At 37.2% G+C, this 68,924-nt stretch overlaps 1 protein-coding gene across 5 annotated transcripts; it reads left to right on the top strand.

Annotated features, from left to right (window-relative positions):
- Positions 1–9,489: 9,489 nt before the first annotated feature.
- LOC129786635 (uncharacterized) lies at positions 9,490–14,584 on the top strand. Of its 5 annotated transcripts, none has more exons than XM_055821758.1 (3): positions 9,490–10,815; positions 11,976–12,177; positions 14,474–14,584. In XM_055821758.1, exons 1-2 carry the CDS (start codon positions 9,547–9,549, stop codon positions 12,015–12,017), a joined length of 1,311 nt encoding a protein of 436 aa, XP_055677733.1. In that variant the 5' UTR covers positions 9,490–9,546; the 3' UTR covers positions 12,018–12,177; positions 14,474–14,584. The 5 variants fall into 5 exon arrangements, with proteins under 5 accessions (XP_055677733.1, XP_055677735.1, XP_055677732.1 ...); XM_055821760.1 differs by having other exon boundaries at positions 11,952–12,177; XM_055821757.1 differs by having other exon boundaries at positions 11,936–12,177.
- The last annotated feature ends 54,340 nt before the right edge of the window (positions 14,585–68,924 follow it).

The following is a 68,924-nucleotide window of genomic DNA, read 5'->3' as shown; positions in this document are numbered from 1 at the left end:
AGGATGCAACACACATAGGTAAGAAGAAAAGCACATGCTGGTATGGAGGTTGCATGAAATTTGTGGTACCTTTGCCGACAATATTGTTATCTGTTGCGAGGAATAATATTCAATTAGGAGCACAAAATCAACTTTCAGCCACTGTAAATAAATTCAGGTGTGTCTCAACTTGCCACACACACACCCCCCCCCCTCCATCTTATGCACATTTTCCGTGATTTTCTATGAAGAGGAAAATCCCCAAAATCTCCCTCCTCCCTCGTTCCTCTTTGGAAGCTTTAATCACATCTTTTGCACCGGTGAGGTTGTGGGGCAAGAGGGGAGAGGATTGGAAAGTTCCTAAGTAGCAAAAAGGGGTGTTTAAGGTGTTTTCCAAAAATGGATAAGTCACGACTCGATGATAAAGAACAAGCTTTTGGCTTTCGCCAAGACTTTACGCAAAGACCTTTGAATGTATTATGAATTTTCAATCTGGGGAAAGGGGTTTGTTGTGACCAAAATTAAATTAGATAATTTATTTCCGGGGGAGTCTAATTTAACCCCTTCGCGTACTTTGGGTCATACGTAGATCCAATTTTTTATGAATTAAATTTTTTTAAAGTTAGAAATACATTAAATTCACACAGAAGAGACCAAAAAAGACGTTTTACCTAAGAAATGTTCTCTGGAGCATCCATTGAATAAATATTGTAAAAATATGAACACATGCTTCAATGTTTCTATGTTTCACGTGGACGCGAAAGGGTTAATATTTCTTCAATTTTTTTTGTAAAATTATTGAGGTTTTCCAATCAATTCTCCTTTAATTTCTATGCAATTCTTGCCAAAAATAGTAAAAATTCATTTAAACTGAGGGCTCCATCTAATTGTGACTCAGAAAAAGACTAATGTTGACTCAATTCCCTTAACGCGACTCAAATTTTCCCTTATTTAGACTCAGCCTTTGCCCTATGTAGACTGAATTTTTAACTAATATAGACTCAGCCTTTACCTTAAGGCAAAGACTGAGTCTAAATAAGGAAATTGAGTCAACATTAGTCTTTTTCTGAGTAACAATAAGGTTAATTTGAGTCAACATTAGTTTTAACCTGAAACTGAAGATGATAACCTGCCCTCATTTTCTCAGATTAAAACCATTAAAGCACACAAATACGCATAAACTCCTTCTCATAAAAAGGTACAATATTGAATAAAAGTCCAGATAAAGGTAAAATTTCCGTTTCTTTCTCATCTTCTATGGAATCATCTTCCGCACTCACAGCATTATATTACAATAAATTCAATCGAATATCAAGAAATGTGTGTAGAAATGTGCGATTGCACGATATGTCGGAGGCACAAGGGTGGAAAATATGGATCCTAATATAGTGGAAGCCACCAAGAGCAAGAAAAAAGGCCAGTTAGAGGGAATATTGTATTTATCATGAGTTGTGAATCATCTGCTGTCGACGACTGGTCTTTCGTGCTGCCACCCCCACCCCAATGGTAGCCCATTAAGGGATGTTTATTAGATACATTTCTTCCTTCCCGGATACAACCCAAGAGCCATGTTTCATCACATCCCTAAAAACGTTTTAGCGCTAAATTATGGAGGTTCAATACGAGAAGATATGATGCCATATTATCTAATAATGATTATGGCATTCCTCGCTATATAATTCTTCGTCTGATCTGAAGAGGACTCTCTTCCACACAAGGGATCCCCCCTCCCGCATATTGCCTTTTTCTCTCTCATGGACGCGTGGGGGTGGATGAAATTGGTGTTCTTGTGTAGTAATTTCTCAATTTATATGTATCCAAGTTATGATTTCTTCCATTGAATTATTTTTCTCTGCGTCTTTTGATTTTTCCCACACTCTCTTCCGGGAGAAACTATGATGGAGAAAATTTGCTATATTTCCCCATTAAATCCAATGACTCCCATGAAACCAACGCCGTCATACTTTTGCCATCTTCATCCATTTCTTAAGCCTCAATCACACACAAACAAGGAAAAAATGTTCAAATATTTCCATCCGTACACGCGGGGGTGGTTTTCACCACCATCACACAGCTTCAACTGCTTTCGCAGGTGAAAAAAAAAATAGGTAAAAAGTAGATGGAGAGAAAATCAGAGAAGAGAGAGAGAAAAAAATGATAATATTGCGAGCTATAAATGCTAATGAAAAATTTATGCTTAGCAACGTGACACACATAAGAGCGAAAAGAGAAGTCATCTCAAATTGCGACAGCATCATTTTGTTCAAATTAAAATTGCTCCGAGCAAAAATCATTCCAACTTCCCTATATTTGCCAGCAGATTTCCTCCTCAATCCTCCGGTGTGGATTTTTTTCGCTCCACTCGTTGGCAATTCATCGAATATCACCTTTTTCCCGGGGAAAAGCGAAATATATACTTTTGCACCGCATGGGGGTGGGGGGTGGAAATGCGAAAAATCCAGCCTTATCCGCGTGATATAGGAGATATCCCAGGGAAGGCATACAATTCCTGGGCACGTCTGGGTTGTGCAATATCACATACCTCATCGCATTAATTAATTAATTTAAATTAAAAGTGTATTAATTTTGACCACGGGAGAAGCACAAAAAGTGGATAAATTATAGCATTGCACCACTTTCGAGTGTTGGCGCAAACGTTTTTGTATCTCCACCCCATTCTACCTGCAAAAATACTCACACAGTGAGTGGAGCTTTTAATCCGAAACCCATTGAGACTGTTGGTGGAAATCACGGAGATAAATTGATGGAGAGAGATCTTATTTTATTTAAAAAATAATTTTCCTTTTAATTAATTAAATTAATATTTTTTTCTTTTACAAACTTTCTGATTTTCTTTTTTAATTTAAATTTGTAAAGAAAAATCTTTAGTCTAAAATTGAATCTTATTTAAGGAAAACTCCCTCCAATTGGGCATCTCCATGACCAAATTATGTACTTGTGAACTCCAACCGCCATTGCAAACACACCGGAAATCGCAATTCAGCGTCCGGTCTGTTTTGCTCGACTATTCATATCAATTTTTCTCAAATTAGCTACAAAATACACGACCCCCAGCAGACCAAAAATACCCCAGCCTCCACCCCTTAAACTCCCCCATCTGAACATAAAAAAAACGATGGCAAAACATACAGAGAAAAATCCTTCACCGCGAAATAAATCTGCGAATAAGTAATTCACTTAATTATCAAGAGACGATTTTGTAACTCATCCATTTAACCCTCGTGCAATGGGATCCAATGGCTGTACCTCATTCCATACATTTGTGAAAGAGAAACATTTTGGCGAAATGAGCATGTATCGAGTTGATTTTAACTAACTGACCAGTTAGTTGTTAATTATCGTATCCCTCGGTGGAGTTTTTTTGTATCTGCACAGTTTTCCACCCTTTCAATTAGACGTGATTTTGGGGCTATTTGCTGTGTGGAAATGAATCTGAGGGAGAGGGTGGGTGAAACAGAGAGGATAAAAAAAACACGATTTTTCAATTGCTTCCAGTGATTTTAATTGCAGCACTTGAATCCTTTCGTTAGGATATCAAATCAAATAGGACTTTTTGGATGAGATAAGCAGCAATTGGGAGGAATTTTCATCACTCTAGAGGGGGATGAGAAAGTAAACAACTTGATAATTTTTTTTATCCCTTTTTGTTGATAATTGAGAGGTAATTAAAGACTGAAGAAAATCAAATCAAAACAAAAAGATTTTTCATCAATTTTTCTTTTAAATAAAAAATTCTCCGAGGAAGAAAAGAAAATAATAAAAAGTCACAGGAAGAATATTTTTCGTCATTACGCTAATGGATTGTAAGGGAAAAAATAATGTAGCAACCCTCAAACATCAACCCTCAACATACAATACGTCTTCCGTTTAATTTGAATCAAACACACAAATAACATTGCTGCAATGTACAATAATTTTAAATTATCCACCAAAGAATTAATGCATCCGCACTGTGGGAGGGAGGAGGTTTGAGGTTCAGGAAGAATAAACCCATTGATCTCCATCCCCCATTGCAGGATTCTTAAGACAGCCATGAGATAATGGTAGGATTTGCTTTATGCTCGAGGCATTGAGACAATGGTTTCCGATGGGTTTCTCGTCTCCCTCGCGATTTCATGTCGAAGGGATGAACAAGAGTTAAGTATGTAGCGGTGTACACTGAAAAAAAATTACGCGAGGGAAGAATTCTGTAAGAATCTTAGAAATATTATTAAGTTATTCGTTGAATTTGTGAATCTTGAATTTTCTTCATTGATTGTTGAGAGAAATATTTTATTTCTTTATATGACTTTTGAATCAGAATCATAAAAATTGATTCTAGAATCTGAAAAAGTGATTCACAAGCTTATATTTTCTTGTGTTAATCACAAACTAAATTCATACCAGAATCTATAAAAAAAATCTTAAGATAGATTTAATTTTCTGTAAAGAATGTCTAGTAGAAACTCATAAAATTATTGGGGAATCAAAAATTCAAGTATTTTTTAAAAACTCTCAAAAAATTGTTTCGTCAATTAATGTGTGATTTTTGAATTTTTCATATTCTTAATTTAATATTAATTTTTATTATTTTATTTTCTTTATAGGTGTTTTTTTTATCAATTTCTGCAGTAAAAGTATAATAAATGATTCTTGATTCATTAAAAAATCTTTTTAGAATCTCCTTTATTCGTATTTTGTAAATTTTTCAAAACGTGTTTACGAGTGTTTCAAATTAGTAAGTAAAACCAAAAATGCTCTATCAAAATTTTGTTTCGTGAAAACAGATTTTAATTAATTTTTATAAATCCTTAAGGAATTCAAAAAAAAATCTTTTAATGCGTTTCAAATATTTCTTTTCGATTAATTCAAAATAATTTCCAACAGTGTACAGAGAATGGTGGTAAAAACAAACAGAATGAGCGCCTGAAGCCCCTTTTTGGAGGTACTAATCAATAGATAATATAATTGAAAGGCAAATTTGCATATACAAGATCACATCTGTAAGATTAAAAAAACCCTCCTCTTACTTCCACCCCTTAGGGATGTCATCCCCGTGTGCGCTGGGTGAATCGATATAAGGTGCCCTCCGACAAATTAATTTCAATCCAATTCACGGAGACGTCGCAGAAAAGAAATTCTATAAATATTGTATTGAATTTTTTTTGTGCGAGGAGTAGGGGGTAGGTAGACGGGGGTGAATTACGGGAAGAACCCTCCGCAGGGGCTAAAGAAAGTCATCTCGACGCAAAAATTTAATTGACTTATCTCAGGTTTTACGGAATACTTTCACAATTTCACCAACTTTATCATCTTCATCTCCACATCGCAAAAACCGTGGAATTTTGTCCTGCTCCAGTGATTTTGTACTGGGGTGGTGGGTCACCATGGGATGGTTGTGGGAGACTATATAGCGCAAAAGCTTATTTGCAATCAAAGGACCTATTCAATTTTGTCTCTTCATTCGCTTTTTTCGTGGCTCTAGCTCCTTTCGCCGCAGGCTCACAAAACCTGGACACATTTTTTGCGTCATCCCCCCCCTGAAAAAAAGAAGTTGTGGGTGGTAAGAGAGTGAAGAAAATATGACGATGATGAGGACAAATTACCATTGATTGATTTTTTCTTGTCGACTAACTTTTCCACTCGGTGTGCCTAACAAGAAATTAGCTTATATTGAAAATTAGGGAAATTACAAAGAGGGTGGCTTTTTTATTAGTCCTCCTCCATTGCCCATCAATTTCGCATTTTTCGTGGCTTCTAGGGATGGACATGGAGGAAATTTATTTTTCAGTCTGCAGGGGGGTTGTTTAATTTAGAATTGAGAACGATTTTTAATAGAATTTCAGAGGTTTTTTTTTGCAGTGATAATTATTTTGGGTTGCTATCTGTGTTGGCAAAATTGTCCAATAAATACTTTTAATTGCATTAATGTATTTTTTGGACAAATTAAAGGACAATTTTAATAAACAGCCGAGGAAAAGCTTCAAAATTGGATACAATTTTCACAGTTTTTCCGCCAGTTATATAATTTTTAAAGTAAAAGTATTTTAGAGAAAATTGTCTTCTCTTTGGGGTAAGAAAACTATGCATCGATGCAAGAAGTTTTAACCCCCCCACACCCCGTCCCATGGAATTCCCCACAGTACAGCGTAAGGGGGTAGTTGGTGAAGAAGAAGAAGAAAAAAAAACTTGAAGTAGCGGAAAAGTATTCGTCGTAGCGGCCAACCACCCCCTAATGGGAAAAACTTTTTTATATAGATTGCAACCGCGCCAAAGATGAATGTAGCTATTAGAGGGCTAACACTTATCACTCCCGCAAGAGGGATGGTGGCAATGATATAGTTTTAATGGGAAAGTTATAGTTTTATCTCCTCACTTGGGAATTTTTCTCCCTTCAACCCGGAAATTCCTCAAGTTTTCATGCCAATTTTTCGCAAGGGACAAAAATGCACCAAATATGAAAAATAAATAACTTTTTCAGCAAAAGAAAACTTCTCAGAGATGTCCCTTTGAACGAATTATGGTTTTATCGTGGCATTATGTTTCTATTTTGCATACTAACCGCCCCCTCTCTAAACTCTTTTATCATCCGTTTTTTTTTTTCAGGGGAGAGTAGTGGGGCTCAAAAAAATTCAGGCATTAGATAGAAATTCTCAGGAGGAATGGTGAGAGTACAACAGGGAGCTTACAGCTAAATTTTTCTCTATCCATGAGCTACAAAGAAATTCCCAGCAGGAGTAAGGGGGTCGAGGGTGGGTCAAAGGGTGCAGTCCGAGAACAAAAATTAAAAATTCTCGTCACATTAGTGTTTTTTCTTCTCACAATTTTTATTTAAATATTATTTTTGTGCAGAGAGAATCACAAACCACACATAACTCATGTGTTTAAATTCATATAACCACACTTCCTCCAAGACCACCCCCTGACTTTACCCCCACTCCCACCCCCCGGAGGCGGCATTTTTATATTGTTTTAAATATATAATGTTAAAATTTTTATTACATTTGCGACGAGGCGTGCAACTGTTTCATCTCTCTTATCTCTGCGCCCCCAAAAGAGAGAGGAACGTTTTTTTTTCCAACCCATCCTCCCTCAAAATGGGGTGCAGTGTATTTTTGGTTGGGACGGGATCTCTTCGTGGACGATGGTCAGTTGCAGAATCATCCCCCCGTGAGTGTCCGCGCTGTGTTTTAGCAATGAGAGGGCAAAAAAAAGCATTAAAAGTATTCGCATAATGTGCAAAGACGAGAGATATAATTTCTTTTAATAGCATTTTTTACCCCTTGTATAAATTATTCAAAGTATGACGACATTTTTACTCACCAAGCAAAAATTCAGAATGTGTAAGTTCATCCCAGGAAGAGGGATGCGCCACGATACCTTTGTGGGATGAACGGAAGTTGAATGGGGGGAAAAAGAGTGGACAAGAATTCGGCGGAAGAGAAATTCAAAATTCATCCTTTATGCTTCTTGAATCCTAAATCTTCTTTTGTTAATACTTTTAGTTGTGATTTTTTATGTATTTTATTGTGTGTAGTGACCAGGCGTCTCCATTGCATTGAAGAGAGATCGCAATGGGGGCGCCTGGTAGTCACTGAGTAATTTTTCTTTATTTAAGCTCAATAAGAAAATTGTTTTGAATTCGGTCAGCGGGGGATGATTAAAAATGCAATTGTTTGCATTTAGCGACGTTTCGGAAATGTTTATTTCCTTCTTCAGGCTTCTGCAGTTATCACATTTTTTGTCAAAAAGGGAGGGGAAAGTCTCCATAACAATCTACACATCATTTCCCCTCCCTTTTTGACGAAAAATGTGATAACTGCAGAAGCCTGAAGAAGGAAATAAACATTTCCGAAACGTCGCTGAATGCAAACAGTTGCATTTTTAATCATCCCCCGCTGAGCGAATTCCGAACAATTTTCTTACAATTTGCACGGTCGTAAATCTTGTCTTTAAGCTCAATATTCAGTCATTGAAAGTCCGCATAGATGGTCAATTATTAATCAATCAATAATTTATTTAATTGACTCAATCATGTTTGAGATGTTTCAGTATTTGTTGGCTCAATTAAAATTCTCACGAAAAACCAGATAACTAAAAAAAAACCTCACAAAATAAAGTGAAAAAAGGTCCAAAATTCGTCTTGAAAATCCCTAAAATTTGGAAACCTTACCGTGAAATTCGAAACGGAGACAAATTAAATTAAATGTGCCGAAATTCCATACAAAATAAGCCAACATAGCCTGAAGATGTTGGTAAACAATTACAATACCCATCTAGTAAATGAACGGAAATACGCGAAAACTCCCTCCGTATTGAAATGGCTGAGAAATTGTTGATTTGCAGAAAGGTGTGTCTGCTGCGAGGAAGATGCTGAATAATTGCCAATATCTGATTATGATTGAGGAGACGAATACAATTGTGAAAATTATTCAATATATCTCCCACAACACAGAGGGTGGCTTTAATGAAGAGGCAATGGGATGTACATATATGTGTGTAGAGATGGGGAGCATCGGAAGTTTCTATGTGCATTTTGGGTGGATGAAAAGCACCACCGAAACACTTGAGGAAACTTCGCACCCAGTCAATTGAATCCCAAAACCCCACCCTTCCCAACGCCAATCTATTCAAAGGAACCCCTTGTTTGGTGCAAAAACCCACCCCCGCATATGGATGAGTCTTATGGAACTCCAGCAAAATGCAAATGAATCTCCACCGCGCGGCAAACTTGCACGTTCGAATCGCAGATAGTTCGATGTATGCTCAACTAATATGTGTCAATATCTCTGAGGGGTTGGTTTGGGATTTGAGATGATTCAATTTGGCTTTCTGCTTTTAATTAATCGAGCTGATTCGCTTGATTACTCTTCACCACCATCAGACACCAAAAAGCTCACACTCTCTCCATGCACACGAAGCTTCCTTCTCCATCATTGCGATGGGATGTGAAATCCTTCAGCAGTGGTTCTGAATTAATTATCACCCCCCTCCCAGCCCAAAATGGATGAGGTTAAGGAATGGTATTTGATTGAGGGATTCATCAGCAGTGCACAATCTTATGGAGAATATTAAAATTTTCTTTGTTGAATTTTAATTGAAATTTATATTTGCAGAATTTTATCAAAATAATTTTTTGAAAATTTATCTGTGACGAATAATCTTTATTTTTTTTTTGTGCAAATATTCTGAATTCATACCAAGGGTTTCCTTTACTTTAAAAGAGAATAGTTTTTTTTTTTATATTTCTTCCATCTGATGAAGGAAAAATCTGTTCTCGGAATGCCAGGAAAAACCTTAAAAGAACGTTATAAAGAAGCGATTTATGAATGTTTTTTTCCCAGATTTATGTCACTGTTGGGACTAAGATGTACATATTTTGTTATAAAGCCTGATGGTGGTTTTAAATAAACCGAACAGTTCCAAACCGGCTTTCATACCGAGTGGTCGTGATTTCAAGCAAGTGCGGAATACGTTAATTTTTTTTCTTTTCCAAAGAACTATATTAAAAGTTTTCAAATTATAAAGACTATTTTCAAGACATTTCTTTATTGGTGAAAGGTGGAAATGAGTGAAAATGATCCCGGGGGGCCTAGTGCCCCTCCGGTGGACAGTGTGAGGGTTCAGAGACCCATAACCTACAAATACATTCCGAACATTAAATACAACGGATTCAAGGTGATGGTGACCAGCGAGAAACGTCCCCTAGATTCAATTGATATAGGGGATCGCGTGAAGAAACTTTTCCGAAAGGACGAAATCCGCCAAATCAGGCAAACGGGACGTAAATCCCTCATAATCTACTGTGAAAACCACAACGTGGCCAATGCCATTCCGGAAGTGCCAACCCTGCAAAGTGAAGGTACCAAAGTCTTCATTCCCCTCTACTTCACCACTACATGTGGAGTAATATGGGGCATAAACAAGAAATACAGTGAAGAATACCTACTGGAGAATCTAGAAGCGGGACAACTGAAGATCACAAAAGTTGTGAGAGTGAAACGCCATGAGATGATTGACGGTCAAAAGACCGCTATCGATACAGAGCGAGTGAAAGTGTATTTTGAGGGAGGATGCATACCAGAGTATGTGTTCATTAATTACGTGCGAGTGCCATGTCAACCATTTGTAATGCGAGCAACCGCGTGCAAAATCTGCTGGTCTTACTACCACGGGGCATGGAATTGCCCAGAACAATCCGCAAAATGCAAGAGGTGTGGAGAAGAAATTTCTACCACCCACTCATCCACAACATGCCAAGAATCACCCAAATGCATCGCATGCAAAGGAAATCACAGTGCTGACTTTGTGAATTGCCCTGAAAAAATTCGCCAAGAGAACATCAATAACCTTGTTGCCTACAAGAACATGAGCAAAGCGGAAGCAGCCCTGCATTACCCACACCCGAAACAACGCACAAACACACACTCCCAGATTGTCATCTCAAACAGATACACCGCTCTTGATGATGAGAGCGATGATGATTTCCCCACCCTCGAGGAAGCTAGTCGCACCAAAAAGACCAAAAAGCAACGACGAGCACAAATACCAATCCACGAAGCACCAATCACATCCACACCAACTGCATACAATAACAACATTAGCGACGAAGAAGAAGAGCACAACCAGAAACGTGACACACGGAAAAATCGACATGAAGGGAAAACATCAACCCGACAGCAACCATCAACAAGCAAGCAACATAACATGCAAAATTCAAGACAACATGAACCATCAACATCACAGTCCACACAACACCAAAACCCCACAAAACGAGACAGACATGCTCTCTCTTCCAGCAATGAAGAAGCACCCAAACGACAACGTCAATCCCAGGTAAGTACAAATAATACTAACACAACTAATCCTTCAATTGGAAAAAATGATAACACCACAAATGAGCGCACAGACAAAGACCGAAACACACGGACGAACACACACAATAATTCTTCTCAAAATTATCAACCAAGCACATCTACAAATGTATTGCCCACAAAAAATTTTTCTCCACAGCAAAACATCGCCACAAAACCAAACAATTATACATATGCAAATGCATTGACTGATTCTGAGAACCATGAAAGGCTCAGAACTCAGCATCAAAATATTTTACAAACTGATATATCTACACAAAATGATACAAATACAATTCTTGAAGATTATGTTGATACAGGAGAAGATACCGACATGAAACAATTAGACGAAGACTTCTGACTCGCTCATAACATTTCATATACAAACAATGAAGATTCTCCCGGTGTTGGTGGTTCTTTGGGGTCTGGGCAACCATTTGCACAAGATGTGAATGAGGGTTCTGGCTCTTTGGATCCGCCTGCGACGGTGAGACCTTACAACAATATAAATAATACAGAAAATGATAACACTACAGCAAAAAATAACCACAATAATAACACTAATCAATTAAACCCCCCACAACATCACAATATTATACAATGGAATTCAAATGGATATTACCACAAATTTCCTGAAATCAAAATAATTAAAAATACCCACAACCCCCTAATTTTTTGCCTCCAAGAAACACATGCAACAAGAAATAACCCACCCAAATTAAGAGGCTACAATTGTTTTTATAAATGCTATGAAGATAATTTAAAAGCTAGTGGAGGAGTTGCAATACTGGTTAAAGAAACCATTGATAGTAAAGAAATTAATCTAAATACCACTCTCCAAGCAGTGGCTGTTGAAATAATTTTCCCATTTAAATTAACAATTTGCAATATTTATATACAACCCCAATTTAAGCTTAAAAAACAATTTGATAAACTCATAGAACAACTGCCTAAACCTTATATGATTTTAGGAGATGTGAACGCAAAAAATCCCCTATGGGGTGGATCCCAATTAGACCCTCGAGGAAAAATAATTGAAGAATCAATTGATAAATACGATCTCACTATCCTAAATAATCAACAACCAACACATTTGACTATAGCAACCGGAGTTTTTAGTGCAATTGACCTATCTGTCATTAGCAGCGAAGTAGCAGCCAACCTAGAATGGAATACCCTAGATGATTTCCATGGGAGTGACCATGTTCCTATCCAGATAAAATTCTTGGATTCACTGTTTCTTGAATCGAGAAGGGCGAAATGGAAAATAAAAGAAGCGAACTGGAATGTTTTTAAAAAAGACTTGATAGGGATTGAAATGACAGGCAACAATACATCTGAAATCGTAAGTAATTTTTCTAACCAAATAATAAATGTAGCCATGAAAACTATCCCTCAAACTAAAACAACACCATACCGTCCTCCTAATCCTTGGTTTAATAAAGAACTTAAGGCGAAAAAAAAGAATAGAAATAGAGCTCTTAAAAAATATAAAAAGAGTTTAAGAGAGGGAGCCCCTGATGAATCCTATTTAATTGAATATAAAAAATTTAAAGCTAAAATGCAAAGAGATTGTCGTAAAGAAATGAAAGCTTGCTGGGAAAAATATGTGTCCACAATAAACCCCAATACACCTGTAACAAAAGTTTGGAATACCATTCAAAAAATTTCTGGAAAATTTAAATCCTCACAAATATATTTACTTAAAAAAGATAATAATGATATAACAAATCCTCAAGAAATATGCAATGAACTAGCAAGCGCATTTGCAGAAAATTCAAGTAACGAAAACTACCCACTAAATTTCCTTTTACATAAAGAAGAACATGAATCAGAACCTCCCATAATTGATCTAAACTATAATGCTCCCTATAATATTCCTTTTTCTCCTGAAGAATTAGATAGAGTCCTCCAAGAAGTTAAAGGAAGTAGCCCTGGCCCTGACCTAATTCATTATGAAATGATAAAAAATTTAAATCCTAGTTCCCTTAAAGAACTACTAAAAATTTATAATTACATGTGGACACATAATGAATTTCCATCTTCATGGAGAGAAGCCTTTGTTGTACCAGTGTTGAAACCCAATAAAGACAAAACAGACACAAATAGCTATAGACCGATCTCCCTCACTTCATGCTTATGTAAAATTATTGAACGAATGGTAAATCATAGACTAGTATGGCATCTTGAAACTAATAACTTACTATCACCATACCAATCTGGTTTTCGTAAATGCCACTCAACCCTTGACCATTTAGTTAGATTAGAAAGTGAAATTCAAGAAGCCTTTGCTAGAAACGAACATTTAGTAGCAGTCTTTTTCGATCTTAAAAAAGCATACGACATGACATGGCCAAGAGGTGTAGTAGACAATATTATGAGCCTAGGAATTAATGGAAATATGGCATCCTTTATAAATAATTTCTTAACAAATAGAAAAATCAGTGTAATAATGGGAAACAATGTCTCAGAGAAAGTCGATCTAGATAATTCTGTCCCACAAGGGTCAGTACTATCTGTCACCCTCTTTTTAATTTATATAAACAAGATTTTTGAATACATTCCCTCCCCTATTACTGGACTTTTATATGCTGACGATCTTGTCATTTTTTATAGAGCGAATGATATAGGACTTATAGAGGAAAAAATGCAAATAGCAATTAGGTCACTGGAACGATGGTCAAAAAGCTCAGGACTCGAATTTTCTCATGAAAAGACTAAAGTCGTACATTTTTGCAAATCAAGAAAACCCCACAGTGATCCTGTCCTCACCCTATATAATAACATTCTCCCAGTTGTAGATGAACACAAATTTCTTGGATTAATTTTTGACAAAAAACTAGAATGGAAAACCCACATTAGTCAATTAAAAGCAAAATGTAATAAGTCCCTAAACATAATCAAAAGCGTATCCCACAAAGAATGGGGGGGCAATCGAAAAAATCTATTAAAAATATTTAACGCATTAGTCCTAAGCAAACTAGATTACGGTTCTATAGTGTACGCTTCTGCCAATAACAAAATCCTTGGAATGCTTAATTCAACTTATCACGCAGGTATTAGACTCAGTACAGGAGCATTCCGCACTAGTCCCGTAAATAGTATACTTGTAGAAGCAGGAAAATGTCCTCTTAGTTATCGTAGAAATATTCTCAACATTAAATACGGGTTTAAAATCCTAGAATTAAATAATCATGCTAATAACTCAATATACAATTCTATTGACACCAGAAAAGAATATAAATCCGCAGCTAAAAGATTTCACAATTATATAATCCGAAAATTACCAGATTTTAATGATATTCCTAAAAGAAATACCCTACAAGTAAATCCATACAAACCTGATATTAAAATCGACAGGTCTCTGCAAATAACAAATAAACAAAATATGTCACCTATACAAATGAAAATCTATTTCTCTGAACTTCTTTCAACCAAATATTCATCATATTCCCATTATTACACTGACGGTTCTAAAACTGAGTCTGCCACAGGATTTGCTGTGATTAAGGATCATAATAATATAGCTCAATTTCAAATATCAAAACACAGCTCTGTTTTTACAGCAGAAGCATATGCTATACTGGAAGCGGTCAATCACGCAATCCTGAACGTAGATAATGCAGTCGTTATTTTTTCAGATTCCCTAAGTGTTATTCAATCTATGACCAATTACAACAACAAAAGATCACCAATCATATCAAAGGCAATAGAACTGATCGAGGGATCATCCATCAATTTCACGATTTGTTGGGTACCATCACATGTAGGCATTGCTGGAAATGAGACAGTAGACGAACTAGCAAGAAATAGCAGGGAGACATCAACACAACACATTCCCACAGCTAAGGATTTGGCTAACACTGCAGTAGACAACATTAAAGACGAATGGACCCAACAATGGAAAAGAACAAGAGGAGACAAACTGGGCGAAATAAAGGAGGAAACATCTAGTTGGTCAACATCAGAAAGGTCAAACAGGAAAGAAGAAGTTGTACTATGCAGGCTCAGGATAGGACATTCTTTTTTGACACATGGTCACCTTTTCGAAAGGGAGACAAGGACAACAACACCAACATGCGACACCTGTAATGAAGAAATCACCATAAATCACATTCTAACAAACTGCACAAAATACAATAACCTAAGACAGAAATACAAAATAAAAAATAACACAAAAACAATACTTAACGATAACATTGATAATGTAAATAACTTGATGAAATTTATAAAAGAAACAGATATATACTCAAAACTATAAAAAAACACATAACAGCAGAATTATTATAATGTATCATACACAGGGGAATCATCAGTAATGATGGCAACCCCTTTATTAACCAAATAAATAAATAATAAATAAATAAATAAATAAATAAACCGAAACGTCGCTGAAAGCATTAAGACGTGCGTTTTAATTGACTGTCTCCGATCAAAAAAAAAGCTATAAAGAAGAAATTTTTTTACTTTTCATAACTATTTGGAAAATCTTTTTCAAAAAAAAAAATTTAATTTTTAATTTTTAAAATTTTTTTTTAATACAAATGATTCAACTACCCGCACAATTAATTTCAAAATTCAATTGGAATTTTTAATTAAATTGATTGCATTTTTTTCATATTAAAATAATTCATATTTTAGCAAATTAAACCACCACTGTGAGAAATTGCATTCATTGTAATTTTTTTTACCTTAAAATAAAACAAATTATTTCCTCAATTTCCCCCGAAAATTGCATTTTATTTAAATTGCATATTTATCAGGGAAATTTTATCAGATATACTTTAGCAATATGTATATATGTGTGCAGGAAAAAAATCATTACCACATGTTTTTATGCACGCCCGGAAGTTCGGCGCCACGCAATCAAACAACGTGAGAATGATTTTTAATTAATACATATTATTCCATTGCATTGCTTTTTTAATCCCATACAGCGGTTGGGGTGGAACAGGGGGTGCAAAACGATTTTTGGGGGTGCAAAAATAATTTGTGCAAATGGGTGAAATGCTGCAGCACAAACCACAGTGTGTTCCGTTGGGTGGTGGTTGGAATGAATAAACATTCAATATGTTGAATAAATTTTTGACATGTTGGGCGTGATTCCGACAGCATTGGGGGTTGGGGGTTGTTGGGAAATCAATTCGACCGGGTCAAAAATCCCCCTTTAGCCGGGCAAGCTGTATCCATGTATTGTACATTGTGGGTGACACACGGGGGTCGATCATTTGGCTGTGGGGGCGGCACCACCACCACCCCACGCCAATAAGTCCAATTTGTAACTTTTCGACGATTGTTTGTGACAGAATCATACACCGTGTCCATGTTTGGATAATTTTGCCGTCATCAGTGATAAAGCGAAACCACCTCGATGAACTCAATGTCAGGGCAGGGAGGTGGGAGCAATGGGGGAGCTTTGCAGGAGGGCCACCAGCTAGAGCAGGGATCACAAGTGGTAGACAAATTCGCGACAGTATGTCAAATGCAATCGACATGCAAATAATATTTTGTCGGATTTATTGAACTGGAACGATGGACGCACGAATTGAGAGAGAAGGGTTTGTTGTACACTGCGAGGAAGTCAGCTTGTCACTCACATTGAACCCTAAAATGTTCTTCCTGGCTATGAAATTGAAGTTATTTTGTCGAATTCAAACAGCAAATTGTTAGATTTATTCTAAAATTTAATTAAAATGCTGCACAACATTTCCCTCACATAGAAAAAAAATATATTTTTCAGAATTTCTTTTAATATTTTCCCTCATGGAAATTTTTTTATTCCAATGGTTTGCACAGACACCCTAATTGGTGATTTATTGGTAAAACTACCCCATAGGAGTTTTAACCCCAAATTAATCTCAGAGTAATTAGAAGTATATAACCTTGTTTAACTTAGCGTGCAAAAATGGACTTCTTCCTCTGGGAAATATATGTAACGAATATCATTTCCACATGTGAAGTCCTTCATTAACAATTTTAATATGATATTCGTTTGCAGTGCAGAATCTTTCAGTGTGCTGCGGGTGGGTGTGGGCAAAAAAAATTTCCCGGGATTTAGCTGTGAAAAAGTCTCTCTCTCAACTAAGCGCGAGAATGTACTTATTAATCTCATGGAAGAAGAGAGTATGAGGTAACGTATACCTACAAGTAGGAGATTGGGGGTGGAATATGTGTGGGAAAAGTACTTTTCCTCCTCATTTCCAAAAAAAAATGTCTCTCAACTAATTAACTGTGTTAATTAGGGGTTACTCCCGTGGATAGGGCTTCGTACCTTCGAACCCGGGGACACTACCAGAGACATTTTTCGAAAATAATTTTCATGTCCACGAAATGAGCTTCCTTCATCCCCTCCCTCTGGCCCTCGTCTCTACAGTTACACCCCCACGCGGTGTATTATGTATGGGAATTTTTCTCAGCAGAGAGTTCCCATTTCAGCCTCGAGGATAGAGTCCTCCAAGAGTTGTGGAGGGATAAAGCGAAAAATTCATATATGCAAAAGTACAATACCCTCTGGGTGGGGGTGGAAAAAAGGCTCCTCGAGAGTTTTCTCTCTCTGTAATTAAAGAAAAAAAGGCTTCTAGGCTCTAAAACTAAAGAGACTCGCCCCAACTCCTTGTCACACAGAACTGAGCTTTACTAAATATGGGACTTTCTTAGTTCAACCCCCATACCACACACAGGAATCAACCTCCATATAGTTGCAAAAGAAATATAGCCAAAGGGTTGAGAATGGGGGTGGTGGTTGAAAAAAAAGAACGACAAGAATGGAAAAATCTGTGAGAGAGTTCCAGTGAAAAAATTCTGACGGCTGGGAAAGGGATTAATTAACGATTGGGTTTCTTCATAAAATGAGCATTTTTATTCGAGGATTTGTTCCCCTCTCAGCTCCACCGTAGTTCCGTATTTTTTTTTCTCTTCATGACAAAAAATTAGTCTCTACTTCAGATAGAGTTGAGCTCTCACAGTGAGAGTCACATAATGTTGGAGGAAGAATTAAAATGAGAAAATTATCGCAAGGATTCTAGGGGTGCAGTATAAAATTATTGTGTAATATAATTTAAAGTTAAAAGCTTCTTTCACTTCCTGTGAGAGCCAAGTGGATATGATGGCTGTGCGACAGAGAAGTGGGGGGTGAGGGTGTAAAGCTCCTGTGTGGAAGCTTTATCCATCCTCCCCCTGTGACTTCTAAGTGGTCGTCAGGAGTTGCGGATTAGTGATGGATTTTTTCTAGCCACAGGATTGTGAGGGGAAAAATTATGCTCTTCATAATCTTTATCATATTTAGGCATCATCCTGATCATATTTACAACATTAAAAAGACATCAGCATTAACATTTTATTGTTTTTAAATATAAAATTTTTCTTCTGACAAACATTCCAAAACACAGAGAAAAAATCAACAAACTTTCCCTTCAATGAGGGGGGGGGGGCTAAACTGAATTGTATTTGACTTCTTGACCTCTCGACCTGTGTGATTATCGACCTACCCATGCATCGACCGCAAATATCAATTAATTTCCGCCCGTCAACACGCATTAACCACTAATCTTGGTCAATTTTTCACTATTTCGCATTGAATTATTTGCGCCAATAAATCTCCTCACGAAAAAGTCTAATGGGTGAGAGTACCTCCCATGCCACCCACTGCGGGGGTGCGGGGAGAAAACAAATAAAAGCCGAGGTGATTTCTCCATATGTTCCACCACCCTCCTTCCTCCCCGGCCTTTTGGAAATCATCGCAGACGCCGGAGTGTATTAGTTTGGAGCGCGCTGGGCCCACGACCAATCCACCGAATCAATCATTCTGTCAACGCTGCTGGTGGCTATCCCAGCCACTCACTGCCCATACCATGGGGGCATTACATAATACACTCCAGACACTATAATGTATTATTCGATATTTACGTTCCATTCGCTTGTTATTAGAGTTACTTAACATCGACCTCACACGCTCCTGCTATGACCGAATGAAATAGCCATGGGGACAACGTGGACACAATGCTTATTGCCACCCTGTGTGATGAATTAGATGGGGTGGAAGAAGACTTTTCCCATTTTTCCCGTCTTATTGCTTAACCCCCGGAAGATGGTCATGATGCTGAGATTTTTGTCTACACAGAGTCTTCCTTGTGCTAAATCTTCTATTTTCTAGAATTTTTTTTTTTTTAATTCTGTTCTTTGAATTTGTGAATTTTTGTGGGAACAAGAACGAATTTAGGGTGAGTGTGTAGGTGTGTAAAACTCTGAAAGCTCAGAAAATTTAACATCATTGAAAGGACGATTTTCTAACGGCTAAAAAATTTTAAACGTTAAAAAAGAAATGTTATAACTGAAAAAAAAATCAAAACTTTTAATAAACGTGTTGTTTTACAAACTTTACAAAATTCAATTTATTTTATTTGTTCTTTCAAATCAGAATTTAATAATTTATAAAGAATTTTATTCATTTCGGCGCTTTTTATTTCATAACCATCTTATAGAAAATACTTAAGAATGAATACAAAAAAAGGCTCCTAAAAATAAAGTAAAAAATACGAATCTCTCACAAAGTCTCATTCTTGCCATTTTGACTGCGCGTGAATGTCACAAGAAAACCCACCACCACCCCCAACCCTTAAATGACCCCCAAAAAGGTACTCTTGGTTGAGGCGAAGAAAGTCATCTCAGAGAGGTGCTTGGGACATAAAAGTCTGGTGGCAAATGCGGTGGCAAAAGTAACTCTCTCGCTACGTAAAGTGAGGGTGGATTTGTGACAGATGGAGGATAAAAATCGTGTAAAAAGGCATCAACCAAGCCCCCATGGAAATACATTAAATGCCTTTTGGAGGTGAGTGTGTGTGCGTTTTGAGGGTTTTCATTTAAGTGCCCGTTTGCTTTCACTTAGCGATTTTACGTCGTCACTTTTTCCACACTTTCACCATAACACTAAACCTCATCCTCCCCCATCTCAGTGGTTCCGAACATGGTAAGGAAGTCATTGCTGAGGCGATGGTACAGATGACGATTTTTCTTCATATCGTCTCTGTGTGTTGAAGAAGTATTCCCGGATATCCGGGAGGAGGTGGATGTTGTGGGTGACATGTGAATGAATTTTCTCTGTGCGGACGAATTGAAATATTTGTGATCCATCTCAATTGTGACTTATACGGGGGGTTGAGGGTTGGGAGGTGATGGGGGATGATATATAAGTTTACGAGTTTCTGGCTTTTATTGGACGTCAAAAGTGAGATTCATTTACTCATTGACAATCCCTCCCACACCACCACGATGAAGCTGATGGTGATGCATGAAAATGGTGGAAAAACATGAATACGATTTTTCACGAAAATAATATATTATTCATCTGGAGCCACACTTTTTACGACAATGAAAGGTGTGTGTGTGTTGTGTATCTTCCCCGGTTTTTACGATTATTTTATTGTAATGGAATTTATGTCATTTTGCCACCCATCACCGCCTTGGATGATGATGACTGACTTGACTCTTCGATTGCGCCATATATAGAGAAGATACCCAGGGAGGGATGCAAAGACGAATGAGAGCTTTCCTTTGCCCTCTACCAACGATATGGTACTCTAGCGTGCGGCAAAAGCACCCCCAAAAGTTCCATATCCATGGGAAAAAATCATCCACAGTGTAGCCGTTTTGGTAAGGAGAGCAAACTCTCACAAAAAAAAGTTATACAGTGTGGGGCCCTTATGTGTCCGGAGAGACGGACAAAAAGCCACCACTATAGAAGTACTTTTTATTGGTAGTATTTTCACAACAATAAAAATGATTCTAATGTTCAATTGCACTCTGCACAGAAGCCACAAAATGTCACCCTCCCCGTGGAAAAGAAGAAGAACAAAAAACCCACCATCAACCACCCGCTCTGGTTCGCCAAACCCATCCAAAAGGAGTCAAATAAAATGCCATGAACTTCTTTTTCACCAGCAAAAGAGAGAATCAAATAAAATGGGCAAATCATTAGTTTGTCTTTCCACAACCAAACATTTTTGGTGGTTTCTCCGCAAAAGATTTTCTGATATTTTATTTCAACTATATTAGATTTTATGTCTTTCTGACCATCCTATGGTTATGGCAAATAGGAGATGGGGTGGCAGGTTCACCCTTCGTGCCAAAAATAACTTGATAGTTCTCATAAGTTTTTCGTTTTTTTTTTTTTTTTTTGAAAGTTAACAGATAGACAATTTTAGTAAAGATTTCTGAAAAAAAATTCTTGAAATGTTTAAATTAAAATATTTTTAACCCACATTGTCTAGAAAGGTCATTTTTTTTGTTCGAAATTTATTATTTTTAGGGCTGGAAGTTCTAAGAGATTTTTAGAAGGTTTTTAATTTGTTAAAAAGTCTTTTAAATTCTGAAGAGACACTTTTGCCAAAAATTTGATTATTTTTCCACAAAAAAAAATCCTTTTCGGAACGTTTCTTCTGAAAAGAAAATTTCTGTGAAAATTTCCACCCTCTCTGGCGACGAAATGACCAGCAGCTAGAGGAGGGAAAGTTATTGGCTAGAGATTTTCTCCCTACGCACCTTAAGAGGGACCATAGGGGAGTGAGTGTATTTTATAAATCAAAAGGAACTCACCATGGTCCTAATACTCCCTCAGCTGCGAATGAGAGAAAAATTGGGCAAACGCAAAGGGGTTGGGAATCATAACCATAAAATGGGATTTTTGCCACCACAAGACAACCGCATAGGAGTGATATAAAAGTGTATCACTGATTTTATGAAGAAAGTCGTAACTATTGATTTGTTCTTGATGAAAATTGCAATCATCCATTGTCGATCTATGAAAATTGATGGCCAGGGCTTTGTGTCCAGCACCCGTGTACCGGGGGGTGGGAGGGCTGGTGAAGAAGGTGGCGTAAGTAACCGAAATGTTTATTAGAATGCAGTAAAATGCCTTGTTATATGATCATGTAATTCCACTAATAAATTCTCAAGCAAGAAATATAGCTACGACTCCCCTTTTTTATTTTTATCTTTGCTCCTCCACTGGGGGTGGGGTTAAGGCAACATAATGGACCACGATGACACGCATGTTTGTTTGATGGTGCATCATAAAGTGACATCATTGATTACCCTCTCCTTCCATCCCGCAAAAAAAAACCGAAACGAAATGAATGAAAGATTAAGAAGAGAAAATATTTCTACTATCACCATCATCAAATTGAATGTTTCAATTAATAAATTCATCATCTTTCTCTCACTTTACATCCATTACTTTCCATGCAGTCCCTTTTGCGCGCCTCCCGCTGCACCCAATTAACATTGATAATTTCCAAGAAGAGTCGCGCGGGGATTCATCGCATCATATTAATTACATCGGTTTGTGGACAATATCAAACCCAGGAATAAGAAATAAATTAAGTCAATGAAAGGCACAAAAAATTGTTTTTGATGAGCCGCCAAAACAAGCTTCGTCAGCACCAAAGACTTGTTGTCTTATACTGAAAATGCGCGATACTCATCTTACAGCCTCTATACAAAATTGCTTTTGCTTCATTTCTCTTCTTGATTTTCTTTCGCAAGAAAAAGGAGGAAATTTATAGACAGAAAGCCACAAGCTATGGTTTAACAGGTGACAAGAATGATTCACCAACAAGAAGAAGCTTTAGCAAACAAGCCTAATTGAGCAATTGCCAATGAATTTATCCATCAAACATCACACATGGGATGAGAATTGATGGAAAGCAGCACAAATTTTCTGACCTCTCAATGGGTGGGTTATTGCAAACGCAAAGAATCGACGAAGGGGTTAATAATCCACACGCAATAAAACACTTCATTCATCACAGAATAGAAGTCCCTTCTTGTAAGCACTGCACACACACTCCTTTCTCCATTTATTAACAAGCCATCGATCAATCCAATAGCAAAGTAACGTGACGGGAAATAAGCAAATCGATTTATCAATCACTCTCAGTGTTACCGGATTGCTCGTGACACGAATCTATGCTGCATTATACATAACACAACATAAATCCAAGAATGGAAGAGAAATTGAATTAACTCTCGGAAATTCTGCGGGCCAAGAAGATTGAAAAATAATCTAAGAAAAGAAAAATTAAAGATTAAATACTTGATGTTAGAATATAAGAAAAAAATAAGAATTTCTTCATAAGTCTTAAAAATTATTTAAAGAAAATACTTGTGAGAAAGTTTACAACAGGATTCTTAAGGAAGAATTCAAGAAAGAAATACAAAAATATGAAAAAAATTTCATAAAAATTCTTCTATTTTTCTCAATTTTCTTTTCACAACAATCATGCTAATATTTTCAATGGTTTAGGTAGTTATCCCTTAATTGCGTATCCTGGAAAATTTTTGTATGTAAAATGTACTCTTGGAGCTTAAAAAGCTTCTTATCAAAAACACAAAATTCAAAGACACATAGAAGGGTTTTTTTGAAGTTTTTTTTACTGCGGAAAAGTGTAGAAAAATCATGTGATTTAATGAAAAGAAAACAACATTAATTAATGCCCTTTGATATTGCACAGAGAGAGAGCGGGAGAACACGCGGAGAAAGCTCGTTGGTATTTTCACAGAACTCCAAGAAAAAGCTTCCCCACACTTTGATTTTTCTTTATAATTCTCAATTAAACAGCGTAAAAAAAAGTCAAGTCGCGAATTTCTTTTTGAGCAAAATGAAAAGCATTTGAATCCTTGGGATGTGTGTGTGTGTGGGTGAATGTTTATAGAGCATGCAAATTCACTTGGAATTCTCACCCCACCACCCCATCCAGCTCTTGGCAATTTTTTCTCACAGCTCCATGACATTTTTATTATTTTTATTATTTCAGTGTATTGAAGTTATGTCATCCGAAGAAATTAATTAAAATTCTTTTGCCATTTTTCTTCAATTTCTCCATTTCTGTCTCACTCTTTTCCGCGCCTCTCCCGCAGCCCTCGCGTGCGAAGTTCAGAGGGCACAACCCGCGCGCGGGGGTTGATGGTGCGGGTGTTCTGAAGGGCGCACACAGAGCTCACGATGCCATGGGAGGTGCCACAGAGGGTCCTCTTACAGAATGTCGTGTGTTAAGATGGTTTGTGCTTGGAAAAAAAATCTGTTCAGTTGGTGCCTTTTTAGGTGAGCGCTCCCCAGGATTCATTCAGTGCTATGGGGATGAAATTAAACGGTTGAGTGTAGGCTGTTGAGGCTGTTTGTCGGCGGCAACTAGTGGCACTTAACCATCGCGATGCGGGAGGGGTGAAAAGATCACGAGAGGTGTGTTTTGCTCAAAAAAAAATCGTCTGAGGGATTTTTCGTTCAAGGAATACACGAAATCCTTTGATGGTGACAAGGAGGACGAAATGCATGTTCACAGAACTCACAAACACCATTTATGTGCAATTTCCCCTTTGATCTTTTACCCCATCGACCGCAAAAGTGACGAAATCTCTATCAATTTACGTAAAGAGTCTTCCAATTAAATCGAACGTAATGAGATTAATTTTTGTTCTCCATTAATATTTGCGTGCTCTTTTGAATTAAAAGAGCTTTGTGCAGATATAGGAATTTCTTTAAATTTCTTTAACCTGGCTACCTCCTCGATAGATTCTCTGCAAATCAACATTTACAAAAAATAAATAAAAAATATTTCTTCCAAAGAAGTCTTTTCTTTTTGCTCTTGAAAAATCACCTTGAGTTTATCCATTCAGGGGCTCACCTGCCAGGTGATTCCTTTACAAATTCTCCGCCGTGGCATTTGATTAAAAATATATTATGCGGTATAGATTTAATTAGAATAACAAAATCTTTGACGTTCAGACAGAGGAGGAAGATTTCTTTCCACCCATATACGATAGACATGGGTTCAACTTGGAAATCGATTTTATTCTCTCTGTCTGGAACGTCCCTGAAGACGTGAAGAAGAATTGTTGGATACAAAATTCTTAATTAAAAAAAATTGATTGAAATAATATTTTTTTCTAAATTAGGCCAAAAAATTTCATTGAGAGGAAAAATTGTCTTTTTTGTGATCTTCCTCACGGTAGTAAGTCTATTCTTGTGCCGTCTGCAGGTCATGGAGCTTCAATGACCATCTCTGTGTCCACGAAAGATTTATTGTGGGCTATGGGTGAAGAAGAAAACACACAGAGATATGGGTGGAAAGGCATAAGATAGACAAACACCACGAATGAGCCCCGCAAGAGAGCGTGTGCTGTTAATAATTGTTGATTAATCGAAGTGTCTAAAATAGCCGCGTGATACAAACATTAATGTGACTTTAACAAATACGATCTTTTGTACACTCAGCAGTCTTCCAGACGACACCCAGCCACGTTGGGAGTCCCCCTCATTGAGCTTCTTCGCCGTGGTAAGACCAAAGGGGCAAAGAGAGTGCGCCAGACTATTGAAATTACATCGCAATTTGAGATATTTGCAGTGATTGAGAATTTTTTTTTCTCTATTTTTCCTAAAGATTTGTCTCTTTTGTAAACACTTCCAGGGAATTTATTTAAAACCTTAAGCTGTGCGCGACAACCTACAGTTGGGAATGATTTAAAAGGTAAGATAGACCTTCAATTAATTCTTTTATTGTTCTTCTCATGAGCTACTGCACAAAAACCTCCATGGGATCGTTTGGATATCGTTCTAATCGTTTGAGAAAAAAAATCCCACGTTTTAACTTAATTAAAATGGAACACTAAGTAATATAGGTACGCGTAGGTCCCTCATAAAATTTCGAATCAATGAAAATTTTATAGCAAATTCCATCCCAAATTTATCTGTCGCATTGAGCCTATTTGAACCCCAAATTCAGTTGATCTGGAGCAAAAGAGCGCACCTTCCGCGCAGTTAATCTTATTTCAACCTCCATCATTCTTTATAGATGGGCACCCAAGAAACGAGACGTTTTTTTTTGTTGTTGTCCAGTTTATACCTTCGATCTTCCAGTGTCGAATAATAATAAAAATTCCACTTGCCCATTATCAATCATCGACAGGCGGCGTTCGCGGTCAGGCAGTAAAATGAGGCGCGCGAGGAAGCGTACGCAGGATTTGAATGCGAGTGAGTGATCTCACGGAGGAGCCCTGCAGCAGCCGCCCATAAGTCTATTAGGCCACGTGGGGGGCCCCGGGCGAGTGAAAGAGAAAGAAGTGCCCCATTGAGTGTAGCTCCACGGCGAGCCGCAACTTCGGTAGCCATTTGTTAATATGTAAAGTGCCATCGAATCTCTGTGTGATTTCGATTATAATAAATACCTCGAAAGATGATATATTAGCGACCTGAGCGGACACACCACACGGATTGTGCCTCCAAATATCAATTAAGCTCTGGGTCAGAGAGATTTCAGCGGGGGAGGTGAAAGAAGATTTATGTGGAATAAATTATCGATATGTTGTGTAAAAGGTTTAATCTTTTTTCTTCTTCTTCTTTTACCTCCTTGAGCATTGTTTATGCGATCGCGTCTCGCGGCGCTCAGTTCATGGCGAATAAATCAACATCATACTGTGCGTCCCCTCACCCGCAGACAATCTCTTCCAGGAAGCTCAAGAGATCTGTGAGGGGCGTGTTTGGGGGCAAAGCAATATATAGTGTATATTGGTGCTCTCGAGCGAATCGATTGGAAAGGCAATCGGGCGCCAATCACGAGCGCTCCACATCATTGTGTCAATATTGATTCCTTCAGGCTGACCATTCACCTCTTTCTGCTACACGAAGAGTGAGATGAATGGATTTCCGTGCTTTTGGGGCCGAACAACATGTACGCGTATACACAGACACCCGGCGACCAGTTCCATTCGCGCTATGCGCCTGCCTCTATGTTCATTGAACTCTCATTGGAAATCAAACATAACATAAACATACATATATAGCTATTGGTGTGTATATAGCTCAAGAGTGAACTATATATCAAATGAACGAGTAGTTTGATTTATATGTACACTAAACTCTCTTTCTCTCTCTTTTTTATGAGTCAGTTAATCTTTACTTAGGGGAGAGCGGGGTTAAAAAAGTCACTAAAGGGTTTAGATAAAGCTCAAAATATCATATTTCCCAAACAGATAAAGCGAAATGAATAGCTCAATTCTTTAGGATATTTCTTACCCTACAACTCTTTCTCAGATCATTTTGTTCTATCTAGCTAGGAAATATGATATTTTCGGCTTTTTCCAAACCCTTAAGTGACTTTATTAGCCCCGCCCTCCCCTATTATTTGAGAATTTTCTTTTTAATAAATTTAATTTTATTCATCAGTAAAAATTGAGTATTTTTCTAAATAATAAAGCTTTATTATTTGGCTTAATTTATTCTTTAACTTTTCTTCGATGGGCCTAGTCCGACATCTAGGTAGGGAAGTGTTTTAATTTCTTTTAATTTGAAAAATATAAAAAGTGCAGAGAATAGTGTTTTCAGTGAAATTAAAAATTTTATAATTAAAACTAATGCCAAAGTAATTAATAAAACAAAAATATAATTAAAAATTGATTAATTAAGCTGCCGTGTTTTCCCTATTATTTCCTTCTAGACGGCAAAGCAAGGGGGGTTTATCTGAACGAAATTATTCGGATCTTCCGAAATATTTGGATGATTCGTCAAGGAAATTCAAAAAGCCTAAGCATAAAAGTGTTAAATTCAAGCATAAAAATACTTAAATCAAACCGAAAAGTAGTAAATTCAAGCCGAAAAGTTCTGAATTCAAGCCTAAAAGTAGTAAATCCCCCCCCCCTTAAAAAAGACACTGAATTCAAGCCAAAATACGTTTTTCAAAATACGTTTTTGGATCTTATTTACGGTTTTGCGTTTTTCGGTTTTAAGCATGAAGTCAATATCTTCGGAAATATTCGATTGATTCGCTTAAAAAACCAAAATATTCGCCAGATAAACACCCTCTGTAAAAATTGCAGAGAACAGTGTTTTCAATGAAATTAAATATTTTATAATTAAAACTAATGCCAAAATAACAAATAAAAAAATCATTTTAATAAAAATTAATTAACTAAGCTGCTCGTGTTTTCCCTATGACATCCTTCAGAGACAGCGAAGGGAGTGAGGTGAAAAAAGGTCAATTGGAAGAAGGGGGTTGATGTGAAAAGTAATGATGATCCTCTGTCGCTAATTACTTCATCTTCCCACCTTGTGCCTCTGCACATCCTTTTCCCGAATTTAATATTAATCCCTGAGTTATTTACAATAGTGTCAGGAGTCCCATGATATTTAGCCAAAGTTATCCTTAATCTTGAGTTGGGAATTTGCTTCGGTTCTTACCATCCGGTCGTTGTAGGGTTCAGTCAAAGTTTTCCCTCACATGTAAATATTATTTCTGAGATTTTGTCACAAAAAGGCGCAAGAATTGAATGAATATTAAACTATTTAAGGAGAACTTTTGTATCCTTTTTTTTAAGGATTTTCTTGGCAGTTTTTTAACAGAAATATAAATCATAAAATCAAAGAAAATGTTGGGAACATTCTTGACTTTATGAGACACTCTGTGTTTACTGACAATAAGTTAAAACCTTTAGCCGTTATATATACCTTATAACGTTGTGCAGAAGTTTCCAGGACGGGGAAGAAGCAGCATAAACGGATGGTGGGGGATAGTGAGAGGAGTAAGTGGGTAGCATTAATGCAGAAGTTGTTTTGTAATTTTAAGGGATGAAAGCCAGGTTGCACGTGACTACGAAACTATCGAATATATTACAATGTAATGGAAATAAGAGAGAAGGAATGAAATAAATCGTGCCACTGAAATTACGCTAAATGCCCAAACCATACGGATGCCACCTTTCAAGAACCATCCTTCAAGATGCTTCACAACGCTCAGTTCGAGCTCAATACTTTAGAATGGAATGTCATGGAATTTGGCGTTTGATTCCCTTCTCCTGTAATTCGTTCCATGCAAATCTGCACGCAATCAAACGTCAGATAAGGTAAAGTTTAATTGTCAGGTATAAATACGCCCGGTGTGCCTGTTTAATAATCATCCTTCGCATCGTGCTCACACTCGTATTGGTCAGAAAGTATCTCTCTCTTGGATTTTCTCATTTTTTTTCCTCCTCACTCCGGTATCCACCTCTGCGGACTCTTGAATGCGCAAAATGTTAATTTAAATATTCACATTTTTCTCAATTCTATTGACGTTCTTGGTATCTTTAGCACAGCAGGGCTCCCTGATACACATTACCACCGCGCATACCATATAAGGGGGATGGGCAAGAAGCACAATATACATAGAGCGTCTCAGGTGAAACATCGTGATTCACATGAGGAGCTGTCAATCAGTTCAGGAAGTGCGTGAGTGTGTAATTTCTGTATCGTGCACCTCATCCCCATCAAGACCACATTGAGATTAACTCCATGGTGTATGCATGTTGCTTGCCCCACATGATATTGACGAGGAAGTACACCCTTTCAATTTAAGACACCACCACCCCTCATCCCCATATCTCCATGGGATGAGGCACAAACAAGGGGGTGGTGTTATACTTGAGGTTTCTCCCCAAAACCACCAAAGGTTCACCAGATTTTGTATTTAATCTATATACAAGCTAAGAAAGGTGTTGCTTTATTGAAATAAATTTTTTATTCAAAGAATTTTCGAGCAAATTAACCCCCAACCACCCCTACAGCAATGAACCATATCTACAATCAATTTACTGTTTACACTTGCAATTTAGCACACGAAGAATTTTCTAAATTAAATCAACAATCAAACGCACTTGAAACCCCTTTTATCAAATCTTCTGGGGGTTGGTTTATTTTACTTTTTTTTTCTTCTCTTCGTCTGAACAAGTCAAAGAAGTTTGCATTTTTTATGGGCTTGTTTGGGGGTATTCTAGTGGGTTTGGAAATTCACTTGTGGGCGTCGAGCGGGGGAGGAAGTTGGGTGGAAAAATGGGAGTTGGGGAAAAAAAAGATCAGGAAAGAAAAGAAGGATTGGAATATTACATTTTCTGATTTAATTAAAAGTTGTCTGCGTTTTTCCATCCGGAGCGGATATTTTTTTTTCTCGGCTCTTGTTCTTGCCATAAACATTGTGGAAAAAAAAGTGGGATGAAAAAAAAACGAGAATCATATTTAATTCAAACGAATTTCACCATTCAATCAGCAAAGGGTTGAGGGGAATTCGCACTGCGCGGGGGTCAGCAAAGACAAATAAATCAGTTGGATTTTTTTTGCACACCCCAAAGCCACCCCTTTTCGGTCGTGACAAGAAAAGTGAGTGGTTTTAGGTCTCATTTTCAGGTTGAAAAAGTCTTAATATTGTAACTCCTATTCTGCGACAGAGGAACTTTTGGGCGGCACAGTTGGTTGAAGGAGGGTTTGTTGAAAAAAAAAGGGGTGACTTAATTAAAGACACTTGTCGATTTTCCAGGAGAACCCCCCGAACGACGCCGGGAAAAAAACTCCAATGCGGAGAATTGAGAGACGAGAAAATGATATTCAAGATGGGTAATTTATTTCTTGACTTTGGTCCACACTTCACAGACTTTTCCAAACACCCCCGCATCAACCCTTTTGGTGATGACAAAAAACGCAAAGAGAGACTTCTAGGTGATGAAATGGAAAGTGATTTATTTGTCCAAAGGGTTGATTTTTCGCAATCTTCCACCACTCAATGGGAGAATATTATATATTTTAATTAGGAGAGAATTTGAGAATATAAATTGGAAAAAGCCGAACAACATTAAATCTTCTCATCCTCCCTACCTTCCTTTTTTGTGGTCTACGATGGAAAATTTGAAGGGATTTTTTGTATAAATAAAAGATTTAATTTTGGAATTTTTTGAAAAAAGGTTTTTCCTCGAGTTTTTCTTATCATGAACGGCATTAATTTATTTTCCTTTAATTCAGAAGAATTCAGTAGATGTTTTTGCTAAAATAATATTAAACCATAATATTCCCAGGAATTATTGAAATGTTCTCAAATTATATTCTTGGAACTTCGTAATGAAAACCACCTAAAACTATTCCTTTAATCGAATTTAATTGACTTTTATGAAAATAATATGCGCTCAAAGTCAACAACAAAATTCTCCGAGTACTCTAAATACAGTTCAATGGGAAAATTAGGATTAATAATGAAAATTTTTGAATTTCTTCCCATGGATAAACATTGGGTGAAATTCACTATACAAAAAGTCTTAAGATTTCTTAAAAAAATACTCAAGTTTTCTTAAACCATCCTAAGATTTCATAGGTCAGGTAAAATCGGACTAAATGTACATTTTTGATTCCCGAACAAAATCTTCGAAAAGGATTAATTTAGCCCGATTCAGCTTGACTTAAGAAATCTTTAATTATGCTTAAGAAAAATTGAAAGGTTCTTAAGGAAATTAAAAGAATCTTAAGAAAACAAGGGATCTCAAGAAATCTAAGACTGTCTGACTAGTGAATTTCATATCCATTGACTTGAATTTACGTATAAACTCTGTGAGAAATCCAACTTATTTGCATTGTAAAATCAAAAGAAAAAAAACCTTTCTACAGAAATATCCAACCAATTTGTCTTGTGCAGAGCACCAAAGTCATTTTATGCAGAAGAATCAACATATAAATTGTGATAAAATGAAACAGAAAAGAACTCATGGATGGGGCAGGAGGGAAGAGAAGAGAGAGAGAGAAATGGAAAGACGTTCGACTTCTGTTGAGATTATTTGAAGAGGATTTAATTGCAACCTGTCAATCTGTTCTAAGAGAAGAGAACGAATACAAAAAAAAAACGTTGATTAGCTGCCAGTATTTTAATCGTTCTTCACTTCTATCGTATTCTCATGCGGCTAAACTCCACACCATCATTGGATTCTTTGCCGTGGATAATTTATATTTTATCCATCGTTCAGCTCTTATATAGATTCTCTCCCATTTGGGTACACCCGATCGTATCACATGTCACAGAAAAATACCCGCGCGCCAGTGAAATCGCACGCATTTTGACTCGAGTTTGGGGCAAATCGTTAAATTATTGGGCAAACTCTCTTAATAACACATCACACCCAAATTAGTGACTCACGGAGGCAGAAATCTCACTGCGTTCATCTACACACGATTAAAGAAAAAATGGGAATAAAAAAGTCTTCCTCAGCACCGATCATGTGTTGTGTATGCGATAAATTTTGTGTTTGATCGACCGATTAAAGGTGCGCAAAAGTCATCATGGGTTTGTGACCAGAAAACTCTTTTCTCAAAACTAAAATTATTTTACTCACGTCCCGTTGATACACTGAGGAATCACTCACAAGGTGAGGTGCTTAAGGTGTGCGGAAGACAAAACAGAGTCACCGCGCTAATCTACAAAAAGACCAAAATATACATAAATTTGCTTACCTGTCCGACTTTTTTTCTTTAGTTGTTAAAACACACACATTGTCGTATTGACATTCAATCACTCTGTCGAAATAATTTATATGATTTTATGCTATTCTTCGGTATATTGGCGCGATACGTTCCCACGATTTATGCCAGTTGATTGTTAGGCGATATCAATCGCGTCGGTAAAAAAATCAACTTTGCGCATATTAATAAGGATTTTAATGGTAGGAATATTTACATAGAGTCCACTATGTGGAGAAAAAAAATCCCAATGACTTTCCTCAAGGACAATCTTGATAAAGAAAATTGTATATAACACCCATTAAGGTGGACTGATGTAAGCTAATTTGATCATAGAGTAGCGATTCTATTACTTCCTAAAAGTCTTTTGTATAATGATTTAGTAATAATTTGATTCAAATATTAGTTAGAATTTTTTAAAATTAAGAAATACGGGAGAATGGCTTAAATCTGACCTTATTTTTAGAATTTTTTTTTAAAGAATTGTGTTTGAATTGACGATAGAATATTTTATGAGTATATAGATTGAATCAAATTGATTTTTGATTTTTTTGAGCACTATTACTAAACTTTTTAAAACATTTTAATCATTTTTATTAACGTATTTTCAATCTATTTAATTACGTATTTTCTCAACATTTTTATGCCATTTTATTTATTTTTAATTATTTTTAAGCATTTTTAAAGTACTTTCTACGCTTTTTTAACGTATTTCCTATATTTTTAGGTATTCTATTAACCCTTGGAGGATTTTGCTGGCCAAAGTGGCCATTTTTACATTTTTTAAATCGTCACAGAATTAAAATTTATTTAATATTTCGTAATAAATTCTACATTTATGTATAGAGGAGTTTCATTACTTTAAAATCGTCGAAAGAAAACTTGGAAAAATATTTCCTTATAAGAGAAAATGAAAGTCAAACTTTTGAGGTTAGAAACCTCGATTCTCCAAATGTTAAGGCCAAACCATACCTTTACTTATAAAATGCGTTTTCGTTGTTTTTTCTCACTCGCACCTTGTCAATTTGGTTCGCTCTGTCACTGTCAAAAAGAAACACGATTTTTATTTTTCATAAGCGCGTCTTTGTTTGACAGTGACAGCGCGATACAATTCGACAAGGTGCGAGTGAGAAAAAAAAACGAAAACGAGTTTTTAAAAAAAGGTATGGTTTGGCCTTTACAGTTCCTTAAATTTTGTAATTTTTATCGATTTCTAAACATTTTTCAGATGTAGATTTCCCTTGAGATTTCCGGGTTTTTCGTCGGATCGGTATGGTTTGAGATTGAAACACCAGAGTTTTCATCTTAAAGCTTTCGGCTTTACACAAAGCCTTCTTCAGTGGCTTTTCTAACTAAAACAAAAAAACAATTAAATTCATAAATAATATAAAAAAATGTTTCACGTTTGGGTCAACGTATGGCCCCATAAATCGCGAAAGGGTTAAATACAAAGATATGCTCCTCTACAGAACTCCACTGTAAATATTTCTTTGCAAAGGAAGCCAAAATGTGAATTTTGGCAAAAATATTCTAAAATACAAAATTTTGATTAAACTTCCACGTTTCAATAGTCCTCCCACGCCATTAAAGAAATTGAAGAAGTCACCCTTAAGGTTTGTATATAGTTTGGGAAGAGGACCGTTCGCGTAAGGCTAATAATGACAAACGATGCATTGTACCAAATGGACAATGAGACTGAGGAGCGAGTACGGATCGTCTTGGATGCAATAGCACACGGTAAATGCAGCCACTTTTGGCCGCATAGCCATCAACCATCGCACGAGGTGGCAAAAGAACCTGAAAGGTGGTAAAAAGAATAAAAAAGCGAACGCATCGTTCCGCCTTGGTACTGTGACCGTGTGGTGGCTGTGGTAAAGGGCGCGACAGAAGGTGTTTGTCTACCATAATTTATTGATTATTTATTTACAGAAAACTTGGGAGAGCTCCTTTAAAAAATCAACAGCCAACAATTGCGTGTTTGTTGGAAAATATTGAATTTGTTGCGAGTGGAATGCACTTTAGTTTATAATTTTACATTTAACATCGTTGGGTGGGCAAATACCATGTCTAAATATTAACATAAAATCAAATAAATCAGAAACAAGCCACTTTATCGATTTCTCAAGTTTACAAATGCACATGAAACTTCCTTTTGGGTGTGCGGAGGGTTACGAGTGCTGTGTAGTGGCTGCGATGGGGCGAGCAATGGGAGAGAAGAAATTTTCTCAAGAGCCCGGAATGTCATCATTGTCAGGTGTTTGGATGTCTTGCCACTTGAGTGATAGAATTGAGTGGCATAGAAATTAAGCATGGCGATGAGATGTTATATACCATGCAGACGAAGACAACGATGGCACATCAAACTCTGTGCATATTATTTTGCTCCTTCAAACCATCTCTTTTGCCGCATTGCTCCCAAACTCAATTGCTTCTGGACGTTTTTCCCGTTCAAAAAGTTTATTAATAAAACACCCAACGTACTATGTATGTATGTAGCAAAATGTTATGAGATGGAGCGTGTTTTATATCCGGTGTTTATTAGATTTTTGGGGAGATTCTCATTTGAAGATAGCTGGTGTATGATGGAGCTCTAGCCCACTGTGGGTCACATTCAAATGGACAAATAATTAATTAATATCAAGTTGATTTCGACCGCGCGACAAGCATAAAGCGGTAATTGCGTAAATTGGTCCATACGATTAATTTTACCAACATATCTCCGTACTTAAATGACTTATTATACAAAGACACTTAATGTGGAGAGAGAACGTGTCAATTTAATCATTGTCTCGTGCCCCATAGCTCCATAGGCAGGAAGTGGCGAGTGATCAAGCATGGGTTGATGCGGAAAGGAGCTTTGTTAAATCAGCTAATTAATGGAATAAATTCCATATTGAGACGAGGCGACAATTTTTAATTGAAACAAATCTCCTCAACCATCTCTCTCTCTCTATTTCTTATAATTCCGTGAAGACGACTTTCAGAAAAAATGACGCGAGCCCTCTTTATCCATCTGCTGCTGCTGCTACTTCTGTTGCATCCGCCCTTCGCACAGAGATCTTGAAAGGCATTTTCAATTTCTCAGAAATGAACCTCAATCGAATTTTTGTAAGCCCGGGGGGTGGTGCAAAAGGGAAGATGTATCAATGTATCAAAGAAACAGTGTCAGGATTGCATTGAATTTAATCCCATCGACGGCTATTTTTTGCTTTTATCCACTTAATTTTCAAACTTCATCGTTCTCTTATTTTTTTTACCCACTTCTCACTTTGCTTGCCAATCAATTCGGTCTTTTGATCCGCCTGTGAGGTTTTAGGCTCTCTGGGGAATAAATGAAATTTTTGAAAATTTCATTGAATTTTTTTGTTTTTGAAAATAAATTTAAGAAATTTTTTTGAAAGAAAATCAGTAAAATATCTTTTCGTTTCAGAATTTATTGGTTTACAAAGATTCAAATTTAGTCCTTTTGAATTTGCAAAGAGGCATGCAAATATCTATATGGGGAATATATATTCTCATCCCCCATTAACCGATGAAAGACAATCTCATGTATGATTCCCCGAAAGACCAAATATAGGATGGAAGAGGCAACACATGGCAAAGTTTCGAAATTCCTAATCAATATTTCACAAGGTGATAATTTTGGAACCTCGCAAGTGTCAATATTTGCCACCTCGGAGCACCCTTGGGAACCACCCCCGTGTGTATATAAATGTGGTTTGTTTGGAAGATGGTGATCTGCTCTCGGAGATTGCCAGATATATATTTGCTCTTTTGGGGCTTTCAATTTCCATATTATGAGGTAGTAGAGTCGGTGGGGGGTGGCAATGAAGTTCATCTTCATCTACTATAAAGGGTGTGTTAACCCTTACCAATGCCACCCCCACACGTCGAAGATTCTTCTGGGGAAAATCTATATAATGTATGCTTGGCACCCCCACCGGCCTCACCCCAAAATATATAGCAACGAAGGAGTGTTTAGTGGCATGTTTGAATTGGTCTCATGGATGAATATTTGTTTGGTCGGAGAATGCGGTTGAACGCCTCTTCCGTTGATACTCACAGTGTCAAACAATCCTTCGTACAAAACCATCTTATATCATCCCTCCTCGATAGCAAAACCCATGGAGTGATCTGAAATTTGCTTTGATTTATTAATGCGACACATTTGGTGATGCCTTCCACCACCCAAGTACCACAGAAGCAACTCAAATAGTGCTCTACACCATCCATGGGAAATATTTCCACGCGGCGATGGGTGGAAGTTCGATGTTTGTGCGCGCCAAAACACTCAAAACTAAAACTTTGACTGGGCGAACGGTGGGGGTGGTAAATAATTAACGAAGTGTTAATATGATTTTCCCTTTTGATGGCATTTAACGTACCTAACACAAATGATGGGGTTCACTGCATCGCACTTGTGTGTTGTTGCTATTGGAAAGTTTGAACTTTCTGCGGGATGTTGTAATCTAAACCCACACATATGTATATACCTCCCCGGCGTGCACGACCGTGGACTACATTCTTGGGCAGTGTTCTTTCACAAAGTTCTGTGACATCTTCTCAATGGCTCGGAACGGTGGCACTTTGCACGTTGTTCGTGCGCAAACAATAAATCTATCGCTATGGAATTTCCGGGGGTACTTTACAGACATTCTTTCATTTGGCTTTTAGCGCATTTTGGGAGTAAATTGAGTGAAATTATTGGTTAATCAATGAGGCAACATTGGAGGTCTTTTGCCTCACAGAAGTGACCGCTATTCATTCATCTTTCGGGAAGTTCTTTCATTTCTTCTATACTACTTTTCTTGGTTATTTTAATTTCTTTTCTATTCTTGAAAGAGCTTGAGAATTTTTCTATTTAATCTTCTGTTTATTTATTTATTCTTTGAACAGAATTAATAAATTAAGGGAGGGGCAAATTATTCCAGAAATTCGATGAATTTTATAATTGATTTTAAAGCAAATTTTGAAATTATTATTATAATTTTGAAAACAAATTTTTATTCTCAAGAAAAAATTCTTAAAAATTCTCTAATTTAGGCCAATTAGTTCTGTGGAATTTTTAAAATTAATTGACGATCCCTTATTATAAGAGAAATCATCAAAAATTTGATTTTCCTGTTAATTGTTTTAAAATTCAAAATAATCCATTATTTTCATTCATATATTTTTATGAACATCAGAACATAAAAAAAAGCCTTCCTCATTATTCCTTTCTTTCTATTCTTTCCATCAAAGAATAATCTTAATTTTATTTGTTATTTGAAGTATGCAAATTAATTAATTTTTTGTCCACTTTCATAAAAACAAGAAATTCAATAGTCCTCGCGGGGATCTCCTTTCTCCTTCCACGCGGTGGGCAATCAGCAGAGAGAAATTCGGGTGTGTATTGTATTGAAAGGGAAGAAAAGAAAGAAAATGAACTGCTTGAATGAGAAAAAAGGGGTTTGAATCAGATTAATTAATACTGAAAGAAATTCAACGGATATCCTGAACCCCTTTGGCTATTCCCAAAAAAGAAATTCGAAAGAAAATACCAAAAGTTCAAGAAGCTTCAACGAAGGAAAAAATGGCATAAATAGCAAAACAATCGCAAAATCTATAAAAAGCTTTCTCGGGAGTTTTGTCACGTTTCGTCTAGAAATTTATTTATTTTTTTCAACTCGTTGCCGTTTATAGAAATCTGTGCCGCCGCGGTATTTTGTATTCCATCAACAAACCTCCATCTATGGGAGATTTCTTTTTGTCCAGTGCGGCAAAGAAATAAAAATTTGCAATAAAATTTTTGCTCATGGAAATTTTCATTTAAATGATTTTCTTCAATGATGGAGACAGAGGTGAATTGGTAACGTATTTCTTTATAAATTTCATGCAATTTTGATCTCTCTCTCTTCTCCACTCGATATGAGACATTCGTCAAGGAGCAAAAAACAATTTAATCCCACATTCATATCTCATTATTCTATTAAGAAGAATCTGTCATTCGGTACTCAAAGTGATTTTCTATATTGTCCATCGCCCAATTCTCAGGCTTCCACATCTTATCCATCAGGGTGGTTGTCAATATTGTTTGAGAAGAAATAAATTCTTCTCCATTTCACAGAAGATCGGATTCCCCGCGGTGATTTCGATATTAACTGCCTCTTATATAGAAGAAACTCGTTTCTTTCGTGTGTTTCACCTTTAAAAAAAATCTCCAAATAAGCTGAAATAGATGAAGCAGTGCGGGGCACATGCGATGTCGTCTTGAGGTGATTTTAATCAATTAGGCAACGGAATATTGATGATCATTTTGGTAATTAATGTTCTTTCACCTGCAATTAACACGATGTTTAGAGTCAAAATATTTTGAGAAGTGAAAATTTATATTATCTTCCAATCGCCAGGGAATTTAGACTGTTTGGTTTCTTCTTCTATAATCTTGCTTGAGAGAAATGGGTGGGACATCCATCGTTGTAATGACTCAATTTGTATTCAAACAACCATCAACGAGGTGCAATCGAAGGGTGAAATTGGTGTGAACAGTGAGGTATGACCTCGAAAATGGAATAATATTGAAAATTGTGATAAAACAGAAGGTGAAAATTCCCATGAAAATTTTACCTTTTCGCCTATATTGAAGGTGTCACAGGGCAGGGGGAAGTGGATTTTATATTGAAAACGTGACTACCCCGGGCGGATGGAAATTATTCATCGGCTGAAATGACAATTTCACCCAGGTGTGTACTTCCACCCCCCAACCCCTTTGTAAACGTGCGCCCCGCACCAATTAACCCCAAAACCGCAATGTATTCGATTAATAATTGAGCGATATTATTCCACCTCTACCGCATTGTCTGTCTCATTGGTTGTTTGCAATATTAGACAAATCACCGTCGGCAGCACAGAATTATCGCAAGCGCCCCCCCCCCATTGCCCAAATGTCCACCCACCCCTAAATCTCCCGCCAAAATACCAATTTCTGCAACAATAACATACAATACGAGGGATCCATCAGGTACATAATTATCTCATTTGAAGGGGTGTGTAATGTACATAGATATACCCCCTGATTGAAAGCCCAAAGCACAGATAGAGTGATGAGATGGATAAATGAAGGTGCCATCCCGAGTCAATATATTGTTACGACGGGGTCCATTCCGGCACCCCCGTCGTGGGATAGCCCTGGAGTTCGTGTAGCCGACAGACTCGTGGAAGATTGAAGAAGTCACTCTCTTTGCTAAAATCTAATTTTATTTCGACTATTCTACAGTAGTAATACTTAATGTTTCTCTTCGGGGGTAATTTTTTGCTGTTTCTTTCTCTCTAAGGTCGGAGATGAATTCATCTGGGCATTGATGTATTTCTGCTGTTGTCGTAATCACAATCCCTTTCATCTCAGGATTCTCATCTCGATTGTTCTGCGCAGTGAAGATTAGTGATTCGAGCGGCTGTGGGGGCTCCTCTGGAGGGTTTCTCTAGCTCCGCACTTGTGAACCCCTGGCACTTTTATGCCCTTGGGCTCCTTCTCTCTACGAGTCCTTTTGTTTTCACTCTTATGTTCTTGCGTTTCCGCACTATAAGTTCTTTTTCACTTTATGCCCTTAGGCTTTTCACTTGTGAGTCTCTGGCACTTTAACGTTCTGGGACTTCTTCCCGCTATGAGTCCTTATGTTCTTGCGTTTTCGCACTATAAGTTCTTTTTCACTTTATGCCCTTAGGCTTTTCACTTGTGAGTCTCTGGCACTTTAACGTTCTGGGACTTCTTCCCGCTATGAGTCCTTATGTTCTTGCGTTTTCGCACTATAAGTTCTTTTTCACTTTATGCCCTTAGGCTTTTCACTTGTGAGTCTCTGGCACTTTAACGTTCTGGGACTTCTTCCCGCTATGAGTCCTTATGTTCTTGCGTTTTCGCACTATAAGTTCTTTTTCACTTTATGCCCTTAGGCTTTTCACTTGTGATCGAGGTGCTCCTGGAGAAACTCTTGGGGGTTGCTCTTCGATCTTGCTCTGCTGAACAGAGAGTTCAACTTCAATGCGGAGCTCATCCGCTCGTGGCAATCCGCCACACTCTATCCTCCTCGACTGCTCCTTCCCAACTGTCCATCTTCCACTTCTTCTGCTGCTCTTGATGCTTTTTCTCTGCCAAATGTTGCACACGTGTGAGCGGCTGGAGTTCTTCCTCAAAGGGGTGTTTTTCTTACGCCGCCTTGGGTTTATTAAGGGTAAGCTCGTTGCGCATTCCTCCCTAATGGATCTTCTTTGCGCTTCCCCTGTTTACCCAGGTGGTGTTATTGCGCATTCCTCCCCAAAGTGGTCATTCCGAGAGCGTTTATGGCGCCTTTTCCGCCCTTCGGTAATGGATGCCACTTTGGTTGGCGCGGCCCTGAGAGATTTTTCCCACAGCTGTGGAACATTTGGCAGAATGCTCTATTCAGCAGTCTCTTCATTTTGGGGGGGGGGGGCATTTTTAAATGCCACCGTAACATTCCCCCCCGCTTAAGCGTGATCGTCACGATCATGCAACTTGTATGTCGTCTGGAGGCCTTCCTCCCAGGGGTTCATGGCGTTCTTTGGGAGTCCTACCGGGTCGTGCTTTTTGAATGATTTCCAATTGGAATGTTCCCGTATCCTTGTAGGGTGCCTGTGCATAAGGGAGTCTTCGCGTCAGACTTTTGACTGCCTCCTTTTCCCTGCGGTCGGAGATTAGCGATTTCTGCTTCAATCTTCTTTCGTGGTCTTCGTTATGGTGTAATAGTTGCTGTTCTGGGTGAGCTTCCTCAAATAGAACCTCCAGATTCAAATCATCTGGAAGGGTGTCCTTCCAGGTGACAGATGCTTGTCTGGAAAGCTGATCCTTAGCGCGAATTGATTCACTTCGGATTCGGGATCCCTCCATGATGTACTCAGATGGTGCAGCATCGAAACACATCTGCGCGTGGGCGGCATGTGGAGTTGAAGGTCTTGAATCCTTCTCCTCAAATTGTTCACTTGGGACTGCTTCGTCCGAGAATTGGTCATCCGAGAATTGGTCATCCGAGAATTGGTCATCGGAGAATTGGTCATCCGAGAATTGGTCATCGGAGAAGGAGTCGTCCGGGAGTGGGTTGTCCAAGAATTGGTCGTCCTGGAATGCGTCCTCCGGGAATAAATTGTCTGGAAAATGGTTTTGCTTCCTCAGGGGTGATCTTCTATAATTCGTCCTTCGCCCATTCCATCTTCTTGCGGGTGGTGAGTTTGGGTGTTGTTCTTGTTGATTTTCACGTGGTTCTCTCCAATTAGAATCAAATCGGCGAGGATTTCTCTGATTTGGTGAACAATGTTGATCTTCGTTTCTCCAATTGGGACGTGGGAATCTCTGTGATTCCTCGCATTTCCTTGATGAAGCCATATAGGTGTCCGATGGTCTTGATGATCTTGTAGCTCGTAGACTTGCCTCAAATTCCATGGCGATGGCGAGAGCTGAGTTAAGTGAATCTGGTCGATTCATTCTTACCCAATACTGAATTTCATGATCCATGATCCCATCTAAGAACTGCTGCATGGCGATTCTGTCCTGGGCGCTGAGTGGGCATTCAGGAAATGCACTTTTCACAAGCTTCTTCAAAGCGGTTGCAAATCCTGAAAGTTCTTCCTGAGTTTTCTGCTTCCTCATCCTGAATTCGACATGGCTCACATCACGTAGATGTTCCTTTCCAAATCGCAAGTTGAGCGCTCTCGTTAGATGAGTCCAATTCATTTGCTTTTCGGCTGGTAAAGTTGCCATCAAAGATAATGCTTCTCCTCGCAATGATGCTGCCAACATAATTCCTTTTTGATCGATATCCCAGCACATGGCTGACGCTACTACATTAAAGTGTAAAATGTAGTCTTCTACGCATTGGCTTCCATCGAAACGTTCGACTTTAAGTATAGGAGAATTATTCTCCTGTATTCTCACGGGATTCATTGTGGGTGTCATTTGTGGGTTTCCTCTTCGTGTCCAGGAAGTTTCTGGTAGCATGGTGTTGACCTGGATGCTGTCTCTGGCGGTATCGTGGTATATCGGAAATCCTGTTGGATTTGAAACGTTCCACAAATGAGTGTTCTTTGCTCCCCTTGATGTCATCGAGAGTCCATTAATTTCTTCGCAAACATTTCCTTTCACTGGATGTGTGGGTTGCGAAGCTGAGATTTCTGAATGTGCTTTCTGTAGCAAATATTCAACTTGTAGTGCGTTTTCACTACTGGTTGCCTCAATTTTTCTGCATTTCTCTTGAACACTGACACTGCATTCATCAATTTTCTTGCATAAGGCATTTTTTAATCCTTCAATCAATTGAGTCACGTCTGTAGGTGACTCCATCTTTGGGCTTTCTTTGATCCCACCGCTGCCACCAATTGTTACGACGGGGTCCATTCCGGCACCCCCGTCGTGGGATAGCCCTGGAGTTCGTGTAGCCGACAGACTCGTGGAAGATTGAAGAAGTCACTCTCTTTGCTAAAATCTAATTTTATTTCGACTATTCTACAGTAGTAATACTTAATGTTTCTCTTCGGGGGTAATTTTTTGCTGTTTCTTTCTCTCTAAGGTCGGAGATGAATTCATCTGGGCATTGATGTATTTCTGCTGTTGTCGTAATCACAATCCCTTTCATCTCAGGATTCTCATCTCGATTGTTCTGCGCAGTGAAGATTAGTGATTCGAGCGGCTGTGGGGGCTCCTCTGGAGGGTTTCTCTAGCTCCGCACTTGTGAACCCCTGGCACTTTTATGCCCTTGGGCTCCTTCTCTCTACGAGTCCTTTTGTTTTCACTCTTATGTTCTTGCGTTTCCGCACTATAAGTTCTTTTTCACTTTATGCCCTTAGGCTTTTCACTTGTGAGTCTCTGGCACTTTAACGTTCTGGGACTTCTTCCCGCTATGAGTCCTTATGTTCTTGCGTTTTCGCACTATAAGTTCTTTTTCACTTTATGCCCTTAGGCTTTTCACTTGTGAGTCTCTGGCACTTTAACGTTCTGGGACTTCTTCCCGCTATGAGTCCTTATGTTCTTGCGTTTTCGCACTATAAGTTCTTTTTCACTTTATGCCCTTAGGCTTTTCACTTGTGAGTCTCTGGCACTTTAACGTTCTGGGACTTCTTCCCGCTATGAGTCCTTATGTTCTTGCGTTTTCGCACTATAAGTTCTTTTTCACTTTATGCCCTTAGGCTTTTCACTTGTGATCGAGGTGCTCCTGGAGAAACTCTTGGGGGTTGCTCTTCGATCTTGCTCTGCTGAACAGAGAGTTCAACTTCAATGCGGAGCTCATCCGCTCGTGGCAATCCGCCACACTCTATCCTCCTCGACTGCTCCTTCCCAACTGTCCATCTTCCACTTCTTCTGCTGCTCTTGATGCTTTTTCTCTGCCAAATGTTGCACACGTGTGAGCGGCTGGAGTTCTTCCTCAAAGGGGTGTTTTTCTTACGCCGCCTTGGGTTTATTAAGGGTAAGCTCGTTGCGCATTCCTCCCTAATGGATCTTCTTTGCGCTTCCCCTGTTTACCCAGGTGGTGTTATTGCGCATTCCTCCCCAAAGTGGTCATTCCGAGAGCGTTTATGGCGCCTTTTCCGCCCTTCGGTAATGGATGCCACTTTGGTTGGCGCGGCCCTGAGAGATTTTTCCCACAGCTGTGGAACATTTGGCAGAATGCTCTATTCAGCAGTCTCTTCATTTTGGGGGGGGGGGGCATTTTTAAATGCCACCGTAACAATATAATTACAAAATTATTTTGTTAATAACTGTGAGCACACTCATACATGATTTAATTGATCTCTCGTGTGTGATGGCATGAGAGTGCCTTTAATTGGATATTGACACGCTTTTATTGGATTAATTGATCCTCATTAAATTGTTGAGAGAAGAAAAGAAAAGAATTCACTGCGGGCACGTGTTATTGATTTATTTATCAAGTCCCATTCCAATGCGTGAATGATGGCATGTCACTCGGTGATCGATTAATCAATTGATGGATATTTATTAAATTGAACAACTCTATCCACCCAACATCTTTGCCATAGAATTGTTCCACCAAGAACACTGTGAGATAATAATCAAAAAGGGGGTTATTCAATGAATTTTTCAAAGTACCTTCATTGCGTATTTTATGTATTTTTTACATGGAAGAAATGAGCGTAATAAATACAAAGAGAAATTAAAATCTACAACAAAATTCGATTTTTTCCCAGGAACATGCGAAACCAAGTACAGAGGAGCTAAGAAGCTTCAACTTGATAAATCCTAAACTAATTCTGCGAAATGTTCAAATAATTTAATTAAATTAATTAAACGTTTGAAAAAAACTTATTTTGAACACGAGAAGCTAGAAAAATTACACTTTACGTAGAAAATTCTAAACTAGGTCTGTGGAGCATAAAAAACGTAAAAACATTTCCCTGGGTTTGATAGAACATAAAAAATTAAGAAACTAATTTAATGAAACACAAAAAAACAAACAATTCGTTCCGTACAAGATTGAAAATTTTAACTGGATCAACGAAATCTATCTCGTCGAATTTAGGGCGAAAACTCAGTCGGGCTTAAGTCTGTCTTAAGGTTTTGAGTCAGTTTTTTTTAAGTCTAACTTAAAATTTTTAAGTCGATCTTAAAATTTTTAAGCCGGGATTAAATTTTCTTAGTTGTCCTGGAAAATATGAAAGATTTTCTGATTAAGAACTTGAATTTGATTAAAAATAAATCTTAAATTGCATTGAATAGAGTACCTACTACAACAAATTTATAAAAGTTAAATTTAGGACTACATTAAAATATTTTTATTTCATTTTATTTTATGTTGAATTGAAAAGAAAATAAATAAAAAACATAACAAAGACTCCCCAAAAGATTTCCTTTTTTAAAGGCTCCATCCATAATAAAATATAATTAATAAAATTAATAAAACAAATTAAATAATTCTTGAATCAGAAAAACTTACATTATTTTCCAGGACAATTCAGGAAAATCCAAGCCCGACTTAAAAATATATTGTCAGACTTTTTTAAACTTACTTAAAACCTAAAGACCGACTTAAAAACCGACTTAAAATTTTAAGCCTGACTGAGTAGTCGCCCTCAATTTTAATTCAAACTCCTAATTTTAAAAGAAAACTCTTCTCTGAATTGTTACGGCAAACCTGCAAAATGTCCTTTAAAACAAGGAATGATTACCCCTTTGCGGCGCCACTTTCAACCCAGAATGGAGCTGGTGTGTGGTGAAAAATATGAAAGGCGCGATGTGAAAGAGGTCTCCGAGAAATTGCCACAAGATTATCGATATAATCGGACTCCTCGGTGGGATGGAATTTGGTGTATTTGGAGAATTCAGGCAGCAGCCTTGTCGCGTTAATTTCCCCCATGTATTACAACAATTATTACAATTATCCGCGCGCAATCGTCTCATTATTGTCGCACAAAACATCTCAAAAGTAAATCGACTTGTTTTCTCTGCTGTTTTACTTTTGCTTACAACGCCACTTGCTCCGACAATGTTTCTTTTTTTCTGCTCTGGCTTTGCCTGGCAGCCTTTAGGCCAGCACAATTTATACTCCTTCATCGACCACATTGCCCATGGCTTTTTGATGGAATTTGTATGCGATGGGGCACTTTTCCCGCGGAGAGAGATGGTCTCTGTAGCAGAGATGAAAAAAAAATGAGCAGCTGAGGGCATTTAAGGAAAATTCCTTCACTTTTTTTCCACCCTGTCGCACGCCATTAAAGTCATTTCATTAGTACAAATGCATTCTTCCGCGCTCGGGGAAGCTGTCAATGGGCAATTTGGTTTATTGTCCGCGAAGATATTTCCAATATTTCTTTTTTTTATGAATTGGTTCGCCATGGGGAAGGGTATTGATTAATTTTCACATAAATCACACGCAGGATGTTGTCTCTTCCTCTCGTGCGGTTTCTTTTCTCAGTCAGTGAAATTGAATGAAATACAAACCACACATACCGATTTAGCATTCGAGGGGTTGATGATTCCTTAAATTTTGGGATAATTTGTTGATTTTTAATTTAATTTGTAATGATTTTCAAGGACTTTAAACATTTAGTTCTAAACTTTTTGAATTGTTTTTCTCATAGAGTGAGTATTGTAGAATAAATTTTAAATATTTTAAAAACTTTGTCTTGTTTCTTATAAGTTTTAGGGATCTAGATTAGAAATCATAGTTTGCCTTAAATCTAGGCTTCGAATTCATCAATTATTCTGATTTTTAGGGTTCCTTGTATTTTGAGAAACTAAGTTTCTGATTCTTTTAGGTTCTACAGATTTTTTTGATTTTTGTGTTACGAAACAAAACATTGAATTCTTTTGAATTTACAAATTTCTTATGGTTTCTAGTGTTCCATGAATCTAAGCTTTGGATTATTTTAGATTTTGTAGATTTTTTTTCCGATTCTTTAGTGTTTCAAGAATCTAGTTTCGGATTCTTCTAGATTTTAATGAAAGTAAATTTCGGATTCTTTTCAGTTTCATGAATTTATTTTTGTTTCTAAAGTTCCATTAATTTAGGTTTTGTAGATTTTTTTTTAGTTTCTTGTGTTCTGCGAAAGTATATTTCAGATTCTTTTCGATCTTGCAGATTTTTAACTTCTTCTTTAGTCTTATATTAATTTAAGTTTCAGATTTTTAATCTCTTTTCAAGAAAAAAATCTCGAGTTTCAGAGCTATTCACCCCTTGTCTGCAATATCGAACTACAAAAAAAAATTACATTCAGCCTCCAAACAGCTAAGAAGATCATGTTGTGTATTGAAGGGAAGAATGATACTGTGAGTGATTTTCTAATGAGTGGGTTAAATTCACATATTGTAGGTACACAGCACAGTGTGAACAGCATCAAATCTCTTGCAATATCAATTACAGAATTCAATTGTAGGTAGGTTTTGTATTAGGTTTTAGTCATCCAATCTGGCACCATTGTGATGGAATTCATGTCAAGATTATTTCTTTTATAATTCGCACAGTCTCACCTTGCTTGTTTTTCGCATCTCCCTAAAACAGTCAATTGCAATTCAATACTCAATCGCATCCCCCGCATAAAAAGAATGCATTTGTTGAATGCTTTGAGTCGTCGTTGGTGTTTGTGCAGAGAGTGGAAATCACAAAGCTATCAAATTCGTACAATGTAATCAAATTACAATTAAACCATTATACTGTGTGGTTAAACATATCGCATTGCATATGCAACAATGCACCATTCAATGCAGACATGAAACACATTTATGCATCATCCATTGATTATTGAGACATTTCTTGTCTCTCGCGGAGATCTTGCGCAATTTTCCAATTGATTTCCTATAATGGTCGTCGATCGGTGCGGACTATAGACATGCAAAACTCGCAGCCGAAGATGCAAAAAAGGCCGCGTGCTTCTCCTTTTTCGACAGACTCATCCACAACAGAGAGAATTCTTCGTTATATGAGGAAGAAAAAAAATGTGCAATATTTATCGGTATAATGTCCGCGGGGCACAAAAGAGTGGACAATTCAATTGATTGTAATACCTTTTGCGCGATGGTATGAAAGCCACACACAGCGGAATGCATTTGGCTGATAAACAAATCCGACTTGGAGAGATATTGAAAGATTTCGCCACAAATGATTCGATTCGCCACATAAATTCATATTTAATAAATTTTCTCCCTTTTTCACAATCGCCATTCCCCATACAATGATCCATTTGCATTTATAATTTCTCCGCATTTCCCGTCATCTTTTTGCATTATATTACAGTGAATACGCGATAAGCCTTTGGAGACAACATCGCTGTGGGTATTGTTTGTTATATAGCCATGGGTGCCTTCGGGCAGGAAGCCCACGGAAATTCCTTCTTACTATATTTGATCACACAGCCAGTGTGGATGTTTCTTCAATGCTTAAAGAATCTTCTCTCATGGTGAGATTAATAATGAGATTATAAAGAATTTTTATTTAGATATTCCGCCTAAGCTAGAATTTTTCCTAATTCTATTCTAACATCTCTAAGTCTTGAACTATGAAACTCATACAGTTAGGTCTCAGTTACTACAGTGAAAATATCACTAAAACTCTAAAAAAAAAAAGAAACCTTTAACCCTTTAACGTCCAACGTGAAACATTAAAACATTGAAACATGCGCTCTTTTATCGCGATTTTTATTCTATGAATTTTTTTAGAGGACTTTTCTCACTCAGAACGTCTTCTTTGACCCCTTATGCGTGAATTTGATGCATTTGTAACATGGAAAAACAATTACATTCATAAATAATTGAAAAAATAAAATGTTTCACGTTTGGGTCAGCGTATGACCCAAAAAATCTTAAAGGGTTAAACATTTTTTTAATCACAAAATTCAAAATATTCAAATTATTTTCCATTCAGATAAACGCACCCCTTTTTCGTGATGAAGTTTCTGCTGAAAGATAATTCAGAATATAATTTCCATGAAAGACAAAATGTATAGAAAGCGTATAGACACCCCCCTACCCCCATTGAATAGGGTGCTACTTCCACCCACAATCTCACTACTGTGAGAGTCCTCACCCATTAACGTTAATGCATAAATTGGTGAAAGCCATCACCATTTTCTATACATATTACAATGGCATTGGGGGTTGGAAAATTTCGGTATGCGGGGGTGGATGTGTGTGTGCTGAAAGTGGGTGCATGGAGAGTAAACACGGAGAATATTGTGCATTTCCCATAAATATTCCCGATTACATCTACACTGGAGAAATTAATTGATTTTCTACATGGCTTGGGAAGTGGAGCAAATCACGAAGTTCTTCTTCATTCTCTCCCTCGCTCTCGCCGTGAAAATCATTTGTGGTGGAAACAAGCATTGGAAATTTCTTAACTCACCCCCTGTCTCGGCACGGCATCGGTGAAGACTTTACCATGTGCAACCCCATCGGCAGTCTCGTACAAGACAGGGAAAATGTTATTCGTTGCTGCATTAGATTTTCCTGAGAGTATGAGGGAGTTGGGGGTTGTTTTCTCGATTTGATTTTGGTTTTGGCATTAAGGGCGAAAGTCTTGTGTGTGTGGAAATGGATCTGTGTGGCATTTAAGGAAAATGTGAGGTGGTTATTTCTCCGAAGGGTGGCTGATGGGTTTTTCCATCCCCACACCCCCAAACACATATAGAGATTATTTTAAAGGGTTTCCCCATTACTTTAGATAAGACATTGATTGGATCCAAATTGGGAATTTATTCTCACACAAGGATTATAAGCGTACAACGCATGGAAGAAGATGTGACCCATCCCGGGAGAAGCAGAGAAGACAAAGAAAGATCTTCCATTAGTTTGTGGAAGAAGACCTTCAGGGGGTCGTCCAATGTGCCTTAAATCCCATGCAGTAGTGGTTGAATTAAAGCCGATCTCGGGGGATGTATAGCTTGAAGATTTCCTCTAAGGGAATGAGATTTATTGTCACACACATTTGATTGAGGGTGGAACGGAGAAGTAATCAATGTGAAATCTCAATGAACAATCAGCCACTTGAGAAGGTCTCACAATTCATTGAGTCAGAAAATAATTTTCAATTTTGTCATCAATACCACTTGAGGCGAAAAAAAAGGGTGAGGGTTGCCTCCTTTCAATCAAACTTCGCATTTCTTCGCTCATGTGACATTCCTGCTTCACCATTGTTTGCGACCTCTTTTTGTTCTGATTTTACCTTTTCATCCCCTACTTGAGCTCTTCACGTGGGGCACAAAAAATCATCTTTTGCAAAAATGAATGGCGCAAAAAGTGCCTCCGATGGAAGCAAATCCCTCATTGGCATCCATTGATGCGTGATCAATGCTCTGAATGTCTTTCACTCCACACATTCGTTGCATTATTATTTGGGTTTAAATGGGAAATATTTCATTGATTTCTTCTCTGAAATGTTTCAAATGTAATTCTTTTCTGTGAAAATTAATTTTTACTGTAAATGAAATTTGCTCAATATTGAATCAATATTGTTTGTACAGATGGTCAATTATTGATCAATCAGATTTGACCTGAGATTGATTAATTCTCGGCCAATGATTGATCAATGGATTAACTGATTCAATTGATTTCTGAATTATTGATCAATATTAGATCAATCGAAATGATTCAAAGAACAATTGAGCACTTGTTGGCTTAATCAAAATAATTAAGGGAATGTGGCCTAATTCCGACATTCCAAGGTCCGCACAGAATGAGAAAAAAAAGGTAGGGGAGAGCGGGGTTAAAAAAGTCACTTAAGGGTTTAGAAAAAGCTCAAAATATCATATTTCCCAAACAGATAAAGCGAAATATATAACTCATTTCTTTAGGATATTTCTTGCTCTACAACTCTTTCTCAGATCAATTTGTTCTATCTAGCTAGGAAATATGATATTTTAAGCTTTTTCCAAACCCTTAAGTGACTTTATTAGCCCCGCCCTCCCCTATAAAATAAAAAGCAATATTCTTAAATTTGGTACCATTTTAAAGCCATTTCAATGCTCTTAAAACTTCCATAACTTTCCACATTTTAAGTTATATCGGTTTTAAGTAAAAACGGATTGAAAAAAGGTCTAAGGAGGTCAGAATTAGGCCATACAGTGCAAGTCCGCATTTGAGAATATAATAGGTACCAAAAAATATTCTCAAATTGGGTTTTCATCCCCATGGACCCCATGTAAGAACATTTTTTTTTCTCAACACTGTAATTGCTGATAAAATAAGAGAATTATGCCTCCTGGCGCTTTTTGGACTTACGTGACTCTTTCTTCTTTGAACTAGCACATTTTTTAGGTAATACATTCTATCTAGAATTATTTATTAATGATTTTTGGTCACGGAAAAATTTGTTTTCAATAAGAAATGTCAACCAGAAAGACGCGCGAAAAGGGGATGAAACATGTTTCACAAATCAAAAAAGTTTCAATGAAACGCAAAAACTGAATTTTTACGAAAAATCCTTTTGTCATAGAAAATCTTTCTTTTATTCTTTTTTTTTTCAAAAGCAAAAGAACATTTTGCTTTATAAGAACTGGAGAAAAATCACATAAAAAACAAATTGATTGTGTTTAGTTTAAATAATAAGAATATCCTTTGCTTTGTTTTTCAAACTTTTCTTTACGTATTTTTAAGAAGACTTGGAAAATTCCCTCTTTGTCTGCCTTAGGGGTACTTTCGCCCCCTTTTGGACATAAGGAAGCACCTTTTGTTCCATCTCTTTTGTAATGGTAGCAAAATCGTTATCATTCGGAAGCCATAAGTTGACTTTGTTCTTAAGAGCAGCGTATGTTTCCAGCAGCACACTTCTTGCGTCATCACTTGATGGACCCTCTTCTTCTTGTTCGAGGTTAATTAGATCCTGAAGATCTTTAAATCCCAAGTTCTCAATGTCACGTGAATCAAGTTGCATCTCATTTATATCATCTTCATCCATTTCAAGGTTGAGATATTCGCCGAGTGCCATTATCTCTCTTGTCGTTTCTGAATTGAGATGCTGTCCGACTGCTGGACTCCCTGTTGCTTCTGAAAGCAACCCTTCCTGAAAATTGTCTTCCTCTTCATCCATTTGCAAGTTGAGATGCTGTCCGACTGGATGGTTTGCTATGATTATATGAGAAAATAGTAATAAAAAAAATATTTAGGGTAAGAAAATTTATGAACTCACATTCGTTTGTTTCTTTTTGTAGCAATTTCTTCCATGAAGATCGAAGAGTTTGCTCTGAAACACCTTCCCAAGCGTTTTTGATAACTTCAATCGCTACCACAATATCAAATTTTTCTCTCCAAAACTCATGAAGGGACGTCTTCCCGGAAATTTCGGTTTCATTAAAGAGCTCTGTCAGTAGTCCTTTGAGGTACAGGGATTTAAAATTCGCAATAACAAATTTGGGGGCAAGTACACAATCTTTATGAAGCTACAATCCTCGTCCAAACATTCTTGCAGATCCGGAGGGTGCTCAGGGGCGTTGTCAAGCACAAATAGAGCCCTATGATGCCAATATGATGCCAATATGATGCTAAAGAGATTCCGGGATTGAAGACTAAGTTGGAAAATCACTTGAGGCAAATGAAGGATCACAATAAACACTGAATTCAATGAAGATTTATAAATTTATGCGAGAAAGTTTGACAGATTGTTGTTTGTGAAGAAAATTTTTCACTCAAAATGAAACATGTTTCATAACAAAAATACATTAAAGAAACAAAACGACTTGGCCCGAACCGAGCAATCGGGCATCTCGGTATTTTGTTCTTAGATGGATTTTTGGTCAGAAATTCGTTCATGGGTCGCCTTTTTGCGTATCCATCAACGAATATTCTTAAATGTGGGTATTCTCAAATGCGGACTTGCACTGTATTCCCCTATTGAATTATTTAGATTCTTAAAAATAAAATATCAATTTTTGAAGTTTTTAAAATTCAATAAATAATAAAAGAACTGAAATAAAGGAGAATGAATTGAACAATCCAATGCGTTTTCTTGCAAAAAGGTTGCTGTGGGGGTGGAAAATGTATTAAATTATGGTTTGTGGTGCTTGCATACAAATAATATAGGCCCCAATGCCAATATTGATGTAGGTGAGTTGCACATCAACCGCAAATTGATTGTAACGGGGGCGGTGATATGAATTCTCACACAAACCCCATGTTGCCCCATTTAACCTGGGCGTTTTTGGGGGTGGAAGAGTTGGGATTGGTTGTGGGGGTGGGTGAATAAGGTAAATTGATGGTTTATGTTGAACAAGACCATCGTCACCACTGTTGAGCATCATCAACCCACTCAATAGTGTATCGCATGCAAGAGGGGGCTCAAATGAAGTGTATTTGGGTGTTGTGTGTGCCCATGGAGCCTTGGGGTTATTATTGTTGATAATTGATTTATGTTTGCATTAAATAGTCGCCTCTAGGTGCCAATATATATTAATAATTTTCACCACATATACCCTCCAAACACACATTCATAAATTTCTCATCCCCATCTACGGCACCCTCCTCAACACCCCCCAACTCCCATCCATGCCTCAAGAGGCTCCGGAGCGCTACAATTTCAATTTACATCGGGCCATCATTCATGTGTGCCGCAAATTTATATAAATTTAATCAACCATCCTCTCAATGTGATCCACTCCAATGTAAGATGCTTCCATCCCTCCCCCATGCCATGGGGATTTTCTTCTACATGGGGGGTGATGGAAAACCACCCCCGCTATACAGCAAAACTCTCACATTGAGAGGTAAAGATGTACAAAACATATTTTCAATGAACGAGAACACAAATTGAGACATTGAAATCATCTCTCTGTGTGGCTTTAAAAAAAAGAACATACTCTCTGTACATAAAAAAAGTAGAAAGAAAAAAACTCAACAGATAGAAGTGAAGAATCAGTAAGGTCGACCCAATCAAACTTTTTCAACTTTGCCATGCCCTTTAATTACCATCAGAATTCAAATTGAGCGCATTGTGCGCCTCGAGAGGCGAACAAGATATCAAGAGCTATATGGGTTGATGTTGTAGCAGCATAAAAGTACCGCATACTTGAAACATTGAATAAGACTTTCAATAATTTTGATGTCTTCTCTTTGCCTCCACTTGATGGATTTTTTTTTATCACTAACAACCCTCTATTGATATCCCTTTCCTTCATTGCGGGGGTGATTTTGCACACATTTCACTGTAATATTTTTTACATTGATTCTTATAGAGGAAGAGCAGTTTACAGACAAACCTCCATGGAAGGTATTTAAAAGAAAATTATGAATTATGAATTTTAATTAATGTAATTTTCCTTCAATTCAAATTCAATATTCCCAAAATATTCCCCAGATAAACTCCCCTTTCGGTTTAACATTATTCTTCAGCATCAATAACATTATTGCAGCGATGCAGATTCCCAAGAATTCAAAGAATTGATCTGAAATACTTCACTAAAGACGCTGAACATGTTTTCACGTTTATTCTCGGAAGCAAGAGCGTTGTTCTCAAAAGCGAGGGTGGGTGGGTTATCGTGGGTGGTTGATGGGTGAATTTGGTACAAAGTATTACAGCTTCCGATGCTGTGTTGAAAGCTGAAATACTCACAGTTTCCGATGTGATAAATTTCCACCCTTAGACACGCGCTCGAGCAAAGTGGATCGAAGTCAAGTGGTCATTGTTATCCCCGCAAGAAGGAGGAAAAGTGCCTTTCCGTGAAAAGGTCCACAGCAACAGTGAAGGACGGTGTGGTCACTTAAGAGTCTGTCACAATGAAATTGAGTGTTTGCCATGGAGGAACCCCTCTCAATGGGGGTTGCATATTCTCCACCCCAACCCCTGCACTTTGCATGGAAATCAATGCTGTGTGGCGAAAAAGTTGTGAGAAAACTTTCCGAAAGCGGGGAAAGCGTCTTTATGGATTATTTATGGATTTGGAATTGCTGGGAGTTGTTGTGTGGGGTGATTGTGGGAGTGGAATTGCTTGGGAATCGATGAAAAAATTAAGTGTCAATAAATCAAAAAGTACTTATCGAATAAGGGACATTTAGCGGCGCCATATGTTTGGTATATGTCGTCTTGAATTTTATCCACCAACACATTATATACATATAAAAGTCTCCCGAAGCGATTAATGGTCGTAAAGTGGCATTAAACTCCAAACAAAAAATAAAGAAAATAAAATTCCCATCTTCTGCAGTATCTTCCAAAACGAAGAAATCGATCGTTCTTATTAAAAATTCATAAACTTCTGCCTTCCATGGGATCATCCTCCTTCGCCATTTGACGTCAGAATAATTTTCATCTTTATATTTACGAGCCATTTTGCGATTTATTGGGTGTTGGGAAAACTTTCTGTGCCTATGTGCCTCTCTGCATACCACCCACCCCTCATACCCATTCCACCCCATCCATATTGATCAGTGTCTCTCCTATATAGCAATCCCAGGAACTCCTGCCATGTTTTCCAACACTTTACGATGCTTCTGGGACTTTATGTCGCGAAATGAGAAAATGGTGCAATTTAAATATTCGATTTGTGAAGCGCGAGGGATCAAAAAACCCACCAAATTTCGATGGGGGTGGCCGTATCGTATTTTTTTTTTATTCTTCAGTCTTGATGAAAATGAAACAAATAAGTGGATGTGAATTATTTATTTCTCAATGACGATTTTTCGCTCTTATCGCGCACGATGCCCCCTCTTTAGGTTTTTTTTTCGTTCATTCCATCTCCTGTTCTTTTAAGGGACGGGGGTGGGTTTAAAATTGAATGGGAAATAGAAACAAAGATGAACAAGTCAATTTTTGTGTACTAAAAAGTTGCTGTTTCGAGTGTCATCTCTTGTTTGCAGGAAAATAGGCCATAAATATCATTTCAAACGCCCTCGAGAATTTTTCCTCCAAGAGAGTTTTCGTTTTTTTAAGGGGGAGATAAGGAGCGTTCAATATTTTATTTCTTTGTCTATTTTTGCATTAAATAGGAGATATTTCTTGTGGACTGATGACTTCATGTAGCTACCTACTTTTTGTTACAAAATTTATGAAGAAAAAATTTGGAAAATTTTTTTACTAATTTAAGGAAAATTCGTAGAAAAATTTCTTTTTTTAAAAAAGAAAATAATTAAGATATAAGATTTATCCCGTATTCTTTCTTCGTTAATTTTTTAAGAAGAAAAATTATAAAACGTTCATAAATATTTTTTTCTTTATTCAATCTAAAGGAATAAAACAATTTGGAAAAATTGGATAAATTAAACAAAATATTAATCAAATAATCACAAGATTATTAAATTTTTATTATTGATTTTAATTTAAATAAAATTTACAAAATCATAAAATCTTCTGCCACATCAAATTCCTCCACATAAAAGAAGAAATCTTTTCCTTTTTATGAGATTTTCTCAAGACGATGAAATTTGCCATGCGGTGAATAATCTCCCAAAAGGACATGGGGTGTGGGTGGGGATATGAAGAGAAACTATTCGTCTTGTAACTCAATATAGTGTGCCTTTATTTATGTCCCTGCATGGAATTGTACATGGCACGACTCTAATATTGATATATGCTCTCTGTTATCAATAATTCTTTTATTATGTTCCACCAGGCACTAAGTATGAGTTGTGAGTGGGTGGATTTTCTTCCTGCTGTTGAGTTTTTTTCTCACTCACTCATAGACACACACACAGTTGGGATTGGGTGGTATGATTTGGCAAAGAAGGAGCGACGTCTTTAGCAGGAGGAATATGTGCACAAGACACCGCTCTTCTCTTGTCATATTTGATATATTTCGGCACTCGACGTTATTTATGGGTTTCACCATTCCAAACCACCCCCCATTGGGTGGGAAAAGAGTCCAAAGTGTGAAGAATACGGTGTGTGATGGGGAGATGGGTGATGATACAAGAGCCTTCCGCTGCAATGACATTACCGCGTTGATATCTCATTGAATTATCGGGGTGCGTTTCATCTTTGTCTCCTCAACTTCCTTTTTTTTTTCTTGTAAATTTGCCAAGGAATAAATGGAAGTCAATGCCTTCAAATGGATTCCCTTCTCCTTTGTGGAAGGAATATTGAATGAAATGTCTTTTCAATAAGAAAATTAATTGCAAAAAAAAAATTCAATTGAAGAAAAATTTGAACCTGTTGGGCAGACGTCCTCATGGACCATCATCTGCGCACTGAAGATTCATCAATGGAGCCAAACCATATAAATGACTGATGGCAAACTTGGGCACATCTTGAGCGTAAAAAATTCCAATCACAAAATTATCACATACCGCCACGTACTCATCATCATCTCCCAAAATGTACTGCGCGCCCTAAAATGCTATATAAGCATACCCTTCTGGACTTGTGGACAACGGCGGGTGCAAAAAAGAAGTTGGCCAACGTGGCCACCTGATGCCGCACATCGGCATTCATTATCGGTGTGGTGAAAACCTCAAAGGGGAACCGAAACGCTTAATCGGGAGCGCAAACGCGAAATCGATATTTAATTGGGTGATTGGGGAGGCTATATACCAGCAATTAGTCCCACAGAGAGGCGCACCATCAGCAGCCCAGATCATCAGTCAGCCCCCCGAAATTGTGCGCTCCTTCAGCTTTTTTTTTCAGCACCCATCTCCCTACAAACAATTCTGGCATGTTTGACAAGCAATTTAATTGATGGCAGTTCATTCAACATCCGGTCAATTTAGATTCGATTAATTTACCCCGCACCTCAACTACACCGCCAAAGCACACACACACCATTTTTCATTGCTTCCCATGGGGCAGCTTTTTTGTGCCTGTCACACGCATTTTTTCACGTGAAAGTTTAATTGACATTTCATTGCTCGCTTTTCGTGCAATTATTCTCGCACGAAGAGATGGGCATGGGGAGTTGTTTTGGCGCCAATGTGCCCAAAATCGCACGGCAGAGATGCAAGGGATGCGAGGGTGTAGAATTTTAGACGAAAGTGGGTCAAAGGCTCAATTTTTATGCTTTTGATCCCAATTATGACTCCTCTAAGCTTGCAAATATTTATTTTCATTCAAAGTTTGTTTTTTAATATTCCTTCAATCCGTTAAAAATTATTGCCTCACATTTCCATTAGAAAGAAAAAAACATTCAGAAAAAAATATTTCACAATGAAACCCACCCCCTGATATTTTTGCACCGTTCAACACTCAAAACATCAACGTTTTATGAAATAAATTCCCGCGGAGATCAAAGAGAGAGAAAATCATTAAAATTGAAGTTTTTCCAATGAGCCCAAAGTGCACGGAACCCTCAAAGAGGTTCGCCATACCCTCGACATTACCACACCCCCCATGTAACCTTTGTGCACCATCGCGGGCGCAATAAATAATTGAAAGGAAAAATCATCATTGGGTAGAGGGGTACATGCCGCAAAATGTGCAACGATGAGCGAGGAGGAAAAAAAGAGCACAAGAAAGAAATATCGCGAGCATTTTCGTGAAAATCCAATTACGAATACAAAGTGCGACCCTCTCGGAGAATCACGCGCGCACGTTGGGGGTGGAAAATGCCACCCCTCGGCGCTAGAATGGGTACAGTGCGGCATTTTTTTCCTGTTTACATATTGCGGTTTTTGATATTTCCAACCCCACGTAAATGTGCGCACACCACCCACCTCTCTGGGTGGGAGATTCTTACGGCAACACCGAGTGGATGGATAAGTCACCGAATGGCTGAAATGTCTCACACTTTGTCCCACACATTCTCCCAAAAATCCCACCTATAGGTAGTTTCTACACTCAGAAAAAAATAATCAAAGAGTTAAGAATCCTTATTTGTTCTCTTAAAATCTCGGATTGTTTGTTATTTAACAATAAAATCTTTATTAAGAAATTATGCAGTTTTTTTACAAGATTCACTAATTTATTACATGTGGCGTAAAAAAATATTTGAGAATGTAATTCCGCTTCTGAACTGGTTAAATTGACATTTTCTAACAATTTTTACTCAATTTTCTAATCAATTCTCGTTTTATGGTTCAATATTCAGTCAATTTTGGTCTGCATTGATGATAAATTGCTGATCAATCTGATTGATATGCAATAATAGCTCAATTATTGATCAAATGTTGATCAATCACTTAAAAATATTTTTTCTGTAGCACTTAAAATAATATAAAAAACCATCATTGACCAAATATTGAGCATAAATTGAATAATTAGTAAAAATAAAGAAAACAATATTTGGTGATTATTTGATCAAATTATGATCAAAAATTGACTGACACTAAATAGAGTAATCAGATTTGACTTGAAATTGTCCAATCCCAAGTCAATAACTGATCAATCAATTGACCGACCCACTTGATTTCTCAAATATTGAACAATTATTGATCAATTTGATTGATTCAATAATTTTTGAGCGTTTTTTAGCTCAATCAATTTGTTTAGTGAGTATAGAAATGAAACGACGTGTAAAGACATTTGAACAAATTTTTTTTCTGAGTGTAGTGGAATATTTCCCGGATATAGCAGAAGTCTCACGTTTTGACGAATGATCTACGCTATATTTCTTCACAAAAATACCCTCATTCTCCCACATAACCACCCAAGAATCCTTCGACTTTTTTTACTATGTGAGCACAGCCATCACCACAATACACATTTTCGCAAATACTACATTGTACGCGGCGGGGAAGGAGGGAATTCTCGCGTGGAAATCACAGAGAAGATGACAAAATTTCATACGGGCAGAGAGAGGAAGTATAGCGGCAAGGAGGATGAAATAAATGTGTTAGATGAGGAATTTTTACAAAAGAGGAGTCACGATGTGTGCAGGGACTCGATAAAATGCCAAGAAATCAGACTTGTGAATGTTTGTGAGGAGATTTTGGGGCGAAAATTGTCGCATTTGATGGTGAAACGAGGTAAGAATGAAGGAGATTAAGTACCCCCCGAAAGCCGTCCTCGCAGGTGCTACACACACCACATACAACATCCAAAAATCCCCCGAGATGGGATGGTCTGCATGTGAAACATTGTCATTTTTTCACGCAATAAATGCCAAATTATTTGAAGGGGGGATTAACATTCCATGCAGCATGTCTGCATTGACCATCATCCACACCTGTAATCCCATTTCGATTGACGATCGAAGAATTGATGAATTTTTGCGCGCTTCACTGGCCGGGATTGGATTTTGTGATATTTCGCGCGAAACATCACTTCGAAAATCCCCTTCTTACTTGTTGTGAGAGATCAGCAGTGGCAGCGCGCGATGGCTCGATCTCTTGCTGATGCGAAGAGGTGAGACGGTATGAGAGATAGAAGATGAGATTCTACCGTGATTATTGGCGGCATGATCTTTGATCTCTGGCACAAAACACACACACACAACCCAATAAAAATCAGTGATCTTTGCCGCTATCACTTTTTATATTGACATTTTTTCCATTCATTTCTCCATCTGCAGAGAAATATGTGTGTTTACAGATCGACGAGTGAGACAATTTTTACAGGCTCCCATAGCATCGGCTCAATTGTAACAAATAATTATCCAGAAATCCTTACTAATAATTCCAATTAAATTGCTCTCTCACAATTTACACGCATTTTTCTCTTGCACATTTAATTGGGTGAGTTGAGAAAAGTTGTGGAAAAGTTGTGGATTTACTCACAGAGATTGAAGACATTTTTTTTATACAGTAGACTGGGGTTAATTGACTGCGAATTTCTTTTCAATGAAAAAAAAATCTTCGGAAAATGTTTTATGCAGTTTTGGTGCTATTCAGGAGTCTTATGTAAAAGAAAAAACATGATCCTGACATTTTTTTCATTCCCTCTCGTATCCCTCTCGGATGCATCAGAGAAAGATGAAATATAGGGAAATACATTAGTGGGAGTGAGAGGAATGAAAAAAAAACGTCATGATCTTTTTTTTTACATGAGATTCGTGAATAGCACCATTATTCATTTTTTTTAATTATAAAGAATACAATTTTTTAAAAATATTTTTCGCTTAACACCCCCTGATTTTCCCACAGTTTCCCAGTGATTTTTTTTAGCACTTTCTGTGCACAATATGTTCTTGTGTGTTACATTCCAACAAAACAACCAATATTGTATGTATGTATGTACCAAAAACTGCCCTCTTTTCACCATTGACAATTCCAAGGGTAGGAAAAAAATCGAGGGGTGGACCACCCCATTCCTCCATAGCCCAACTCCTCCTAAACAGCCTGTGGCGCTGAAGGGCAGAGAAAAAATTGCGGAGAAAAATGCTTTGGTGGAGAATAAATTTCTGTGAATGGGCAATTGAACGAGATCACATCACGGATATTGGAAAATCGTTTTTTTATTGCCATTCAAACTGACAGAAAATTGTAATATAATTTATACGGAAGTTGCAACTCTTCTCCCCTTTTTTCGTACCACAAAAGAGGGAGTTTTTTGTCCCTTCGTTCTTTCCTGCCGTGGTATGGAAAGAAGATATCCCAAAATGGATATAAAATGTGACGTTTCAGGGGGTGGGAGACAAAATATTTTTTTTCACATGAAATTTATTTGACTACCCAATAAAAAAAAATGATACGACAAAGAGATTCATTCTTTCAGCAGTATCATTCGTTTAACCAAATGTGATGCAACTATTACTTCGAAAGAGAAGAAAAAATTACATATCTATGTATGTATATAAATCTATCTCTTGGTGCTCCATGGAGAAAAGTACCAAAGAGACATAATTTTTTGTCTTTATCAGGGAAATGCTGTATGTTTGCTTTTTGGGAGAACAGAGGAATAATATCCGAGTGCAATAAAAGGCAAAACAGAGAGATAGTTGGAGACGCTTCAATTAATGAAGTTCATTGTCGTTTGAATGTGGTTTATTGTTTGTCACTAATAAGTCGCTCATGGGTGAGAGAAATAAATGTTAAACAAGGAGTGAGGAAATGTCATGTATTAAAAATAGTTCAGTAATTAAATATTTGTCATTAGGCGCCATCATTGTCACCTTCTTATCGACTTGTCGCCTCCATGTCGCCATCAATGTTTTCAAAGACCAAAGAATTATGAAGATAAATTCACTGCAGGAATCACCAGGAAAAGTCAATTAAAACTACATGAATTTCCATAATTTATTTGAAGGAAAAAATGTCTTGGAATTGAGGGAAAATCTCACAGAATTCTTATGGAAAATTCTTGCCAAAAATTTGGTTAAAAAAATCCAATAGATATTTTTGATATTCAACATTTATCTGTTGTCTTTTTCCCCAAAAAAGAAAACACTTAAAGTGTCCCGTGAGAGTTTGAAAGCGATCCCCACAAGAAGTATATAGCAAAAGGGATGATTTTTATTGCATCCCCTGTCAAGCTATTCAACTCCCAGGCACAGAGAGAGCAATATGTCTGGCCGGGAGGGTGGAAAGAATGGACAATGATTTCTTTCTTCCTGTGGTTGAGTTTTTTTTTTATCAACAACGCCATCCTCCCCCACAGTTGGTCCGCCCAACAAATTGTACACAAATTGTAAAAAGAGTTTCCCATCCAATGGGGGGGGGGCGGATGACCTAAAAGTTGACGAGGTGACACCCCGAAAAAGGCTACACAATGCTCCTCCAACCCCCTCGTCAGGGGGTTGTGAAGAATAAAATCTGAATTTGTTGTCGTACAATTTTTTTTCTCCATCCATGGTCGATGATTGCCCCGAGGGTTTATTATTTTGTTGTATTGTATGCCCCCTGTACGCCTGACAAATTTATTTCCCTCTCAATCGTGTCCAGGGTGGTGTAAGTTTGTACGCAGAGGGTGCGATTTTCACAAATTGTGGATAAATTTTGCACAAACCTCCCCCATTTGGAAATCTACATATTGTGTATTTGCGATAGATTAAATAGATTTATTTCTCGATAGGGTTGTGAAATTATCCCAAAAGATGAAACTTTGATACACCCAAACAATCCCAATGTGTTGTACTACATATATCCAAATCGCCAGTATATATAACTTCAATCCACTGCCCATCCCCTTCTTCAATGCAGACGCAAGAGAGAGTTCCATTGCGGAATGGGAATTTATGGTTATTTATGCAGAATTTGAATAGAGATTTGTGTTTGATTTATTGCTTTTTTCGGAGGAAAATATACACTCGGAATGTTCACGTGAGTCCAACGAAATTCGCTCTTGCAATCGACACTCGTGCATCCTCTCCTTTTGACAGAGATAAGCTTCGAAAATGATGTATTGTCTTCGTGGATTTAGCACACACCTCACCAGGGGAGTTGAAGCAACTTTCAGTGGATTTTCTTAAATATTTTTAAAGGAAAAGAAAATTCTTTCTTGAAAGATTTTCTTGAACTGTGTATTCAAATAATAAAACTTAAATGAAAGGAAAAATTCGCAAAATGACAATTAATTATTTAATAGAGGAGCAAGGGGTGTTTATCTGAAAGAAAATCTTCGAATTATTCGTCAAAATTCTGATAATTGTTTAAGAAGATTCAAATTATTCGTCAAGAATTTTCAGATCATTGGTTAAAGTTCTGATTTTTCTTAAAAAAAAAATTCGAAATCCTTGTCAAGATAAAGATTATTTGCCAATAGTCTGATTATTCGTCAAGATTGGGATGATTTGCTAAAATGTTCCTTATATTCGCCAGATTAACACCCCTTGTAGAGGAGTCTGGATCTAAATTGATTTCTTTCTTTAGTATTTTTATCAGAAGTTCTTTACTCTTGAAAATAAATTGCTACAAGTTTAATAAAAGTAATGTGGCATGTAAAATGCATAACCTCCTTTCGCATGAAGTAATAATACGTATAGGATGCATTTATGATGGATTTTATTAGAAAATTAATAAAATGGAAAAGGAGTTTCTAGGAAAAGCATGTTGGTACACCATTAAAATAGAAAATGTCAATGCGGAGGCCAAAAAGGCGTAATTTATGAAAAGTCTGCTGCAATAATGATGCTGCATCTTCAAATGCTCGTCAATTTTATTGCTAAAATCGTAAAATCTGCCTCTATACCTCCACCCTCTCTCTCCCGTCATGACTTGAGGAAAATGAGAGCACAAATGGCTAACGGATAATCCTTTTCCTCAATGGGGGGGGACGATGCTGTAGGTAATTTGAGCATCACTCTCTCATCTTGTTATTTATTTTTTCATGTGTTTAGAGACATGAAGTGATTTGTATATCTCAATTGGAGTATTGGATATATCGCGCGGGAAATGCTGCGCGGGAAAATCATGCGGGAGGGTCGAAAAAGACGAGCGTGGGTGGCGCTCCTCTATAAACTAAACACAATTATAAATAATATTAATGACTCAATTTTATGATCATTTCCATGTGAGATGAGCACTGTGCAACTGAAGCTCCTCTGCCATGTAACGATGGAAATTCAATGCTTACGCCGAAGCAATACAAGTCAATGGTGAAGAGAGCATGTTTCACAATGTTGATGCATCATAAAAGATGAGAAAATATAATCGTTCAGCAGTGTTTGTTGTGTAAATACTATTGATGTTTGTTTATTCGGAGGAAAATGAATAATATCAATTACATTTTTTCTCTTCTCCGTTTTTTTGCTCTTCCACCGACAACAGAATGATTTTATGGCGCAAAGGGGATGATTTTTGAGAAGAAAAATAAGAATTCTACAGATGATTGAATTTCATCCACCACCGTGCCAAAGCACGGCATAAATTGCAAGGCAATTCCCAGGGAACTTGCAGGTGGGAATTAATAAACAAATTTTATTGCTTCCTAACCAAACATCGCTGAGACAATTTAACTTAATAATAGAGGAGAGTGGATGAGGAAAATAAGTGTGATATTTGTTTAAATAATAACATTTTCAGATTCCCTTGCCTTTTGGACCATTTTATGGAGTCATAAAATCTTTGTTTAGCAACATTCTTTCCATCTCTCACTCTTTTCGGCGGCTTCCTTCGCGTCGCAAGACGAAGGAAATTCTTCTTTTTTTTTTGCCTCCTCATAAATTGAACACTGATAATTTCATAATTTGCCTCCCATTCCTCTCTATATTTCTCTCTCACTCTCTATGTGTGAGATGTTGTGTGTGGGGGAAGAAAATTTGCCACAAAATTGTGATACTAAAATCCTTATTGGCGATATATCACGCATAAAGGGAAATATCGGAAAGTTTTATTATTATTTATCACCCGTATACCAAAAGTACAAGAAGTACTTTCACCACACTGCAATTTCGGTATAGCTCAGGAAAAGTTTTTATTGCCACCCGCACCTACCCCCAAAGACCATAAATGGGTATTTTGATTTTTCTCCTCCTCCCGCGAGAGGGAAAAGACTTTCTCATAAAACTCAAAGACATAATCACTTTGTCATTCGTTCACATTATGACTTTTCTATAGGCTGTCGTGGTTTTTACTTCCATTGGAAATTTCTTGTATTGTATTAATTCGGCTGCAGGTGAATAAATTTAGAGATATATTGGGAAATTTCTCTTTAAAAAGCCTCAATAATTGACAAATAAATTTTAATTATAATTTAGAAATTATCGAAGTATTTTTGGAAGTTATTTTAAAATAAAATGTGAAATTTTCAATAATTCTTTTTTTAAGTAGGGGAGAGCGGGGCTAATAAAGTCACTTAAGGTTTTGGAAAAAGTCTAAAATATCATATTTCCTAGCTAGATAGAACAAAATGATCTGAGAAAGAGTTGTAGGGCAAGAAATATCCTAAAGAATTGAACTATGCATTTCACTTTATCTGTTTGGGAAATATGATATTTTGAGCTTTTTATAAACCCTTAAGTGACTTTATTAGCCCCGCCCTCCCCTACACATATTTGTTTTTCAAAAATGAAAACACTAAATTTTTATAGGAGAACATGGCCCAATTCGCAGAATGAGAAAAAAAGGTATAAAATAAAAAGCAATATTCTTAAATTTGGTACCACTTTAAAGCCCATTTAATGCTCTTTTAACTCCTATAACTTTCTACATTTAAAGTTTTATCAGTTTTAAGAAATAGTTTATTGAAAAAGGCCTTAAGAGGTCCGAATTCAGCCACGTTCCTCTAAATATTTCTAATATATTTTTGTAAAACAAAATTTTTAATTTTTTGCTTCAAAATAAATTCAAAAATCGTTTTTAAAAATCCTCGAGCTTCCCAAATTATTTAATTATCATCCTTTACTTTTTCTTAACAATATTTTCCATCAGTTTTCCACTCTTTCCTCGTCTAGAATCTAGAACTATAAAAGTTCTTTGGGTCTCTGTCTCTATATTGAGCATAAAATATCCTTCAATTCAAAACAGACACAAAAGTATCGGGAATTAGAGGTGTTGGAAAGAGTGGAATTGGAATCGTATGCGAAAATGAGAAAGTATTGGAAAAAGTGAAAGAAATTGCAGAGAAAAAACTGGGAGAGAAATACAGCATCACTGTGCCTAAACCCATGTACCCGAGGCTTAAAATAAGTGGTTTATCTGAGAGCATTGCCAATGAGGAGCTTGTAAAAATGTTGATTGCGCAAAATGATCTAAAAGTGCAGGAAAATGAAATAAAAGTGGTGACCATACATGCTACAAAAAGGAAGATTTTCTATGATGCTATTGTGGAAGTACCCCCTCAGCTTTACAAGGAATTGCTACAAAAGGAACGTGTCTACATCGGATGGAGCGCTTGCTACGTCTGTGACGGTGTGAGCGTGAGACGCTGTGTGAGATGCTGTGGCTACGGTCATTTGGCTAAAGACTGCAAGGAGGCAACCTACATCTGCCAGTTTTGCTCCGGAAAACATAAATCGGACGATTGTCTTGATGGTTCTGGAATGTTGTGTATAAATTGTAGAAGAGCTAACACAAAATTTCATCTTAAACTTAGTACTAATCATTACGCTGATAGCCCAGATTGTGGTGTTTTTCAAAGAGAGCTGAAGCGCTTGAGAGAGAAGATTGTTTTTGTTTAGATAACTTTAGCATGCTGTTAAAAAAATCTTTGTTAATTAATTTTGAGCATCCAAGGACCCGCACAGCCATCTAGGGCTTGGGTATCCTTTCCTCTCTCTTACTGGCAACCTATTTCTCGATACACATTGTATTTTTGTTGTACGGGGGGTGGGGAACCGTTATGAGATGAATAAATCTATCTATCTATCTATCATAGCTAATTTCTTCAAAGATTTTCATTAAAATTCTCACAGATTTTTCACTTAAAACTTTTACTTTCAAAAGGTCGTTTTATATGGCAAAGAAATGTCCATATTTTCGTCTTTAAAAAGAGCACAAACCTCCCCACTATGGGGGTAAATAAATCAAACACCGTTCATATAGCTAAAGGGGGTGTTTTAGACATTCCCCCATTTCTTTTCCTCCAAAGGCAAAAGGGTTTTTTCCCGTGACAAGAAATATATTTTTCTATAACACTGTGTTGGACTCAAAATATACAACACAATTTGTAGATTTCAGCATCAGAATACTAAAGGCATCGAGAAGAGTGATGTATGTTGTAGCGAAAGGGAGAAAATGATGATTCTGCCATACCAGATGATATTTTCAAGTCAAGGGAGAAAATTTTCCTATATATGCGGTTGTCTCACATTGTTGATTTCATCCGATTCCGAATGATAAATGACTTTTGTATGTCTGTTTCATAATAAAATTTCTCTGTGTATTATTGTAAAATTCCTCTCTCGGTAGATTTCCCAAATCGTAATGCTACACATGAGGAAATTTGATATTTTAAATCACGTGCGTCTGATGCGATGATCATGTCACTTCTTAGCATACACATACAATATTTACAAACCCACCCCCATGTATGTATGCCATTATATGTATATAGAGATGGCATTAGTGGCTCCAAAAGTGTTCTAAAAAGTTTTGAGGGTGTTTGTTATATGGTAACATTACTGTCACAGAAGAATCAATTTTTTTCTTTTCAAATGCAAAAATGTGAAGGAAAAGGATGATAGCTGTTTTGATGATTTCTAAAATTGAGGGAAAATGCTCTTCCAATATTGAATTCTTTTCTGAATTTTCTCAGCTTACATTCGTAAAACTTCGAAAGAATCACAGCTAAAAAAGAATTTAAAATCTCTTTTATTTCTTCTTAATAAATTCATCCAACATGAAGGCCTCAAAATGAATAAAATCCTTTTAACGGATTAATAATTCTTCAATCCTTTTTGGGTATTAATTCACTTATTTGCAATTAAAGAAAATCATCTTCAAGTTTTGAGCAAAATACAGGCTTTTCTTCTTTTCAATTTTAACAATTTTGACGTGTTTTCCAAAGCAAAAAAAATGGGAAAAGGAAAAGAAAACATCCCTTGAGGATGACTCCACGATGGATGGGGAAAAATGAATTTCCTTTTATTTTTATTTCAAGGTAGCAAAGAAAAAAGTTAATGGTTTTTCCTGCAGCCAACAACCGTACGTACAGCGACGCCCATTAAGTCGCGACGGCATTCGATGAATAATAAAGCCATTGAGAGAAAAGCATCTTAATTAGAAAAAATTCCAATTAGCCAGGAAACCCATAAATGGATAAATTGAATTACGTGTAATTATATCCAAACAGATTGACACTCTCCGGGACTTTTCTGAGTGCTTCCATGGGGTGTAGAAGATCTCCCCATGTCAAGCATTTTTTTTCTCTCTACGTGTATGTGCGCCTCAGAGAGCCCATTGATGTGTTTATTAGGGGTTGAAAAATTGAGGTGTCTCCTTCTTGACTTTGGCGCTTTTTTTTCTAGCTCTCAGGGGTTTCAGGATTTTTTTTTGTTCTACACGAGAATATTTTACGATTTTGTTTCCTTCTGTGTCACGTGAAAAGTGCCATCCCCCTCCCCCCTCCCACCGCATTCCCATGAGATGTGCTTGTGATAATTAAAAAAAAAGAGGAATCTCACCCCGTGAGGGTATTTTCTATATGAAAATGTATTTTCCATTTTGGCTCAAGGAAAAAAAAGTAATCAAAGAACGGCGGGGGGTTGATTCTCGCGCGACTTTTCCCGGAGAATCGTTTGACTAGGCATGCATGATGTGCATATTAATTGCTCAAGAGCTTCAATTGCTCCCCTTTAGTGGCTGCTTTTCAATTTTTCCATTCAGATTCATTCCATATTTTTTTGAGGGAAATTTTTTCTTCTCTGTTGGAAAAAACTCGCGTGGCAATTAATTATGCTACGTGCGTATGTTGAAATTGATACTGTTTAACGGTTAAATGTTAATGAATTCTTTTATGGTTTGATTAAGTATAAAATGTTGAAGATTCTGCGATGTTTTTGAAGAATTCTTATCAAAGGATTAAAAGGAATATTTTTTGAAGAAATAAAAAAATTCTTTTTTGCCAGAAATTCTTGTAAAATATCAGCTAAATTTGATTCAGTCAGATGAAATAGATCCCAAACCCACCCTCCCTGCGTACAGG

Source organism: Lutzomyia longipalpis, chromosome 1 (genome assembly GCF_024334085.1).
Source record: "Lutzomyia longipalpis isolate SR_M1_2022 chromosome 1, ASM2433408v1".
NCBI lineage: Eukaryota > Metazoa > Arthropoda > Insecta > Diptera > Psychodidae > Lutzomyia > Lutzomyia longipalpis.
Note: the sequence above shows the minus strand (reverse complement) of the source record. Positions and strands in the feature narration are given on the sequence as shown.

What these genes read in the sequence shown, in the direction of transcription:
- LOC129786635 (XM_055821756.1), top strand. Translation starts at nt 9,547, where the DNA reads ATGAGTGAAAATGATCCCGGGGGGCCTAGTGCCCCTCCGGTGGACAGT.